Source organism: Erpetoichthys calabaricus, chromosome 8 (assembly GCF_900747795.2).
Source record: "Erpetoichthys calabaricus chromosome 8, fErpCal1.3, whole genome shotgun sequence".
Lineage (NCBI taxonomy): Eukaryota > Metazoa > Chordata > Cladistia > Polypteriformes > Polypteridae > Erpetoichthys > Erpetoichthys calabaricus.
Window position 1 is genome coordinate 111,843,021 of NC_041401.2, and position 72,089 is coordinate 111,915,109.

Sequence of the window (72,089 nt, forward strand, 5' to 3'; positions counted from 1 at the left end):
CATGTGGCATCTACAACCGTTAAAATTCATCAAGGGCTGCCAATGAGGTAATTCCTTGGCAAGGAATGAGCTACTTGACCATGACAATGTAGTAGTTGTTAATGAACCTCTTAGTGGTTCCAGAAGCAAGCAGATATGGCTTTTGGGATCCTTCCATCTGTATGTGTTCTTCCAACACAACAACAACATTTATTTATAAGGCATGTTTTCATACAGATTATGTAGCTCAAAGTACTTTACAAGATGAAGAAAGAAAAAAGAAAAAATATAAAAATTAGGCAATACTAATTTACAAAGAATAAAGTAAGGTCCAATGACCAGAGAGTACAGAAAAAAAAATCCAGAGGACTGGAGAAAAAAACAAAATCTGCAGGGATTCCAAGGCCAGGGCTGCAAGTTAAAGAGAAATGAAAAGCATTCTACTGAAACAGATTTAATGAAGAGAATAAATTAGAAATTCTTCAAAAAGGAAATGCGATAACCCTCAAGGAATAATTGCAACATATTTTGTGAAGCATCACCTGATGGTCTATGGCTTGGTATGCAATGATCTTTGGCATTTTCTTCCTGCCAGGGGACAGAAGTGACAATATGTGCAGCAATAGAAAAACTGAGGTCATGTCACTGCCCCACTCTGTAGAAGACACCAAATGTAATTAACATTTCAAGATTTCAGTGTCAAAAGAAAGTACACTTATTACACTGACTGACTATTTCAAACATGCATACTAGAAAAGAAAAAAGGGCAGTTACTTTGTACAAATTATCACTGAAAAGACTAGATGTATAAGATTGGATGTATAATACAAATTATCCACTCCTTCTTTAATAAACCCTTGCAAACACTGGTTTTGAACTCTCTGTCTGACTTTATTATCTGCTCTGTAGCAGGAACCCCACTGCCTTGGGTACGGTTGTAAAAAACACTGGAGTGACCCTTCTGCTCTTAAGGGTTAACCAGAAACCAGAACCACAAATGCATAAGACTGTCCTTAATGGAAACTGGATGTGAGCCAGAGGAAAAACCTCTGCAGATCCTGCAGGAATCAGGACAAAGTATCCTTTTGAGATGACAGAAATCAAACACACAAATGCACTTTGTACTTTTTTTTATAAGAATTGCATTTTTGTAGTTTTGTAGGTAGGGTAAAGCCAGTGAATATAGTAACATAAACAACATATTTCTAGTGATTGTTGGTGCCATAACTGAAAGTAATAAACTATGTGAAACATAAGCCTTTAGCTGTTAAAAGTTACCCCTCCTAAATTTAACAGAAAAACTAAACTAACATTCCATTAATTCAGACCCGCATCAGTAATGCTACAGTTTGAGTGGCACATACACACATCCACACCGAGGAAATCTGAGCATAATTTAAGGAAATGGGGGTGAGGTGGTATCAAAGTACAGGCACTGAGAACATTTATAATTAGAACTGATCCATTGTATCATCTTAAAATACTGGAAACACAAGAACATGAATGAATGAGTGTTTCACTGAAAATTCTTTAGATAAGAACTAAAGGGAATAGAATATACAAGCTTTGTGCCTTTTTCTTTCCCTAAACAAGCTGTCTTCGCCCATCCTTCCATATCTGGGGCGTCAAGGCCGGGTTGTGCTGCCAGCCATCTCTTACAGACGCATAAAGCATGTTTCAGTTATTTAATGGAAAAATAGTCTGTTGTTACATCTGAACCACAAACAGAGTAAGCAAAGGCTGATGCATAGACTTTCACTAATTTATAGACATTGTTCAGAACCATGTTCATAAATTGAACATATCAACATATAGCTTTTTAATACACATTTTGTCTTTAGTGTTTATATCTTCTCTTCTACATTAAAGTGTCCTTAGAAACAAGCACATTTCAGATTTAAAGCTGTTCCATTTTGCAAAAAAACAGATGTTGCAGATAAAGCTTTGTATTTCATTAAAGAGAAGTATTACCTTAAATAACAGACCACTTTTCTGATAAAAACAGGATGTCTTTGTAGATTTACAGCCCAGTGCATGATTAAACAAATACAACAAACTAGTGGTAATGATCAAACACAATGAATTCATTGAACCAAAATGAATATAGAGGGAATCAAAAAGAGTGAAAAATTCTATCTATCTATCTATCTATCTATCTATCTATCTATCTATCTATCTATCTATCTATCTATCTATCTATCTATCTATCTATCTATCTATCTATCTATCTATCTATCTATCTATCTATCTATCTATCTAAATGATGAGTTCTTACACCATTGCAAGAATTCAGTAGGATTTTGTCAGAATGTCAGAGGTCCAACTCATAATCATAACCACACATTAGATTTAATTATAACTTACAAAGTTGAAATTCAAAATTTAATTATTACTCCATTAAATGAAGTTATTTCTGATCACTACTTAATTACATTTGATTTAGTCCTGCCCTTGCCAACACACTCCCAGATTAAAACAAAGACAGTGCGACATCTAGATTGTAATTCTGCTTCAAAATTTATAGATACTTTGAGTAAGTCGAGTGTAATTGTGGAAAACCATTTAGATCAGTTAACATCAAATGTAAACATGGAAAACAATTTAGATGAGCTAACATCACATTATAATGTGACCTTGAGAGATGCTCTGGACACAGTGGCACCCCTTAAAACAAAAGTGATCAAAGCACATAGAAACTCTCCCTGGTTTAATGAAAACACTCGAGCTCTTAAATTAGAGTGTCGAAAACTGGAACGCAGATGGAGAACAACAAAGCTACAGGTCTTTCAAATTGCATGGACAGAGAGTGTTAATAAATATAAAAAAGCCCTCTTTAAAGCTCGGTCAGAATATTATTCTACATTAATAGATAGCAATAATAAAAATCCTCGGGCACTGTTTAGAACAGTGGCTAAATTAACAAATGGAAATTCAGATCAACAGTGCAAAATACCAACAGACATTAGCAGTACAGACTTTATGAACTTCTTCAATGAGAAAATTAAAAATATAAGATCCCAGATCTCTGCATCACAGTACAAACCAAATACTAGCTTAGCAGACCCTGTCTCACGTTGCACTCAGCACTTTAGTCATTTTAATCCTGTAACTGAGCAGGAAGTCTTAAGTTTAATTTCTAAAATGAAGCCCACTACTTGTTCCCTAGATCCAGTGCCAACAAAACTAGTAAAAAGTGCAATGGATGTTCTTGCAGCGCCTATCCTAAACATTATCAATAGTTCATTATTGCATGGCACAGTACCTGATGCACTAAAAGTGTCAGTCATTAAACCATTACTTAAAAAGTCAGACCTTGACCCACATATACTAAATAATTATAGGCCTATTTCAAATTTACCGTTTCTCTCTAAAATACTAGAAAAAGTAGTCGCCAGTCAGCTTCAGACACACCTTATGCATTACAATTTATTTGAGAAATTCCAGTCTGGTTTTCGCACTGGTCATAGTACAGCAACGGCACTAACACGGGTTGTAAATGACATTCTGATATCCTCTGATGAAGGAAACTCCACTGTAATTATGTTGTTGGACTTAAGTGCAGCATTTGACACCATCGACCATTCTATTTTACTGCACAGGCTAGAAAATGATGTTGGGCTTACAGGCACCGTGCTCGCTTGGTTTAGTTCTTACTTATCAAATCGATTCCAATATGTACAGAAATGTGCTGACAGTACTCCATCATTATACACAGAAGTTCAATATGGTGTCCCACTGGGACCTTTACTATTTTCACTGTACATGCTTCCACTGGGATCTATCATTAGGAAACATAATGTTAATTTTCACTCGTATGCAGATGACACCCAGTTATACCTTTCATTTAAATCAAATGAAGTTTCTCCAATGTTGTCTTTAATTAGTTGTGTTAGTGAATTAAAGGAGTGGATGAATAAGAACTACTTGTCTTTAAATACAGATAAAACAGAGATGTTAATTGTTGGAGGGAATGATGCTGATCACAACAATATTTTGTCATCATTTAACTCAGTGGGAATCCCAGTCAATTTTACTGAATCAGCCCGCAATCTAGGAGTTATCTTTGACTCTAGCATGTCATTTAAAGCGCATATTACAAAGTTGTCCAAAACATGTTTCTTCCATCTTAAAAATGTTAGGAAATTAAGGCGCTTTTTAAATAAACAGGATTCTGAGAAACTAATTCATGCATTTATCTCTAGTAGGATTGACTACTGCAATGCGGTGTTCACTGGATGTTCAAACTGTTCTTTATACAGCCTCCAGTTAATCCAAAATGCGGCTGCGAGAATTATTACAAGAACAAGAAAATACGAACACATAACTCCAGTTCTTAAATCCTTACACTGGCTCCCGGTTAAGTTTAGGGCAGATTTCAAAATCCTTCTTTTAACATATAAAGCATTAAATGGTCGAGGTCCGGCTTACTTGTCTGAACTTATCATGACTTACAAACCAGAGCGCACATTAAGATCTCAAGATGCCGGTCTGCTTATGATTCCAAGGATTAATAAAATAACAGTGGGAGGTCGAGCTTTTAGTTACAGAGCCCCTAAACTGTGGAATGGTCTGCCTGCTACTATAAGAGATGCCCCTTCGGTCTCAGCTTTTAAATCCTGGCTGAAGACTCACTACTTCAGTTTAGCATATCCTGACTAGAGCTGCTGATTAACTGTACAGACTGCATCTCTGTTGTTAGTCATTAGCACTTAAACATAAGTAACATGACAGTTATAATTGTATACTAACCCTCACTTATTCTGTTTTTCTTCTCGGTACTCAAATGTGGCACTTGGTGCCATGGCCCACCTGCCAAGTTGTTTTGCCTGCCTAAGGAAAAGTCATCCCAGATGGAGGATCGCGGGAATCGTGGGAAAGAGGGGTCCTTTCATCGGATTGGCTGGCCCAGCACTGTTTCAGCCGTGGAATGGCCAAATGGGGGAGGCAGCTTGAAAGATGAGGTCTCCAGGACTCTATACAAATCCAAATCTTATTATGGGATATATCATCTACTGTTAAATTCTGCTCTGTACTTCTAAAATTTATATTTTTTATTTCTTACTATATTGAGAAATTGTTCTGTTCTGTGTACTGCATTGTATTGTATTGACCCCCTTCTTTTGACACCCACTGCACGCCCAACCTACCTGGAAAGGGGTCTCTCTTTGAACTGCCTTTCCCAAGGTTTCTTCCATTTTTCCCTACTAGGTTTTTTTGGGAGTTTTTCCTTGTCTTCTTAGAGAGTCAAGGCTGGGGGGCTGTCAAGAGGCAGGGCCTGTTAAAGCCCATTGCGGCACTTCCTGTGTGATTTTGGGCTATACAAAAATAAACTGTAATGAGAACAGCTACACGAGAAAAGGAGGTCATCCTGCATTAATAAGATCCCTCCCAAGCAGAAATTTCAAATCAGACAGGAGTTTCAAGGTTTGCTATCCAAGTTCTTCTGAAGAAAGCACACAGAAATCGGCAGGTTTGAGTACCATAAATGGTCAACCACAAAAACTGCATTAGGCAACGCTGACTTGACTTTTTGAATACCACAGTATCAGTGGGTACATTTATTTGGTGAACATACATGATGCTGACTTGTATTTATTGTAGCGTTCTCTGGCTTTCTTTGACTCTGAATCTGATGGAGCAGATTGGCAAGAGAAGAACCTCTGAAATTCAAAATGATGACACCAAGGGGACATTATCATGTTCCTCTGAAGGGTTGGCTTATTCATCACTATAAACCACAAAACATTCTCCCTTCTCACTGCCCATTGTCTTTCTTTCTCTAAGAACTGGCTTGATGTCTTTGTTTCTTTCCCCATCTTTTCCCAACTCTAAACACAAGGGGTATCCTTCAAACCTACCTACAGTGACGTATTTCCAGGCCAAGTCCTGGGGCCTCATGTATAAATGAAGCGTACGCACAAAAATGTTGCAGATTTCCACTTTTGCCCATGCACCATGTTATATTGTGAATTCTACACATGGGTTTAAACATGAGGCCCCTGGTCACCAGATTATTGTGCATTCAGTTGGCAACCAGACTGAGCTTTGAGGCAGAATTGTAAATCATCGTTGAGGCTGTCTGCATTCTGGCTTCAGTAGCAGGACTTTCATTTGGGATATCTCTGCTGCCACTTGACATGTAATTATGAGTTAACATTTCAATTATCACTATAAACTTCTCCCTATGTCTTTGTGGTTTCCTCCGGTTTCATCCCACAGTCCAAAGAACAGTTGACACTACACTATATTGACCCTAGTGTGTGTTTGGCATGTATATGTGTGTTTGCCCTGCAATGGACTAATGGACAGGCTCCCTGACCAGGGTTTGTTCCTGTTGTTGGCTCCAGTACCTCAAACAACCAAAGACCCTGGTCTGGGTTAAGCGAGCTAGAAAATGGCATATACACAGATTTTGCAGATTTCTATACACTTTTTAGAAATCTTATAGCTTATGATACACATAGAGAAATAATAAACACAGCACATATTATTTCCTACTGAACCTGTTAAATGTTTGTGAGTTGTAATTAAATTTAAGTACAATGTGGAAGTTTTTGAGATTGCACCACTTGATTTGATAAAGGTAATGGATCTCTCATTATATCGATACAGCAATTACATGAGAACCTATAAGGCTGAAATCTTGAAATCTGCTTACAAGGTCACAGAAAGTTCATACAGACCTGTCAGTTGCTAAAAGATAAAAAACGTCTTATCATTTTTTCATAAGTTTCTCAATTCAGAGCAGGGGCCCTCCATTGTGTGGGGGCCCTACTTCTGTGCACACTACACACACCTATAAATCCACCTCTACCTAGTTTTGACTTTGAAGGCTTTATGAGTTTTGTGACCCAAGCTATAATAATATCTTGTGAACTGAGTACATTGAGACTCTTATTTGTATTTTGGACCAACATGCAATACATCTTCACTTTCAGGTGCAATCATAAACAAAAATGGAATAAATTCTTTTAAATTAATAGATCCCATAAATCAGCTTGCCTCATCTACTACTTATGATTGTTTCTATGCTCCCATTACCCAAAATGTTGTGAAAAAACTCCAGTATAGTTAGCACTGTATATGAACTGCTTAAGATATGTCAGCGCCTATCATGGCACCATCAGGTGCAAGGCAGTAATTGGTCTTTAACAGGTCACCAGTCCATGACAGGGCACACTTACACACAAATACCAGGTCATATTTGCTAGTGTGGAGTTTTAAACTTTTGTCAAGTTTTGGATGGCTTTTCCTTGTGGTCTGTGCCATTTCAAATGTGACCTTTTTCCCTGAAAGGTCCCTTACCATTTAAGTGTACCAACCCGAAAACAGCAATAAACCAGAATACTAAATCAACAGTACTTCTCAAGCAAATAAGCATTTAGTGCATTTGATGCTAGGATGAGACAAACTTAACTTATAATTCACATATTGACAGTAATTTCTATTAACTAATTTATCTTAGTTCTTTCTGAATTTGTTTTGTATGTTCTTTAGTTGCCTTTTGATGACATCATTCTGTTTCCATATTTGGTAGTATGTATAAATTTCCTATTGCAGGTTTTCAGTGTTCAAATAGTATTTCAGACATCGTGTGACATGGGGAGGTTACTTTACTTAAGAATGAGTGACCGCCTTAAACTCTTGTCTACACTACATGTAAAAATAAAGGAAAAATTCTTGTAATCTTAAAGAATTAAAACAGGTGAGGAACCCTGGCTCAGACATGACAGGAGGGACCTTTGAAAACTGCTGCAACTACAGTATGAGTCACTCGAATATCTGAAGGGTGTTATATTTCACCCAGGGTTCAAATTCTTGTTATATGAGTTGTCTGTTCATTTTCAGTCACTTATTTATGTTGTTACTTTAGTTATTTGGTTTATTCCTTATGCCCATATTACATTCATTGTGTTTTCTGGGTGATTCTCCAAGAAGCGAGGCCACCTGCTTATCGTCTTGTGGTTCATTCTAATGCATTTGGGAATTGGTAAGTTTATCGTGTTTCTACTGTGCTTTTTGTGATTATTTTTTTTTTTTTTGGATTTTTGACTTCATACTCTTTTTATGACATTTTCTGGATTCTGCATTGGAAATTAGATTGCTTTTGTGTTTAAGACAACTCCTTTTCTGAAATTTTGTGCTCCATGGAGCTTACTTTTTGTCAGAGCGTTTTTGTGAAAAGTAAATATATCCTGCATTTTTTGTCCTTGTTACTAGCCAGGTTTTGATGGTTTCCCCCTCTCGTGAGCAGTTTTTGGAATTGTTCAGGAGTTTGTGCTTTAGGAATTCTCGAGTTTTATAACAGAAGGTCAAGGCTTTGCCAGGATGTTTCAGTTCATTAATAAAAGTGTGGATTATTATTATTAAACTAAAATGCACTAAACAAGGATAAATGAAAGCAAGATACAGAGTAACTAAGGATATAACAAAATAGCAAAATATTCCTTACCACTGGTCCTAATCTTTTAGCAGTTTTATCATTAGTATTGTCTGTTAGTAGAGTAGTATTAATGTTGGTAGTTTTGAAATTTTCCTACCTCCTCTGCATTATGAAACACTCTTTGTTTTCATCTACCGTAAGTTTTCTCTCTATTGATCCTTGCTTGTCTTTTTCCCACCAGTGAGTCTTCATGCAACTAACTGTAATAAGTATATAAGTTTAATATGTCACTGTGCTCTGTACAAAAAAAATGTTATAAATCTACTCACATGTACAGCTAACACAAGGCCAGATTTAGCACACAGGGCTCATCATTTAGAACTGCTAGGCAAGCATTAGAAGACAAGAAAAGGACAACTGTGAAATAAGCATTGTACTATTTCTGTGTGTCAGAGTCAACATGACATTGGATCTTCTTTTCCTTGATTGGAATGGCATGATTTACCTAAGTGGAGGCCTGCACATGGAGAAATGGTATAAAACCTTGGAACATTGCCCGACACACCTTTGAAGCCAATGGACGGATGGGAGATAACGTCATCCGATCCTGAAAATCCTTCCAGTGCAGCAATGAAAATGGCAGACTGTATACATCGAGCTCCCACTTTGGTAATGGTCTTGTTATGGCTTCCTCGTCTGTTATGCTACGTAAACCATCATTAAACAAAGCTAAGTTATTTCTCCTATGTGATTTCTTACCGCAGTATCACTAAGGAAGGGGTATTGCCTTTATATATTATATCTATAAGCCGATGCCCGCCGTAGCATACGGCGGTGTAAGAATAGGAACGGAAAACAGTGAGAAAGGAATTCAGAAATCTAGAAGAAATAAATACTTCTTGAAAGATGCAGTGTGTATGTACAATTTCCGGCCAAGTAGGATTACATGTGAAAGTGATAAATAAATCAGGCTTTCCAAATTTACGTACTATGGCCATGGCATCCTGATAGTTTTGTTGCATGTATCTTGGACTTCCTGGAAATGTGGACGGTAATATGATCATTTTGCCTACACGTACGTTGCTATTTTTAGCGTTTGCTTGCAGTGCTTCTAATAGTTCCACGTGTAGATCTTGTTGATGTAATCTGAGATAGTTGAGACGCGCGCCCTCTATTTTAACATACGCATCTACGACTTACTGTTGGAATAGTTTGCCGCTGAAGTGCAAAATACTAATGTATTCCTCATTGCTAATCTGTACGCATAAAATTGGCATTGAGTAAGCCTTATTTGCTTGGCGGTTCTTTTATCGGGAACATGTTGTAAATCTTTGTGCCAGCCAATGTCTCCATAAGGGAATAAAAGTGGGTAAACCATAGGATCGCAATTCATATTGAGTGTGGAAATCTGTTTACAGGAGTTGCCTATGGGATAGATGTAAGTGTCCCTTTCGGCAGGCGTTTCGCTATCTTCTCCGACGAAAATCGCTGCAACATCAGTGTGACATGTCAGGGCATTGTATCGTCGTAAATCCTGCCTAGGGTTTTCCTTGAAAACCATTCGTACAGATGCTGTGGGATTGGACTGAGCGATTTCATGCATGTTTGTATGATTTAGCGAAGCAGTTGATAGTTCTGAGCATGGAATCTAGCTGGAGAAGTACATTTTCGCTGCATGCAGAGTTTGCTTTATTTTGTAAGCATACTTCAGTAGCTTGCACTGTGTCAAAAACATACAACTGTCCATATCCTGGAGAGGTAGAAGTGTTAGCGTATAGTGGAGAGATTTGGTGATAAATTTGCCCGTGTATTTTAAAATAGTATGGTTCGTGGCCAGGAGGTTGAGTTATCTGTGCACCCATGGAAGCAAACGCTAGAGAAGAGATGTGTTCACGATAATTTTTAGCTTCTGATGTTTGCTGTGTAAGAAGCTGTTGTAAAGACACAGGTGGTTCCCGCAAAGGTGGTAAAGCTACTTTACCGTTGTGGCAGCACCTCGAGTACTTGTTGGATGTATTATGCTCAGCATGCCAGTATAGTGCATGACATGGAAGAGGACGAATAGGAATCGAGAAATGCTGTGTCGGCTGTGTGTGGGCTGGACCAGTTTTGAAGTGGAAGCAGGATGAACCAGAAGAGAAATATATATAAGAGATAGTTTCGGGTTATGTAACATGCTGCAATTACAAAAAAACTTATTCCAACCAGGGAGATAGTGCCCCCTGCTGGATAGACTCACACTCCTTACAATGACATGATTTTCTTTAATAATGTTTTGTTTTTAAATCCCATCTCGTGATCACCTTTTGGTGAGTTCCAGGTATGGCTGTCTATGATTGTAAGTGCACCAACCTGGTGCTCCTTCAAATGATAGCAAGGATCTCTGCACACTTGGTCCCATACTCTATTTTAAAACAGCAAAGTCAATTTCATCCTTTCTAACATTCCCAGACACTTTGGAGAAGTCATATTAGTGTCTTTGCTGTCCTCCACTGTCTTTTTCTCATTCTCTCCTCCCTCTCTGTGCAAAAATCAGAGTGATGAGGTTCATTATTCCTAGTAGCTCCTTTTCATTTGTAATCGCAACAAGACTAGTGTAATCTGACTACCAGTATGGCTACATTTTGAGGAGTTCTCTGTTTCAGTTGTTTTTGCTCTGCATCATCTTATTGGCACCTTTAGCCTAGCTAAGCCTTGCCAGCCAGACTATCGATTGTAAAACACTCAGTGGCCACTTTCTTAGATACATAGACTTGTCACAGCCAATAACCTGATCACATCTTATGGCTGAAATTTAACATATATAGCACGCGAACATGATCAACAGGTTTTTGTTATTATTTAACCAAACATTAGAAAGAGCAAAATGTATGATCTAAGACACTTTGACATGTTATGATTGTTGGTGTCAAATGTTTCTGTTCCAGCATCTCAGAAACCACTATCATTATAACACAGGGCAAAATGATGTATAAACTCACAATTACTGAAAAGGGGGATTTTTTTTTTTTGGAAGTTACCAATTACTCTTACAACATGTCTTTGGAATGGTTAAGAAAGTAACATCCAGAAGGAATCCCACATGTACAAAGATAGATCTGAAAGTCTGTAGACAGAAAGTAAACTCATTTGAGAATCAAGACTCAATCAAACTCATTTTGAGACCACACCACAATTTGCTTCATTCACTGTTCATTTCCTTTGCACTGCCTTTTTCTTTGATAAACTTAGCTTTCACAGACAGGGGAAATGTTTTCACTGGCGGAGAATAATGACTGGTTGCATGTAGAAAATACAAATAAAAATTTCATCTGTACAAGTTATGATAATGACCCTATTAATGTTGACTGCATGCGCCTGCATTCTAAGCTAGATATCTTAATAGTGTATAAAGAGCAGTATACAGCTTTTATAATTATGCCATTTTACCCCTGCAGTTTTACTTAATTCTAATCAAACATAGTGCAAAGCTTCAGCTCAGTCTTGTGGTTGATGTTCACTTTGAACAAATTTCACATGTGACATCAGCTGGACTTACATTTGCGCTATATGTGCTTAGATTAGCTACTTAATCTAAAATATACTTATTACTAAGGAAAGGTACATGCTGGTGTAAAATCCACATACATCATGAGGCACGTTTTAAAACTGCAGCTAATCCACTACTCCTGAACAAACTAGCAAGTCTGTAAATCTTGTGACAGATAGGGGGCGCTGTCGCTCCCTTGAACCCTCGGACCAGACGCCAGATAAAAGTCCAAATGATGGATTTATTACAATAATAATGTGCACAAAGCACCCTCCACTCCACAATTCTCCAATAAACAATAATAATAATCAAATACAATAATCCTTCACAACTCCCAGCAGCTCAGTCACCCTTCCTCCCAACTCGGCTCAACGCTCTGGTGTTTCCCACAGTCTTTTATAGTCCTTGACCCGGAAGTGTTTCTGTCCCTCAGCCCATGTGACCTTAAAATACTTCCGGGTCATGTGAAAACTCTTTTCTTCATCCCGGAAGTACGTCATTTCTTCTGTCCCTGTGACTAGGATGTACTTCCGGGTTATAGTGCAAATAGAAGTCCCTGGGCCTCCCTGCAGCGTCCCCTGGCGGCCCCCATGGTATCCAGCAGGGCTGTGCATTAAAACTCCAATGTCCATGAGGCCCTGCTGGAATTCGGGGCACCTCCATGTTGCAGGAAGGGCTCCATCTGGCGGCCTGGAGGTATTGGCCAGGACAAACTGCCGGCTATATATCACAATGTGCTTCATTTAGAAACTGAACTTAGGGTTAGGTATCTCATCCAAACACAGTATAGGTTCTGTCCTCTTTTGTTCTATGACCTAACCTACACATCCCCTTAAAATAACTTTTATCTTGACTTTATGGAGGTGACTTGTCATTTCCCCTAATCAGACTGTTCTGACATTCCTGTTGTCACACATGTGGCCCTTGAGACCACCTTCCAGGCTTTCCACCCGGGCTGAGAAGGGGCGCTGACACTACCAGTATCTTCTTTTTCCCTTGTAGCATCGAGAAGCCACTCAAGAAGGTTTCTTTTGTTAATTTACAACTGTTTGAAGGCTGCCTAAGGCTGATTTGTTTTCTTGATCACAGGCCCAGAAGCCTGCTATTTTTGTTCTAATTAAAAGGGGTTACCCAGCAGGTACTGCAACCTTTTGCCTGTGTACCCTGGTCTGTTTTCCCAGCCACATTATATTATATAAGTGATTTCCACATTTAAAAGGTTCCTGACTCTATCATATACAGTATATACGGGAATTCTCTTTAATATTTGACTGTCATTGTCACATTTGTTTGCCTATAAATATTGATATACTGACAACTGAGACCATTATACTTTACAATACATTTCACATAAATTGCATGCTCAAGCAATGAGTTGTGCTGAATGAAGTAAAACAAAGAAGGAACAAGTCTCATTCAGATTAGGTTCAGACATTTTCTAAGCTTCCTGAGGAGAAGAAAATATGGTAACTGCAGCATTACATATGTAGTTGATTTACATTTTTAAAATGAAACCATTACTCAAGCATATTGATCTACACAAGCTTACTCATGGATATTTACTGAAAAGACATCCTTAAACAGTTATACTTTGAAATATACACTAATAACAACAACAACAACAACATTTATTTATATAGCACATTTTCATACAAAAAGTAGCTCAAAGTGCTTTACATAATGAAGAAAAGAAAAATAAAAGACAAAATGCAAAATTAAAATAAGACAACATTAGTTAACATAGAAAGGAGTAAGGTCCGATGGCCAGGGTGGACAGAAAAAACAAAAAAAACTCCAGACGGCTGGAGAAAAAAATAAAATCTGTAGGGGTTCCAGGCCACGAGACCGCCCAGTCCCCCCTGGGCATTCTACCTAACATAAATGAAATAGTCCTCTTTGTAGTTAGGGTTCTCACGGAGTCACTTGATGGTGATGGTCATACAGACTTCTGGCTTTTAATCCATCCATCATTGTTGGAACATCATGGTACTTTGGGTAGATGGTGGTGGCCACCACCAAAAGGACACCGGAAAAGGAAACAGAAGAGAGAGTAGGGGTTAGTACAGATTCTGAATGGTTGTTATAATGAATTGGATATACAGAGTATCAGGATTAAATTACAGTGAAGTTATGAGAAGGCCATGTTAAAATAATGTGTTTTCAGCAGTTTTTTTAAAGTGCTCCACTGTATTAGCCTGGTGAATTCCTACTGGCAGGCTATTCCAGATTTTAGGTGCATAACAGCAGAAGGCCGCCTCACCACTTCTTTTAAGTTTTGCTCTTGGAATTCTAAGGAGACACTCAGTTGAGGATCTGAGGTTGCGATTTGGAATATAAGATATACTGTAGATAAACTTTTTTCTAAACTGGCACAATCATTCAGTTTTTTGGCATTTAAAGAAGACTTCATTTGAATGAATATACAGCTCCTTTGGAAAGTATTCATACTCCTTCATTTTTTTCATATTTTGTTATGTTGAAGACTTGTGCTAAAATTATTTTGATTGATTTTTTCCTACACAAAGCAAGACTCAGTACCACAAAACAACAATGCAAAAACAGGATTTTTGAAATTATTGCAGATTAATAAAAAATAAACAGAAATATCACATTGACATATATACACTTTGCTATGACACTGATCATCATGAAAACGTTTCCACACAGTTAATGTGTATCAGAGCAAAAACCAAGCCATGAGGTCAAAGAAACTGCCTGCAGAGCTTATAGACAAAATTGTATTGAGGCAAAGATCTGGGGAAGTCTACAAAAAAATCTGTAGAATTGAAGGTTCCCAAGGGCACAGTGGCCTCCAAATTCTTAAATGGAATTAGTTTGGAAAAATCACAATTCTTCGTAGAGTTGGCTGGTGGCCAAACTGAGCAATCGGGGGAGAAGGGCATTGGTAAGTGAGGTGACTAAAAACTGATAGTGATTCTGGCTGGTCTCCAGAGAACCTGTGTGGAGACGGGGAAACTTCTAGAAGGACAATCACCACCGCCACACTCCACTAACCTGGGCTTTATGTCAGAGTGGCTAGATGACACATGAAAGCCCCCTTAGAGTTTGAATAAAGTCACCTAAAAATTCTCAGACTAAGAAAAACAAGATACTCTGATCTGATGAAACCAAGACTGATCTTTCTGGACTCAATTTGAAGCATCGTGTCTGGAGGAAACCTGGCACCACTCATCACTTGTGTAATATCATTCCAGAACTAAAGCATGGTGGTGGCAACATGCTATGGGTTTGGCTTTTTGACAGCTGGGACTGGGAGCCTACTCAGGATTGAGGGAAACCTGAATGGAGCAAAGTGCAGAGAATTCTTAATGAAAACCTGCTCCAGAGTGCTCTGGACATCAGACTAGTCTGAAAGTTTTACTTCCAAAAGGACAATGACCCTAAGCATAACGCAATAAAAACACAGGAATGGCTTCAGGTCAGCTGTGCAAATGCTCTTAAGTAGACCATCTAGAGCCCAGACTTCAACCCAATCAAATATCTCTAGAGAGAGAGAGAGAGAGAGAGAGAGAGAGAGAGAGACGTGAAAATAGTTCCATCCAACTTGATAGAGCTTGTGAGGATCTGCAGAAAATCCACAAATCCAGGTGTGAAGCTTAGTACATCATACCCAAGATGACACCTTGCTATATATATAGTTTTTATATACATTTGCACAAATTTCTGTTAACCTGTTTTGTCTTTATCATTCTGGGGTATTTTTATTGATAAGGGGAAAAATTAACATAAATTACTTTAGCATGAGAGAGCAACAGAACAAAATGTATAACGTATGTCAAAAAATGAACCCTTTTATGAGCTGAATAAAGTCTGTCGAAGCAATTATTTGCATTCCAGTTTTCAAGGACACTGAAGTATGCTGCATAAGTGATTGCTCAAACATTTATCAAGTTATAAAACTTGTGGGAAGTAACTAAGTGTACCATTACTGAACATCCCTCAGACTCTAAGGGCTACTGTATTAAGAGTGCAAACCAGGTAAGTCGATTTATAGTCACCTAACGTTTAACTAAATCAGTGGATTGGGTTGGGTTGTGCTGTTCCACCTGCATGTCAAGTTTTTATGAAATATATATTTATTACTTTTATTATTAAATATATCGATTTCACCTAAGAAAATCTACATGCAACAAATTTATGCTTTATAATTATCATTTAAAAGAGTCAGTTAATTAACTTTAGACGCAAAAATATTTGTTCACAGATTAGTTTCGATTTTAAAAACTTTAATCCAGACGGTCATAGAAATTCCTATTTCGTTACATTGTCGTTAACTGCGCCCCCTTGAGGGCGGTGCCTATATGATAGACAAAGTAATTCAGGCAACTGATTGGTGAATACAAATGATTGGCTGATGCTCTGTCCACAGACCGGGACATACGTTTGGACACGCACAGTAAATACTTGATCGTCAGAGGCAGAAACTCTGGTAAAGATAGCAGTTCAAAAAACATGACGGTTGACTTCATTTTCGGCTTGGGTTAGTGAACGCTAGCTCGCGAGATGCTGGTATTTTTCAAAACATGCCTTGGAAAGTATTGGCAGATCGAAATAAACGAAGTATATTTCATCGTCCTGCTCGTTTACAGATACGCCCCTTCCTGAACAAAACTGGTCCCCCTCTGGGAAATGGAAGGCTAACGCCCATGTCGCTTACTTTATGTGACTAAAAGCCATTTTGGCATCTACGTATCAGACAAATAGGTTTATCTCTTGAGTAATAACAACAGCGCCATATGTTGTTCGCGACGTGCACATAACTAAATCCGCGCCTACTTAGGCAACACCGTGCGAGAAATTCCACGTTAGCATGGAAAAAAAGCACGCGAAATCTAAAAGTGAGCACCGCAGCTCAGTCTGGAGCACAAGACGTAAGTGTCTGGAGGTATACGCATCAAAAGTTAGCTTTTAACGGTTTCGTTTGACCTTGTTCGTGTGCAAGTAACATTACAGTTAGAGGTGATGCGTGTACCCATCATTATTACCAGTGTAATATCTCGTTTAACTTATAACATACATTGTTTTGCACATCTGTTTAATGAGTTACTTCGATGATCTTTTATGTACTTTCGCTTAACCGCACTACTCCGGAATGTGATGGCTGCGCAAGTGGGGCGGGGCGGGAGTAGTATGCGCTTAGCCTGCCGGGAAAAAAACGATTATAGGAACATCGCTAATTGCTGATAAAGCGTTGACGTAGCGTGAGGGGTTTGTGTGAGTTCTGGGACTGTTTATTTCGTTCGGAAAGTTCAAATCAGTAGTCTTGCACTGTATCCAATGGGTTTTATGTTAAATGTACAACAAGACTTTTTTAATTTATGAGTGGACAGTGCTGGATTTGTATGCGCTCAGGATGTGTCATTTCTAGTGACATCCACGTACACATACAAGGTGCAAAAAGGGGTGTAGCACAAAACAACTTTTTGTCCGTCGTGTGCAAATTTCATCATCTTGCACCGTTGCCTTCTTTCTTTCTAACCGATTTTTGAAATACAGTATAATGTATTAAAATCAGTGAAGACTTTGATGATTTAAATTATTTCAGTTATTCTACATCTTGGTTTTTAGTTATTTTGTTGTTTTATTTGACATTGTATATAATGCACAGGACATGTAGAATGACAGTGTCAGCATTATTTACAATACATTATAGCCTCACAAAGATTAAAAAGCCTTTATTGTATGAAGTAAGGCCAAAGTACAAACAGTGTGCCTAGGCTCAAGAATCAGTGCCCTCTTGGTAAGTGCCATTTTCAAGAATAATACAGTAAAATGGAAATTATTTCTGTAAATTATTGTAAAATAACATATCTTTGATATTAATATGGCAGGGGTTACCAAAATTACGTAAATCCTTCTGGTGATCCACTGCAGGCAAAAAAGCATTTGATAATTTTTTTAGAGGGTTTTAAGTGAAACATGGTGTTTTCTCCAAAATATTATTTTGACATTTTATTAAAAATGCTCGGTTTCTGCTTTAGTGTTTAATCTCAGTAATTTAAGTATTGTGAATTTATATCCCTTCTTAGATTCATCTCTGCCTTTACCATTTTCCCTTCCCCAAATAGTCTGTTTGCATGATTTGATTAACTAATTAAAATACTTTCTATTTAACAAACATGTGAATAAACATTGCCTTTTGGAAAAAGCCTCCTTAATATGCAGTTCTTTCATGAATTCTTCAATCCACTAAGCGTAAGCTGCTTAGTCCAGCTAGAGAGTCATATAAAGCCAGTGGCTATCTCACCAATGTGGAAATGGGCATCACTTCATTACATGTTAAGAAATGCATATGCTCACATACTCATACAGGACCAAACTAGACTGTCAGATTAACTTTTAATTAGCCTTTGGGATGTTCTGGAAAAGAAGAACATGTAAACTCGCCACATTGTGTCAGGATTTCAACTCGGTCTCCTAGAGCTATGAGACAGCTACTCCAACTGCTATGTCACTGTTCGCCTTATTTAAGAAATTCACATGTAGAGTTCTATTTTTGTTTTGAACTAAATTTATAAGATATACTCAAAATGTCTGTGTAGATTTATTAAATATTAAACATTAACAGAAATATTAAAATAGACCTGTGTCTAGAGGACTTGGTTAAATGGTAAGTTTGATATTTTTCAAGTCTGTTATTTCTTTACAAACATTGTATATATTAATTTGCCACATACATTTGTGTGTTTTTTTAATATAAATGTAAAAAATAACTTGTCTGTTCTTGAATGGGGCTTACAGTACACTGGGACTGAAGTGTACTAGGATAGGTGAATTGAAAAGCCTAAAAATTTACCAAATAATCCTCTTTGAAGCAGAAAAGGTTTCAGTTTGAAAAAACATGCCTTCCACATTTATGAGATATATTTGTGATAATGAAAGAAAACTAGAAATAATTATTGTATCACAGATTCTTGGAACTATTTTTCTTGAGGTATGAATACATTTATTTTTTTTGTGTCTGCTCTTCCCCGACAAGCCCCCAGCGCCAAACTATTTTACATTTATAATCCTACTTTTACTTCTGAAGTTCTTTGTTTCAGTAGTTATGTTCTGCCATGGTTTGTAATAACAGACAGATGCACCATCAAATCATATGATTATTTTATCATAAATGGTGCTTACATTTTGCTCTTTACATTCTGTGTTATTTTACATTGCCTACAGAGTGAGATTCGCACCAAGTGGCAGTACACTGATGTGTTTCATTGTACTTTCTACAAATAACAATAATTGAACTAATTACATTGCTTTGTATTTTTAACAGAAGACTTCGATTTTTAAAAAAGTCATCATCTGCACGTCACAGTTTTTGTGGTATGTTGAGTGCATGCAGAATAAAAAACAATACTCAGAAATTTGAAAGGCAGAGTGCACAATACAGGAGAGTGAAGCACCACAAACTAGTTATTGAATTTTTTAATGCACAATGAGTCACTCTTTCTGAGGTCATGGTAAGAAAAGAACTGAGAACAATGTGTTCCAGTGAGTAAACTCACTAAAACTCATTCATGCTAGTCCATCCGTTAATATGTGGGGAGAACATAGAAAACTCATGCATACCCTGGCACTGTAATACAGGAATGACAGCTGTGCGCTAACTCATAAAAAGCATGAAAGGAGCTCCTCTCACGGAGCGAAGCGTTGTACGTGCAGACACAGCACTTACAGAGTACTTCAGATGTGTCTTCTGGCTGTTAGAGTCCATTAGCTCAGATGTGTAGCCACTGAAAAGTCTTAGGTATCGACCCTGGCCTTGGGTTAATTCGTGGAGCCTAGGAAAAAAATGGCATATAGGTTGTCTATGACTACCTGTGAGCTGAGTGAGGTGAAGCCAGGTATTGTGCAAGATTGGGCAAAAGGACAAAGCAGCTGGGAGCATGTGTCATCAAACATCTGGGCATCAACATTCAAAAATGTCGGTAAGGGCACTTGGCACTGGCTCGGAAAGGTCACCAAGGAGAAAAATGAGCAGCAGAGTGAAGTGCACAGCGGGTCTCCTTTTAAAATGGCTGAATGTAAACAACAGTGGTTTGCTTTATCCTCTTTTTCCTTCTTTAAACAGCATGGATACTTTTCTTTTTTGCAATATGTATATAATCTCAAGATATGGATCAGTTTTCAATAAAATTTTTGGCTTGAAAAATTGCATATTTGGTGAGTTTTAAGGCTTTTCATAATAAAGGTGTTGTGTGGAAAATGAAAATTTACCATGAAGATACAACTTTGACTTATAGACCAAACTTATCTGTTAATTACAGTAAGTTGTAAGATCACATCAGGGCCAGAGCACATCAAAGTAGTATCAGTGGCAGTTAAGGCTGTAACCCATGCCATTACAGCATACATATTTATGTGCTACACACTTACTCTTTGTAGGCCAGTTTAGTTTACTTTTTTGAGATTTGAGAAGAAATCCCACATAAAAACAATGAAAACATACAAACAGAAACAGTAACTTGCTTAAGATTAAAACTCAATACACTGGAGCTTTGAGGGAGCACTCCATCACAATGTTGACTCTTTTTCTTCATATTTTCAGATTCCCTGTTTTTTTTTTTAATTAATAAAACTTATTTTTTCTTATTCAACAGAAGACTGGCCTAAAGCACACATATATGTTTGTAATACTGTATATGCTTACAAATGTAGCTTCCTTAGCATTTTGTTTACCCCAGGAAAAAAAGCCAAGAATATAATTTTTCTCCACAAGAAAAAATGTTATTATGTGTAACAGAAACATGTAAATACCAAAACATCTGAATAAGTACAATAGAAAGTAATGTTGCAGATTTAATACATGTCCTTTGTGTGATATGTTTTGAGACAGTCACCAATGCACAGTTTGATGTTCCAGTCAGGACAGTGCAAGCCTGTCTTTTTGATCACTTTTGTTATATTTTTTTTCTTGTTGCTTGCACACGAAAGGGTAGCATGTTAGTGCCTGACCTGCAAGATCAGCGCACCCCTAGTGTTATTGCAGCTTACCACAACTCAAGGCTTATTGAGTTCCATATTTCCCATGAAATAAACATTGACAGTTTCCCCATTGGGAGTCGTGTTTAGGGGGCTATTGTCTTGGTTTTCCTTGCACTTGATCACATTTACTTTGCTTTTTTTGTCATACAGCTACCATTGCACCATGGTGTACATTCACACGACCATATCCACCGGCATATTACAGCAGTTCAGTCGTACAGTTCCATATCATGCATCAGTTTCACTTTCCATGTCAGTGTCTGATAACTCATCGTCAAAACTATTGCTTCATTCGAGCAATGGTTCAGTTTCAATTCATTCTAAAACTGCCTTTAAGGCTTTTTGTCTGCTATTGTGTTTTATGTTGGAGGCTCCACCCTGACCATGAAAACTGATGTTTAATTAGATTTTCTATAAAGTTGCAGTGAAAAGTCAAGCAAAATAACACCTTTTATTGGCTAACTAAAAAGATTACAAAATGCTAGGTTTCAGGGCAACTCAGGCCTCTTACATCTTGCCTGAAGAAGGGTCCTGAGTTGCCTCAAAAGCTTGCATATTATAATCTTCTTAGTTAGCCAATAAAAGGTGCCATTTTGCTTTTCACTACATTCATAATGGCTAACATGGTACAACACCCTTGTACTATAAAGTTGCAGAAAACATAGAAATACTTGTGTTTTTTGCAGCATAATTGTAGTACTAGGGCAGGGGTCTGCAACCTTCACTATCAAAAGAGCCATTTTGCCCCCCCTTCCTCCAAAGAAAAATAGTCTGGAGCCGCAAAACATAACACAGCTTATAAACTTTTAAAAGTTTTAATCTTTTTTTAGATTTTACATGTTACAACCACGGAATACAACAAACAGAAGTGCAGTGTGCATGTGTAGGGCTACTTTGAAATAAATTAAACTGAACTATGCAGGCCTATTTGGGTCCTTCCTATACCTGTGTAAAATTAAAATAAAAACTAGCCCACTTTAATATAAATAAAACATTTAGCTGTAGCTTAGCAGCTTTAAAAAAGTAAACATTAAATTCCATTTCAGTGTGCTGAATCAACTGAAGCACCTGAACATACAAAAAAACCTACATCAGCTCCGGGTCCGAAATGAATGTGTTTTGTTTTTCTGAAAAATAATAGCTTATTAAATGCTATTGTTGTCACCTGTTTAAAATGACTTCTGTTTCTGAAGTTCGCTGCTGATCATCTCTATGTCGGGGCTGTACAATGTGACTTTGACCTTCACACAGGACTGCAGGCTCTCATGTGTGAGGCGGGAGCGATATTTGGACTTTATGAAGTTCATGCTTGAGAAAACTTGCTCACTTAAGTATGTTGAGCCAAAGATGGACAGGACTCCAAATGCATATTTTTTCATGTTCATATACGTTTCGGGAATGGCACTCCATGTGTCGAAAACAAATTTGTCGGGTTTGGGGAGGTTTTCAATATCACTCCATTTGTGCTCTTTAGCGAGAGTAGCCTTCTGACGGGTGACTTCTTCAAGATCCGCTGTCAGGCATTTGAACTTGGACACCCATTAATCTTTATCTGCTATGTCGTCCAGTTCAATTTCTAGATCGGGCTTACTCCTGTGAATGCGGATGTGTTCAGCAGGGATGGGTCGATGTCCAGGGGTGTGACAGGGAAGGAGAGAGTGTGTGTTTATCCTTTCTGAACTCACTGAATCTTTCTCTAAATGCAGCTTGCATTTTCTGAACAATTTCCCGTTTGTTTTTAAAGTCGGAGAATAGATGTTCTGATATTTTTATGAACGATTCTTTCATGTATTCTCCGTCTGTGAACGGCTTACCCCTCCTTACGATCTGTTGAGCTGCCACAAAACTAGCGGCTGTAGTTGACTGTGTAGAAGTGATCCACTTTTTGAAAGTATGTTTGCTCTGTTCAGCTTTCCGTTGCAGTTCTGAAATTGCTCTCTTTCGCTTATCTTCACTTGGGTATTTTTCAGTGAATGCTGAGAGCTTGTTTTGAAAATGTCTTTCAACGTTACATTTTTTGTTGTTCGATAATTTATCGCCACATATTAAGCACACCAGTAAGCCAGCGTCGTTGGCGGTGAAGGCAAATGCTTCTGTCCACGCAGAATTAAACTCTCTAAATTAGATGTTAAAATGTATAACAGTAGTAGTAGTAGTAAATAAACATATATATAAATACAAGTTAAATTAAGAAATTTCCATTATTCATTTTCATGGTTTTTATTTTTTTGTCAAGGCCAAAGGGAGCCACTGCAAGGAGGCTGAAGAGCCGCATGTGGCTCCAGAGCCGCGGGTTGCCGACCCCTGTACTAGGGTGTTGTACTGTGTTAGCCATTATAAATGTAGAGAAAAGCCAAGCAAAATGACACCTTTTATTGGCTAACTAAAAAGATTACAATATGCAAGCTTTCGAGGCAACTCAGGCCCCTTTGATTACATTTTGCCTGAAGAAGGGGCCTGAGTTGCCTCGAAAGCTTGCATATTGTAATCTTTTTAGTTAGCCAATAAAAGGTGTCATTTTGCATGGCTTTTCTTTGCAGCATAATGTTATTTCATCCACTAGATGGCAGCACAGTACCGTCCAGAGAACTATTCAGGCTTCACACTATAAAGGGTATTGGGTTTAGTTGTAATTATATATTATTATATATATATATAAATTCTGTGCCTGAGTTACACTCAAGGTTAATGCCAAGGAGGTAAATCAATAGCAAAAAAATAAAGTGAAATATGTAGATATACACACATCTATACAAATATATAACAATAAACAAGAAAAAATATACTAAGCTTTACAGTGGAACCTCGGTTCACGAACGTCTCGGCACACGTACAACTCGGTTTACGACCAAAAAGTTCGCCAAACTTTTGCCTCGGTTCACGACCAAACACTCGGTATACGAACAAGCCAGGTTCCCTTTCGGTTTGTTGATGTTCATTCTCTCCCTGTGCATTTCCTGTGCAGCGAGCGAGAGAGCGCGCACACACACAGAGAGGCAGCGCAAGAGACAGAGGGCTGTACACACACACACACACACACACACACAAGAACACGCGAGAGAGGCGTGTGCGCGCACACACACAGGAGCGCTCTAGACAGACACACTGAGTTGCAAAGCTGATCGCACCCCCAGAGAATACAGACGCCAGTGGGAAAACCCCTAAGAAACATGGACAGACTACCTTCACATTCCTCCTTTCCCTTCTTGCCGGCTCTGTCGCGTAATATGCCTCTCGTGCGGTGCTCCGCCTTCTTAAAAAGCCTGCACGGGCTTCTTTCAGTTTGTTAAATTGGTTGCTTGCTTCTCCTTCTTTCTCTCTCAGACAATCTGTGCTCCTGGCGGAGCTGTCATCTCTGACTTGTCATGGAGCACGTTTAAACTGTTGAAAAGAGACAAATGTTTGTTTGCAGTGCTTTGAATAAAGTTCCTTTTTTTCTACAACCTCCTGTGTCTCTGTGCAAATCTGTGACCCAAGCGTGACAACACACACAGGCGCTCCAGGCTCGCAAAAGAGAGACGCACGCACGCACAGGCGGGGGAGAGAGAGGCGCGCGCGCGCGCACACACACACAGGAGCGCGCTAGAGAGATACATACAGGCGCTCCAGGCTCGCAAAAGAGAGACGCACGCACGCACACACACACAGAGCGATTGAGGGACGCATAAGTTAGAGAAGGCTTGTTTTTGTTTTCAGTTCTGTTTCCGGTGATCGGTTCGTAGCCTGCATTGTTGCAATGTTACTTTTCTTGGTGGTTTATTAAATTACGGATTTTTCAAATGTTCCTTTTTTCCCCTGTGCTTAAAACTCATTAAAAAAAGTGTTTTTAGCGAGAGCGGTTCCTAGCACTATAGCGCGAACTATTGCAGTGTTAGTTTTCTCTGTTGTTAAAGGTTTTCTCAGTGTTATTCAATGTTTTTACATTTAGTTTACCATTACGCTGTGCATTCTATGGTATAATTAACTATATTTGTGCTTAAAAACTAAAAAAAATGTATATATTTACATACAGTTTCTACGGTCTGGAACGGATTAATTGTATTTACATACAATCCTATAGGAGAAATTGCTTCGGTTCACGACCAACTCGGTTTACGACCAGAGTTTTGGAACGAATTATGGTCGTGAACCGAGGTTCCACTGTAGTATGAATTATTGAATTATGCAGTTGATGGAGTGTGCATCAGGTTGTAAATAGAAATTTTGTTCAAATTGTAAAAGACCACAGACAGACACGACACCACAATGTCCACAACACACACATTTATATTACAGTATTTACAGTACATGTTTGCTCAGTCCTTGGTCCTTTCAGCTGCCTCCACTCCACTCCTCAGAAGCTCCATCCTCTTCCAGCCGACTCTGGCTCCTTGAATGAAGTGAGGCAGCCCCCCTTTTATAACTCCCCGGATGTGCTCCAGGTGCCCGATGACAAAATTCCGGCAGCACTCCCCAGTGTGGTGGAAGTGCCGCCCTTGAACCCGGAAGCACTCCAGGCGTACACCATCCCTGGTCCAGCAGCTCTTCCTGGTGTGTCGGAAGTGCTGTCCTCCAGGGCTCTAGGACCATCCAGGCGCCCAGGGAAGAGTAGTGCCACTCTCCCGGTCTGTCCTGCCTCCAGGCGTCCCGGCGGGGCAGGATCCCTGGTTGTCTGCCACAAAATATAGCATATTTTGAAATATTTTAACTTTTTCTTTGCTGCTGTGTTGTGCATTTTAAACAGCATTTACTGCCTTTCAGTAAAACGTTTCTTGCCATTGTGGTCTTGTCTCTCAATGTAAAATACGTGCTGTGTTTTGGAAACTCCTTAAACATTGTATGATTTGAAATACTTTACCTTTCCACTCACCACCAAGCTGCTAGCTTGATTGAAAGGTATTGACTGTGTGTTTATTGCCCCTTTGCTTCTTTTCAGAACAAAACAAATATTGGGGGCTCAAATCAGACATATATACTGTACATTTTACAAGAATAGCTGACATTTTATTTATTGATGTCCTGATTATATCGGGTATCAATAAAGTAATTTCTAAAAACATAGCTTCATCTCAGCTGTTACCAGAAATGAAAATCAGAAAGCGTCAGTTTAGTAAATTCTTGCAAAGTATAGAAATAAAGGAGAACTGTAGCTAATCCATCACTACATTTTCATTTTGTTTCTGCTAAGAACATGAGAAAAGTTTTGTTTCTATTTTGTTTATCATTTTAAATTTGATAAAAGCTTAAAAAGCAAGGGTGATTTAAAAATTTAAAATAATTTGGAACACTAGAGAGAGACACAAACCAAGACAAATCTACCATATTTTTCCTTTACATGTAAAAAATGCAGATGCTTGATGGCAGTGTGCAAACTGGAGGTTTAAATTGTATGGAGCTCAGCTTGTGTAATGTGCTTTGGCTAAAGTAGTCTATATACTGTGTGTAGTGTATAGGGCAAGGTAGGAAGAATAAACAATGCAATTTGTTAAGTATATTAAGTTGCACATTCTCATAAAATCCTGTTAATGAAGTAAAAGCAGAACTAAGTTTTTTCCTTTGATTTTTGCAGGATTCAATAATATCTTCCTGAATAAAGATTATGTCTGCTATAAATAGGGATCCTAAAATTGTGGTTATTGGTGCTGGGTTTGCTGGGCTGACAGCAGCAAGTCACCTGACTAAACATGGATACTTGAATGTCACAATTTTGGAGGCTATGGATAGACCTGGTGGTAGAGTGCACACAATAAAACCCTTTGGAGAAAATGTAATAGATTTAGGAGCCAACTGGATTCATGGCCAAGATGGAAACCCAATTTTTATCATGGCGAAGGAGCATGGCCTGCTGGCTGAGAACGATTCCTGTTCTACTATGTGCCTTCCTGGAGCAGTTACACCAAAAGATTATTTTTTCCACCAAAATGGGAAACTGTTTGATTCAGATGAGGTTGAGCATGTATGTCAAGTTTTTGATAACTTAATGTCCAAAGCATTTAACGAAGAATTGGGTCCCAAATATAAGGAAACGAGCCTTGGAGATTACCTTGATGAAGAATTCAGTGCATCAGAGCTTATATCTATAGAAGGTGCAAAAATGGTATTTGAATGGTGCAAACGTGTTGAATGTACAGATGAGGCCTGTTCCTCCTTATATGAATTCTCAGTAAGTCAGCTTAGGCTATATACAGCCTTAGAAGGCGGTTTCTTTAACTCTCTCGGTCCAGGTGGTTACCAAGCTATATTGGATATATTGCTGAAGAGCTTACCATTAGGCGTTCTTGTTTGCAGTACACCAGTCAAGTTCATTAAGTGGAATTTAAACCAGGGGACGTCCCCTCCTGGTGAAATGTATCCAGTAAAAGTAATTTGTGACAATGATGAAGAGCTAGAAGCAGATCATGCAATTGTGACAGTCCCTCTGGGCTACCTGCAAGAAAAAGCAACTAAGATGTTTTATCCTCCTCTTCCAGACTGGAAAATAAGAGCCATCAATAGATTAGGCTTTGGAACAGTCAGCAAAATCTTCTTAGAGTTTGAGAAGACATTTTGGCCAGTAGATTGTTCTGGAATTCAACTAGTCTGGGAACAAGGGCATGAAGATAAAGATATGTACATGTCTATGTTGGATGGGGATAGCTGGAAAGACACCTGGTACAAAAAAATCTGTGGTTTTGATACTGTGGCTCGTCACCCTAATGTGCTTTGTGGCTGGATTACAGGCAAGGAAGCAGAATACATGGAGATTCTTGATGATAATATTGTCGGAGAAACATGTACCAGGTATGCATGTGTGATATAGTACTTTTGTGGAACTTTTACAAGAAAAAAGGGTGTTGTGTAGAATAGAGTGGTAATATACAGTTCGATAAACACATGAGCTACAATATAGGTGGGGTTTCCTAAATTACTTTAAGCACTGTGCAAGTTGCAGTGTGTTAGTGTAACATAAAAGAGGCATCACAGTACATGATTTTAAACATCCTTAAAAGAATAGTTGAACCAAAATGCAAAATTATATAGTGGTCTACTATATTTGGGAAATACCCTTTACAATCTGATTTACTTATGTCATACTTTGTAAATTAAGTACAGTATATATATTTTTTTAAATTTTTATTTAAGCCATTCACAAAAACCATTGACTAGAATGGTGAAACCTCTATGTGGCACACTTAAACCCCTTGCAGTGTGATGGTAGAAAAAATATTGTAGTTACAGTTGCAATGTATTACTAAATTAAAGTACTGTATTGTGTTGCCATTACATTATACAACGGCACATGGGTTGACTTGCTGAAAAACTTAGATTTGGAAAAGGCTTTCTCAGAGATTTCAGCATTCCGTATACATATAGAACTTGTAAATAAAAGAGTGACTTTATCTTTCCCTTGGACAGCTCTCAAGATAAGAAAACTGAAACAGAGAACTTATAGACATAATTGTTTTTTAAGGCAAGTGGCGATTTTAAATGATCTGAATTTTCCAAAGACACAAATTATAAAACGACCGTGCAGTATCCCCCACCAGCTGCTACCATATATTGCTTTGTTACAACGAAAAGTTACAACATATTTAAATTGGATTTTTATTTTAACTAAACTTACAATATTTTACATTTTAATAATTTAATAATTTTATTATAATGGAAAAGTAAATAAAAATGCAAAACTGAAATTCCCAGCTCTGAAAGGTTTTGCATTTGCCAACATTAAACTTTACCACAGATTCAGCCTGTTGCCATTAGAACAACTTGTTGATGGGAATCCACCAATGTGCATTTAACCATTTGTTTCTAATATACCTTTCTTTGTAAGAATAAATATTCCTCTTTGTGTGAGCCCACCCTGTTATTTGCTGCATACAAAGTAATTTAAAGACACCAGTGCTTCTCAGAAATTAAAACAACAGAATTTTCACACACGCTAGCTATGTGAATGATATAAAAAGAACTTATGGGCGCTGTAAGTCCCAATTAGTACTGTTAAATCTATCTGGAGATGTAGTGCACATAAAACTACCCAGAATCTTTAAAGAACTATTTGTCCCCTAAAACGCAGCACCCAAGGAAGTAGAAGAAGATGACGACAAATAATAGAAGTAGCCAAGCTGCCAAAAAAAAAAAAAAAAACAATCCAGGCTATATGGTACAGAAGTAAAGAGGAAACAGTATTTGAAAAAAAAAGCTGAAACATATAATCTCTTTTTAAGTTTGCAAAATCTCATGCAGAAACATGTGAAAGAATATTGGAAAGAGTTTGAAACCCCATTCCCACATTGAAGTAGGGAGGTGGCATCATTATGTTGGGTGCTTGTTTTTCATTGCCAAGGACTGGTAGACTTGACAAAAAAGAGAATAAACTGGGTCCACCCTCTACCAGTTATGTACAATAGAGAACCAATGTGGGATGCATTTCAAGGTAAGAGAAGTTTTTACCTGTTGCTCCTATACATGATAATCACACTTATCCGCATTCTCAGACCTACTCAGCATTTAACCTAGCGAGAACGCTAGGAAATCTTTATATAGAAATCTTAGAACTTAGAAATCTTTATATAGAAAACAGTTTTGTGTCTGATGAACAATTATGTTCCAAATTTAATTTTCCAGCAGCACACTTTTTCTCTTATATGCCAGTTAGAAATTTGATCACAAGAAGACTACCCAATTTTGCACGTGTCACTCCCATATCTTTAGGCAACAGTGGTTAACCCTGATTAAGACTCAGACAATACATAAAATACTTCAAAGAAGAGACCCTTTAACCATCCTAGGCAATGGCTGCAAAGGTACATTTCATCAGAAAAAGAGTGTAACTTATATGTATGTATATTCATACATAGAATATACTCTAGTTTTATATGTGCAAAGCATTCCATATTTAAATCAAATAATCAATCATATTTATCTTGTTTTAAAATTGTCTAAAATGTACCCAAAGCAAGATCCAACCTTGTTACCCTCTTGTCCCAGCATTACTGCACTATATGTTTTGGCAAAGCATTAAATTAACATCATTCTAGAAAAAACATTTTACATGTCACAAGCACTCCCAATCCATTAACAGCAATATTTAGTGTACTTCCAGATGAGTTTAAAGTTCATAGGGAAAAGCTGATTGTAGTTGCCAATGCTATAGTACTAGCAGGTAGACTTATCTTGTTTTACTGGAAGAATCCCACTCCACCTTCTATAACTCAGTGGGTAAGCAATGTTCTATATTATCTCAAATTAGAAAAAAATCAAATTACCTCTTAGAGGATATTTCCAAATTGTTTTTGGAACATGGCCAGAATTCATGAATACAGTTTTAGAATAAGTATGCAGGACTTGTGTTTGACACTGTTATGCTATTACTTTTTGTGTCATGTAATATGTCATTGTGATGTTGTGGTTTTTGAAAATAAAATATAAAAGGCCTGTCCACTCTTCACTACAGTACTGAGCTGGAAGCTGAGGGTTTGAGGAGATCTTAGGGGCCAGGTTGAGAAAAGGAGTGTAATGGAAGGTCAGGAAATTGTACTTACTTAGTACTTTGGGTAATGGGCCAGCTACCCTACATAATAAGGGACTTTAAGTATATACTGTATGTAGGCCCTGTGGGGAGCAAAGGACGTTTATTGTTTTACCTTTTATGATGTACCTATAATAAATGCTTTATTTTTTTAATTTTTGGCCTCCTTGGATTATCTATAAGGGATTAAAAAGATAAAGATGAAACTACTTGAATAGCCCAATCAAAGTCCAGACCTGAATCCTAAAATCTACGTCAGACACGTAAGGTTGTTGCATGTTGTCACTCAGCAAATAACATTCAGTTTAATGTAAGGTTCTCAAACCTGTTTAAGTCAAAAGTGGGGTATTCTGGTAGCCTATCTCAAGGTAACAGCCGTGGACAGAATACCAGTCAACTGCAGGACTCAGTCACATAAGGGCCGATTTAAAAATCATGAATCTACAACTGGATTAATTTTGTAATAAATAATTAGCCAATGTTAATCCTGCAAAATTAGAAAGACTTCTTGAAGCATATAATAAATAAGGTTGCTTAATGCCTAACAGTTAAACTGTGCAAATACTTTTCATAGGTGATTTTTTTCATTTTGTATTGATATTTGCTTTTCTTTTATTACAAATGTATGAACCATTAAAATATAAAATATATTTTGTTAACAATATTTAAAAAATCCATTTAAATGTATTTTGACTTTTGATTGTTCGGTTTAATGAGCAAATCATGGTAGCACCCTTGGGATGGGTAATTTTCACCCAAACTGAACTTTAACTAAAAAAAATAACAGTTTAAAATTGTATAACTAAATGTAACATATTTTAGCATATCAGATATTGCTGACTCTGATTATGTTTTCTGGGCAGGCTACTAAGATTGTTCACAAACTGGGATGTTTCCAATCCTGTTCGTGTGGTCAGATCTTTATGGAAAGAGAACCCCTATGTTCGAGGCTCCTATACTTACATACCTGTTGGCGTTGATGCACAAAAAGAACAAGAAGCATTAGCAGAACCACTGCCATCTGTCTCTTGTAATTCAACAAACAAGGTACTTTGAGTAATTTATTTCTTTTGAATGTACTGTTAATGATCTTTAATTTTATATACAGGCAGTCCCCAGGTTATCTATGAGATAGGGACTGTAGGCTTGTTCTTAAGTTGAATTTGTATGTAAGTCGGAACAGGTACACTATTTTAATAAATACTATTGTTGACCGACTGTAACCAAGTGCTCTGCCAGTGAATGATGAAGTTTCACCTCTCTCTGCCCTTTTTATTATTTCTACTTTATTTTCCATGGTGATGGTTTTTCTCTTCTTTACTGTATCACCAGCACTTGCATCACATTTGTGTTTCAGAGACATTGTTGAAGGGTGAAGACAAAAGGTTTAAGATGAGCTCTTCTGCACAGTACTGTACACGCTATCACAGCAGGAAGGCATCCCTCGGCAGCATGTCTGGTGTACTGACAAGAGACAATTTCCTGCTATGTATGTAACCGTACAAGCAGGCTTGCTATTGAGAATGAATGGGGGCGGCGAGGGACAGTTCACCACCCGCCCACCACACAGTCACCTTCACTTGCAATGCAGTGTGCTGCCTGCAGCATCAGCCCACCAAGAATGAACAGGGTGCGGTCAAAGGCGGGCAGTGAATCGCCCACTACTCACTCCATTCAACAGGCAGCCACCTGAGGCATACTACAATGCTGCCCCACGCCGCCCTATTCACCCTCAATGGCCTCCGTTCACTCACATCCGGGTCACCGCTTGCAGCATCACCAGCTGTCCACCGAGAATGAACAGGGCAGCTGTTTGAGGGACACTGCAAGGCTGTGTGGTGGGGCGGGCAGTGAAGCGCCCCATCAAGCCACCGTCCTGCACACGAGCGGTAGCATTGGTCCCGGTGACTATGGACCTCGGGTCACCGCCTAGCTGCCCACTGAGATTGAGTGGGAGCAGGAGCTGCCTGAGGTACACTACACTGCATAAGCAGCGAAATTGCCTCCGTCCATCCACCGCTTGAAGTGTCCCCAGGCCAATGATGATGGAGAGGCAGTTACTGAGGAGCCTGCGTCACGTCCCCCAGACAGATGAAGGGACAGCTGCGGCCCGTTCATAAGTCGGATGTCCGTAACTTGGAGAGTACCTGTACTGTGTTTAATATGTTGCCTTTAGCAAATGGGAAAGTAACATTTTCAGTCCTATTGAGGTAGTGCACTTATAGTGACCCTCCTACCCAAAAGGAGACCAAAAAAGGCTAAAACATACAAAAATGTTATGTTCAGTTTCCCCTTAGCCATGGCCTGTCTTCATCATATCAGTTAAACCCTTGCTCCAACTCACCTTATGGCCTTAGACTCAGTAAGGGTTTGGGCCCAAGACAGCTTAAGCCCTTTCTGTGGTCAGTTGTAGGCCAGACTGGAATCGATCTACGGGTCAGAGTCAGACCACTTATATATAGACACTCCGGTAAAGCTCATTCTGGAAGCTCCAGGTGCTCTTGCATCTGTGAACTTTTAAATCAGTTGTGTTTCCAAATCTACCTGTTCTCTTAAAGGAACAATCTGGTCCCTGTTCCCCATTCAGCCCCATTTATACTTGCCATTTAATTTAACATACATGTGTCTGGGATGTGGAAGACAACTATAATATGTGGAGAATGGGAAGACTCCTGGAGTTTTGAGTTATCAACACAAACCATTATGTCAAGTATAAAAAATAGCCTTCAGGGAAAGGTTAATATGCAGTTGCCATACATTGCTGTACTCAATGAGGTGATTGATGCCTTCTAATCAAACAAAAAATTCCAGATGAAAAGCTTTCAGGCATACTGCATATCATCCTGAAAAAGTGTTTATTTTGCAGCTGCCCAGCAAATTATAGGCTGCTTCATTTCACCAAAACAGTTATTGATATAAAAGATAGTAACGGTGTCATTTTAATCAGAATGAACTAAATGTTTTTGTACTCAAATGTCAGATCGTCTCATTTCAAGTGCAATTATGTATGCAGAAGAAACATTCATATAACTTGTTGAAAAATGAATATCAGTCTTTTTTAAATCTTTTTAAACATTTTCACTTTTTTTATAAAACGATTTAATCTCATTTTTTATAATCCCTATGTCTTTTTCAGCCTTTGCAGGTTCTTTTTGCTGGGGAAGCAACACATGTCAATTATTACACGACTACCCATGGAGCATATCTGTCTGGAGAAAGGGAAGCTCAACGAATCATAAATTACTACAAAAAAAGTCCAGTTAGCTCAGTTGGAAAATAAAATTGCTAAACTTCACATTTATTTAACAAAGGATTATTCTTTGTTTTATAAATTTCATTTATAAAAAGTAACATTTCAATAGTATGGCTTAATTGCTGGAAAGGGAAATAAAGTAGTGTGAAAGCATACGTAGTAGGTGGGTATAATACTGCAGGATAATTTCACTTTAGTGTCTTGCAGGAGTAAAAATTAAATAAAGCACTAGGGTCTCATTGTTGAATTGATCCAGTTTTAACACACTTTAACCAAAAGCCTTAAAAGCTCAATTTTTATAGGTTCTGCACTGTATTATAATTTTACTGTGAAAGCACACCTAGTGTGTGGAGAGAATGCTGCAAGATAATTTCACTTTGGTGATATACCAAAGTAAAAACTACAAAATGCACTAGTATCTAATTGCTACATTTCTCCAGATTTAACACACGTGTAAAAGTGTTTGTTGTTGGTTGTGCACTCTGTTAAACCATATGTATGAAACAAACTTATTTTTTATAGTCTGTCTACACAGTATTAGCCAATCTGTATTCTTTGCATTACTTGCTATAAGGATTAAAAAATATATGGAGATGTAATGCACTAATGCTGCCTGCTACTCATTATGCAGAAGAAACATTCATATAACTGTTCAAATGTGTTAAACAAAAAATGAAGGAAGCAGTTTTGATTAGGGCCATGTGCAATAAAGAGCAAAACTGTTCTATTTTTGAAATTGAAGGTTTTAAAACAAAAGGAGAAGCAACATTTACACACAAACTTATTGTAATACTATAAAGGGCACAAAATGGCAAGCAAACAAGCAGATTTAGCAACCTTTAAAGTACCGTAAGCATATAGTTTATTTAATAGCACCTAAGCTTTTAGATGAGACAAGACAATTTTATATCCGATATTCTAATGAACAAACAGAAACAGAAAGGCTGAGGCTCACTGAGCATTTCAACAAGCCTTACTTTCTTGTTGGTCACCCAAAGAAAAAAAATAAAAACGAGAAGAGAAACTCACCAACCTCCCGAGGTGATCACTGTAACCAAGCACCAGTTTAGTCGGGCCATTCTGTCCTTCATGCTGTACATTGAAGACAGCTATCCAGACAAATGTTGTCCACTCAATTCTAATGAAACCTTTCTACTTCTTCTAGTTGATTACATTACCTGTAGAACTAATAAATAGTGGTTGCCTGAAGTAGAAGTATGTAAAAGTCATGCAGGTGACACCACAAAGACAACAAAATGCAGAGTGACATTGATAATAACATTGCATTTGTTTTAAAAAGGTATGAAATGTTATTACTTAAGGAGTTATAGATTGTTGATATGTAAGTCATGTATCTTGCCACAATAATGCCTAAAAGTTCGTGTGTTACTCTCTCTGAGCTGATAAAAGAGTTAGGGCATTTGATTTTCTTAGGGGAGATATTTTATGGCTATTTCATTTTAATTAACGGAATACTACACCCAAAAATGATATTTTTTTGTATGTTTCTTACCTCATGTAGTGTGTAGTGATGGCTGGGAAAAAATTTTAATCTCATGTTTTTATTAGAACCGAAATAGAAGAGTTTCTGAAATGGTGACAAATGGTGGACAACAGCAAACAATAACAAGAATGTCCATGAAAACATCTCATATTACACATGTTGCAAAATCCATACGTTAATTCATCTAGTCATATGCTCACAACATACAAACACATACTGTATACTTTTAGTAAAATATTGTTAAATAAACCACTTCCTGAAAATGGTGTCATGAATGAAAAATGAAATGTGCTTAGACATGGCCAGAACATTCGAACCAAAGAGGCGTCTCATGCATTGGTCAAGGGTCCGGCCTAGTAACAGGTTATTCATTGGCAAACATTCATTGGATTCACATGATAACAACATAAAAGCATGCACTGAGAAGCAAAAGTTAAACAAAAGTGAGGGAAAACATTATTGGGAAGAGGATATTTCTCATATTTCTGCATATCCGAGATGTTTCAACAAGCAGACGGTCCATTCACTTGTGCAGTTTCATAGACCTCCACTAAATAATCCTGAGGCACTCCAGGTGTGTCTCACCTCTATGAATAGAAATGAAATGATGGGGAAAGGTGGAACAACAGTTTAAGTGCATCTGTATTCAAATCTGTATGTCTCCCATTTTCGTTCATAAGAGTTTTTTTTTGGAGGTGGTATATTTAACAATATTTGAATAAAAATATGTGTCTTTGGAACATAGTAGCATACAACTAGATGACTATGGATTATGTGACCCGAGTGGCATAATTATTTTGTAGATTTGTTTTAAATACCATTTGCTGCTGCCCAGCATTGGTCACTATAGATGCATATTATATCAGACATTTTGCTATCTCTGCTCTGTATAAAAACATAAGAGTGACATTTTTTTCAGCCATAACTACTTAATACATGGGGTTGGCAACATATCAAAAATAATATCATTTATGGACAAGTCTTTGTTTAATGGATGGATAGACACATTTCCACATTCCTTCATGATCACACTGTGGTAGCCTTGTGCGCTTTATTATAAAGACAAATCTTTTATTTAAATCAATAACTATACTGTGCTCAATCAAGTTGCCTTTAATGAGAAAAAAAATATTTTGGTGCAGCTAACTAAATAATTTACTGAATTTAGAGGAAGATGGACTGGCTGTTTGCATGCTGTATGAAAACAATGTATTTTTGTTTGGCGAGAAATTTTATAATAGCACTTGCATCAAAAATATGATATGGTTCAATAGTATTAAAATGAAAACTTTTTTCAATGAAAAGATAAGCAAGCGCAATATGTTTTCTCATTTAATTATGAACTTATTTTAATATGTTTGTGTCATGCTGTAAGTTTGTGCCAGTCACCCAGCAGTGTTTACTCTGATTAATGTAAGAAATTTTGAAGTCTTCATGTTTGATATATGATTGTGTGACACAGATTTTAAATATTTTATTCAGCATGTTGATTTATTTTTTTATTAGTTCTCTACTGTTTATTGTGCATGACTAAACTCTTGCTTAACTGTCATTAAGGCTTTCTAATAAGATTTGTTTTACATTTTACAATAAAATTAATTTTTTTTTACAAAATAGTGTCTTGTAGCTTTAAAAAACAGACCAACATGCCCAAAGGACTAAGACATTATATTGTAGACCAGGATTTTGCAAGGTTAGTTCTACTTCTCCTTCTCTGTATGGGTGGCATTTTAACGAATTTCAGCACAATAGCTAGGGCACTGGACATCAAGGTTTAAATTGTGTGTGAGACTTACTGTTTGACGCGGGACAGGTCAATTAACTGTCTTGTGCTTCAATTGCTTAAAAAGTAGAACTTTGTAAACAATTGTAATGCATCTGGGTCTTCTGAATTGTGTTTGGGATAGGTAATAGTAAGTGCACCATTCGAAGAAATGATGGAAAACACATCAGCTAAATATGTTTTTATGACTTTACGTTTTTGTGGAAATCTTGAGCCTTGCAAAAAATAAATAGCATGGGGATGTGATGCCTTTCTAAGTAAAGCCAAAGTGGTCTGTAGTGGTCATATAGGGTTTCATCTGTATGCCTAGAAAGCAGTTTGCAAAGACTGTTTTATTATTTTTTTTATTAAATAGAAATTTTTGTACTCCTGCAAGTGACCACAAAAAGTTGTGCTTTCACTCTTACAATCTGAATGGCATTCAAACTGAAAAGCAAAAGCAGCACAGACACAGTTCCCTATATATATGGTATACTATGTTTATTTATTCTGTCTTTATTGTTAAAATGGGATAAAGGTTTGGGATTGTGTTACAAGGCTAGAAGAAGTAAAATAAGGTTATTTGCCTGACTTGTACTAAACCTTGTGTCGGTATGGCATTTGCAAATTAAATAAATAGGACTACATTCATGAATCAGTCCACTTAAGAACATTAGAAGAGAACATTCAGTCCATCAAGCTTGTGTTAGGGAAATCCTCTGGTTCAGTTCTTCAGACATAATCAATATATCACAATATTTTATTTAGCCAAGATATGTAAAGGGAGAACAGTAGGGCTGGGTGATTAATCGAAAAGTAATCGAAATCGACATTCAGAACCTATAATCAATCAAATTTTTCCAGGTCGATTATTTCGATTACTTTCCCTTTAAAAACACTACCGCGTGTGGAGTCACGTGAACCCGCTCCGTTACGTTAAGTTATTCCGCCGACATGTCGAGCATGGAGAGTTTAAACACTGACACAACTGAGCAACAAGAGCAGCTTGTACCAAAGAAAAACGCAGTCTCCGTCATTTGGACACATTTTGGCTTCAGTAAGGATGACATCGAACAAAATGAAGTCAGATGTAGACACTGTAGAAAAACAGTTTCGACGCCCAAAGGTAACACCACCAATTTGTTTCAACACTTGAAGCACAATCACATTACTGAATATGAACAGTGCATGGCTCAAAAAAAACCAAAAAGAGACTGACAAGCGCCCAGCAACAAGTGCCTCCGCAAAGCAGATGTCGATAACACAAGCGTTCACAAATGCCACACAGTATGAAAAGAGTTCAAGAAAATGGAAAGAAATAACTGACGCTATTTGTTATTACATCGCAAAGGATATGACTCCCTTGGCTACAGTGGAGCGAAGCGGGTTTAAACACCTCGTTAAAACTCTCGACAGAAGATACACTGTGCCATCGCGATCACATTTTTCTAAAACTGCGCTGCCAGACATGTACAAGACATGTTGTAAAAATGTAGCTGCTGAACTGAAAAATGTTCAACACTTTGCAGCCACATCTGATCTCTAGTCAAGTAGGACGATGGACCCATTCTTGAGCCTTACTTTGCACTACATTGACGACGATTGGAAGCTGCGCCAGAGATGCCTTGAGATGGCATATTTTCCAGCCGATCACACGGCAGATATGATTGCGCAAGGTCTGAAAGATATGCTTTCAGAATGGGACCTCGCGGAAGAAAAACTTTCAGCCATTACGACAGACAACGGTGCTAATGTTGTCAAAGCTGCTGCGCTTAATGGATGGTTACGGCAGCAGTGTTTTGGACACCACCTACACCTTGCAATTGGTAAGTACACGTCAGCTTAATTAAATATAATAGCATAAAAGCAAAATAGGTCATTAGGAAGCTTTTTTAAAGGGAGTGAGGCAACACCTTCAGCAAGTTCAGCTACACCCACTCTGTCACTTCAGCAATCGCTAGAAGCAGAGATGAGCAGCTATTTGGTGTCCCCCATGCTGGATAGTGAGGCAAATCCACTGGACTGGTGGAGGAAGCATCATGTACACTTTCCCACTCTAAGTAAGGTGGCAAAAAAGTATCTCTGCATACCAGCTACTAGCTCCCCATCAGAGCGGGTTTTCAGTTCGGGCGGAAACATTGTTACATGCCTCAGGTCCTGCCTGAAACCTGAAAAGGTTAACATGCTCGTGTTTCTTAGTAAGAACTTAGAGTAAATTCATGTTCATATAGTGACATGACAAGATCGCTAAGATCACCTCATGCAACAGTGTTTAGAGAGTTCTATTTTCATTACAACATTAAAATATTTGTTTACAGAAGATGCAAGAAATGCACTGTTTAAAATATTATTTACAGGATATATAAGAGTTATTTTATTTAGAAGAGATACTGCTTATTTTCTACTTTTAATAAGAAAAACATTGAAAATAATTTATTTTGTTTCCAAAAGTGCAAGTTATTTATTTTGACTTTTTTTATAAGAACAAAGTGACTGTTCGTTTTAGGCAATGTGTGCTTTAATTTCAGTTGTTCAACATTGATGTTCAATGAATAATCACAGATAGTAGATAGTGTGTTTCCTTCAATTATTTTAAAATCAAGTAATGCACCCTTCATTCAAAAATCACTCACTTGTAATATGTGAGCATATTTACTGTACAAAACTTGTCAGTGAACTATGAGGGCAAAAAAATAAATAAATAAATAAAATAATCGTTCATTAATCGTAATCGAGTTAAAATGTTCAATTAATCGAGATATTGATTTTAGCCCAAATCGTCCAGCCCTAGAGAACAGCACACCAACTTATCTAGGCCATGCAGCAAAACATAGCTATGCAAACTTTCTGTGTAAGTCAAAGGTTTTTATAAGATAGCATTCAGAAATCACATAGAAGCATCCCATATGTGGAATTTTAACACAGTCTAAGTCTTTAGTCATATGATGAGCTTTTGGCATTTACTCAAGAACAGCAGCTGTGCCCTGAAAAAATACCGGCCTGAAGCAGTTGAGGGACCTATAATGAGCTTATAATGCTAAAGAATTGCAGAAAAGATTTCTGCTATACTCACTTGTTTAGCAAATAGCCAAGATGTCCTAATAACTTGTCCAGATACTTTTTAAAGATTGTCACTGTTTGTGCTTCAAATACAGTATGTGACTTGGTAGTTTATATCAGAATTCCACAACCTCCCATGGAAATGTACTTCCTGTCTTCAATCTTAGATGTACTTCCTCTTTATCTCCTGGTGTCCTCAAGTATGAGATTCACATTTAATTGAAAGAATTCTGATGGATTTGTCTTACTGGTGAATTTTGAAGACTGGAATTAGGTCCCCACACAACCTCCTCTGTTGAAGACTAAAGACATTTAATTCTCTTGAGTCTGTCAGAGTTGGATATCCCCTTTAATTCTGGGATGCATGTGGTTGTTCTCCTCTGCACAGCTTTAAGCGTTGCCAAGCCTTTTTTGTAAGTGCAGTGACCAAAACTACACAACATACTCCAGATGCAGTGTCACTAGCGTATTGTATAGTATAAACATACTGTAACGTTCCTTGATTTATATTTATATTCAATAGTTTTTACAATGTAACGTAACACTTTATTTTCATAAATGAAATGTTGCATTATCCTAACACCCTAAATCCTTTCCAGAGGTTGCGTCCTGCAGGACAGTGTCTCTCACTTTTTACCTATAAATTACATTCTTCCTGCCCATGCGTAGCACTTTGCACTTTTTTAAGTTAACCTTTCTTTTCCAAGTATTTGCCCAGATATCAAAATTGTTTAGTTCTTTATTAATAATTTTTGCTTCCACCGTAGTATGTGGAATCTCTCCAGTTTTAGTGTCATTTCAGAATTTCACCAGTTTACTAACTACAATGTGTGATACCCCATACTCAATAGGTACCTTACAGTGGTGCAACCATGGGGAATCTAGTAAGTCATACCAAGGATAAACCAGGGTGAGTGAGAGAGACACAGACAAGATGTCTCAAAAATAATCAGTTCTTTATTAAAAAGAAGGTGTTATGAAAATATCAAACCCTTATCAAATATCAGAGGTTGAAGTTCTTCAGTGAGTTATTAAAAATCTCAGTTCATGTACAGTATGTCAATATGCAGAGAAAAATAAAAACAAAACATTCAAAAAAAAAAAAAACACAAAACTACACGACTCCAGTCCCATTCCCTCCTCCCTTGTCCAGGCTGCTCAAAGGGACCACCAAGGGTCCAAACAAAAATCTAAGGCCCCTTCCGTTCTTAAAATGGTACATTATTGTAGCATTTTATGAATCAAAATTGAACATCAAACATGGCCAATAGGAGTACAAAAATCTGATCAACACAGCCTCCTTGTTATTTGCTGCAGTTGTTCATTACTGGGGTCCTGCTATATTGATGTTGTTGCCTTTTTTCAGGTCACTCACCCTTCATGGCCGATAGATATTGTGTGAGGGGTGTCTATGAAAACAGATTGGTGGCTTTCAACATGCAAATTTAAAAGCGTAGCAGTGGGATGAATCCATAGGAGAAGCCAAAAAATTAAAATAAAAAAAGCAAAAATAATGCTCAAACCAAAACAAAAGGTTAGAAGAAAATACAGCAAAGAACATTCAGCCCTTGTATTCACACACACACTGGCGACAAAGACAAACTGTTACACAAGTGTAGCTATTTTTGACACTCTGAACATATTTGTTATTTTGTATGAAACAGACTGGTCAAAAGGTGTAGGATGAAGTACTCATGAGGCTCGCACAATTTTACTGTTGTACATGTAAAAACAGTTGCTTGAACAAGTAGAGTCTGTTCATTGAAGTATACATAGAGAAATAAATGCCAGCAAAACTGAATGTCTTAGACAAAACTGTTCAAGCAATCCATTATATAAGGAGTCGTCCTCTGCTGACACGCTTATTTGTAATTTTATGTGATAAGATGGGCAGTGATCACCACCAACTTCTTTGAAATACTGACATCCGATGGCTCTCTCTAAGTAAGGTGTTCATGCTCCATTTTGAGTTACATGGCAAGGCAAAGCTATCATAATTAAACTGTAAAAAGTTTGATTTTATGCATCACATCTGGGATTTTTAGTAACTAGCAAGTTTTGCCTATTTGGCTGTTATCTTTAGCCACCTAAATGAGCTTAGTTGCAATCTACAAGGAAAAGTGGTGATAGGTCTTCATGTCTGAAACAAAATGGAATCAATCAGAAAATTGGAAACTCAATATTAAATATCAATCTGTGACTCTTTTGAAAATCTTTCCAATTTTTTAACAAAGGAAAAAAAATGCAGCTTCCAGTCACCGTAGTTGCCAATATGAGCAAGCATCTGACAATGACAATAAAGATCTATCTATCTATCTATCTATCTATCTATCTATCTATCTATCTATCTATCTATCTATCTATCTATCTATCTATCTATCTATCTATCTATCTATCTATCTATCTATCTATCTATCTATCTTAAAAGTGTCAAAACCCAGTTGTGTGAATACTGTGCTGTCTTTGATGTGCTGCACAGCTGGACTGAAAACCTGTTTGCCTGTTAAAATGATGTCACCATATTAGGGCAAAACATCAGAGAGCAATACAACCTTGTCGACCTCTCTTGCAGTAGTGCTTTGAAATTTTATTTTCTCACAGAAACATCTACCCAATTTTTGGTTTCACGTCACAACATCTGACGAAGTAGTGAAGTTTTTAATGGCATTTCCAGCAGCTGACCACTGTAAAGCTTGGTTCTCTGCACTTGGTTCTCTGGCGGTGCTTCCGCAAGTAGTGGATAAGCAAAGGTGAGCATTATTACCCTATTGTTTTTTCTAAGGACCTTGGCCATAAGTACAAATGGTGTGAACTTGTAAATCGATATATGACTTATCTAGAGTCATGGAAAATACAAAAGGGAGACATAAACTTGGTTCTTACACTTGGTTCTGTGATATTTCTTACACTTGGTCTGTATCATATCTCTCTGGTTGTACACAGTTTGTTCAACTCAAGTATTTGAGATCTCAGCCTACCTCAGTCACTAGTGGTGTTCCCCAAGGCTCTGTTTTCGGCCCTCTTTTATTTATTATCTATCTTCTACCATTTGGTATTCAGTTTCACTGTTACACTAATGACTCATAGCTCTGTTTATCTCCATCCATCCATCCATTGTCTCCCGCTTATCCGAGGTCGGGTCGCGGGGGCAGCAGCTTGAGCAGAGATGCCCAGACTTCCCTCTCCCCGGCCACTTCTTCTAGCTCTTCCGGGAGAATCCCAAGGCGTTCCCAGGCCAGTCGAGAGACATAGTCCCTCCAGCGTGTCCTGGGTCTTCCCTGGGGCCTCCTCCCGGTTGGACGTGCCCGGAACACCTCACCAGGGAGGCGTCCAGGAGGCATCCTGATCAGATGCCCGAGCCACCTCATCTGACTCCTCTCGATGCGGAGGAGCAGCGGCTCTACTCTGAGCCCCTCCCGGATGACTGAGCTTCTCACCCTATCTTTAAGGGAAAGCCCAGACACCCTGCGGAGGAAACTCATTTCAGCCGCTTGTATTCGCGATCTCGTCCTTTCGGTCACTACCCATAGCTCATGACCATAGGTGAGGGTAGGAACATAGATCGACTGGTAAATTGAGAGCTTCGCCTTGCGGCTCAGCTCCTTTTTCACCACGACAGACCGATGCAACGCCCGCATTACTGTGGATGCCGCACCGATCCGCCTGTCGATCTCACGCTCCATTCTTCCCTCACTCGTGAACAAGACCCCGAGATACTTGAACTCCTCCACTTGGGGCAGGATCTCGCTACCAACCCTGAGAGGGCACTCCACCCTTTTCCGGCTGAGGACCATGGTCTCAGATTTGGAGGTGCTGATTCTCATCCCAGCCGCTTCACACTCGGCTGCGAACCGATCCAGAGAGAGCTGAAGATCACGGCCTGATGAAGCAAACAGGACAACATCGTCTGCAAAAAGCAGTGACCCAATCCTGAGCCCACCAAACCGGACCCCCTCAACACCCTGGCTGCGCCTAGAAATTCTGTCCATAAAAGTTATGAACAGAATCGGTGACAAAGGGCAGCCCTGGCGGAGTCCAACTCTCACTGGAAACGGGTTCGACTTACTACCGGCAATGCGGACCAAGCTCTGGCACCAATCGTACAGGGACTGAACAGCCCTTATCAGGGGGGCCGGTACCCCATACTCTCGGAGTACCCCCCACAGGATTCCCCGAGGGACACGGTCGAATGCCTTTTCTAAGTCCACAAAACACATGTAGACTGGTTGGGCAAACTCCCATGCACCCTCCAGGACCCTGCTAAGGGTATAGAGCTGGTCCACTGTTCCGCGACCAGGACGAAAACCACACTGTTCCTCCTGAATCCGAGGCTCGACTATCCGACGGACCCTCCTCTCCAGGACCCCTGAATAGACTTTTCCAGGGAGGCTGAGGAGTGTGATCCCTCTGTAGTTGGAACACACCCTCCGATCCCCCTTCTTAAAGAGGGGGACCACCACCCCGGTCTGCCAATCCAGAGGCACTGTCCCTGATGTCCATGCGATGTTGCAGAGGCGTGTCAGCCAAGACAGTCCTACAACATCCAGAGCCTTGAGGAACTCCGGGCGTATCTCATCCAGCCCCGGGGCCCTGCCACCAAAGAGTTTTTTGACCACCTCGGTGACCTCAGTCCCAGAGATGGGGGAGCCCACCTCTGAGTCCCCAGGCTCTGCTTCCTCATTGGAAGGCATGTTAATGGGATTGAGGAGGTCTTCGAAGTATTCCCCCCACCGACCCACAACGTCCCGAGTCGAGGTCAGCAGCGCACCATCCCCACCATATATCTGTTTATCTAAAATGCCTAATTCTACCCTACCTCCACTCATCCTTTCTGACTGCCTTTCTGAAATAAAAACCTGATTCTCTTCCAATTTTCTCAAAGTTAGTAATGATAAAACTAAGCTTCTCCTCATTGGCACGAAATCTACTCTTGCCAAACTTGACAGTTTTTTCTTGACAATTGATGATTCTATAGTTTCTCCTTCTTTTCAGGTTAAGAGCTTGAGTGTCATCCTTGACTGCATTCTGTCTTTCAAAGCTCACAATAACAATATTACCCAGTCCCCATATTTTCACCTTCGCAATATAAATCATCTCCATCCATTCCTCACACCTAATAGTACTGCTGTTCTTGTACATGCTGTGGTAACATCATGAGTAGATTACTGCAATTCTATATTAACTCGCCTCCCTCACAAGTTTCTGCATTGGCTTCATCTGGTTCAGAATTCTGCTGCTCAAGTTATTACTCGACCACCCCAGTAGAACACATTTCCCCGTTTTTTTGTAAACTTCACTGGCAACCTGTTAAATACCATATTAATTTCAAGATTCTGCTATTAACATTCAAAGTTCTTCATAGCCTGGCATCTTCATATCTTTCCGATCTGCCACATATTGATACACCTGCTCGTACTCTTAGATCTTCTTATTTAAATTTCTTGGTTACACCCTCTGCTCATTTATCTACCATAGGGTCTAGATCCTTTAGCTTTGTTGCTCCTCGCCTCTGGAACTTCCTTTATCAAGACATTTGCAGTGTTGATTCACTTCCCATCTTCAAATCCAGACTTAAAACTTATCTTTTTAAACTTGGCTACTTCTCTTGATTTTTTCCCTTGATTGTACAGTGTTGTACTTTTATGATCACATATACATATTGTCATTTTTCATTGTATTGTTTTTTTATATATTGTTTATTTCTTTTAGTATTTATATTATTTTATTAATCCTTTGATTTGGAAAAAAATCTTTTGAGTGTCTTTAAATAAAATTAATTATTATTATTATAAACAGACCAGAAGCTTTCAAAATGTGTATCTAGTGAAGAGTTATGAAAAAAGGTTGGGTGAAAAGTAAAACAAATAAACTGGTCCAACATCAGGATAAGAGTGTCGAGTCATCCAATCAGTCATAAGGCAGACGAAAATATGGATTCGACATGTGCTAAAATCAAATGGCCTGTTAAAGAAAGTGGTTAAGCAAAGATTCTTGAGGAAAACACTTGACAGAAAGGAAGGACATATGGGCAGATAAAGAGATTAGAGCAAAGTGTAGGAGAGAATTGTGTCTTGCAGCTGTCTAAAGATTACTGGGTTACTGTTTATTGGTAAAAATGGGTTATTACAGTACTTTTAAATAACATTCTACTTCAATTAAATTGCTTAATTTGCAAAAAGAGGAATTGTTTTCTGGTACCATGTTAAGAATGAATGAATACAACCCTTAAAGCTCATTAATACTCCTTTTCTTTACAGAAAACACTGCTTTATTAGTTTAGAGAGGTATGTGGTAGATCTGCAGGTTTTGTTCACTTTTGTTTAGGCCTTCAGGAATCTGAGAACAAAGGAATAGAATTAGGTTGCTCCACCAGTTGCTTAGTAGGAGGGGATCTCCCCTGTTCTGTGGAAGCAAGAAAATTAAAACCATGTAGAAGTTTTGGGTTTGTTTGTCACAGGATTAGTGTTTCATAATTTTTGTTTAGAGCTGTGGTGGCAGGGAGTAGCTTTGAGGTGATAAAATAGCTACCTAACTACCCTGTACATCCATCCATCCATTTTCCAACCCGCTGAATCCGAATACAGGGTCACGGGGGTCTGCTGGAGCCAATCCCAGCCAACACAGGGCACAAGGCAGGAACCAATCCCGGGCAGGGTGCCAACCCACCGCAGGACACACACAAACACACACACACACCAAGCACACACTAGGGCCAATTTAGAATCGCCAATCCACCTAACCTGCATGTCTTTGGACTGTGGGAGGAAACCGGAGTGCCCGGAGGAAACCCACGCAGACACGGGGAGAACATGCAAACTCCACGCAGGGAGGACCCGGGAAGCGAACCCAGGTCCCCAGGTCTCCCAACTGTGAGGCAGCAGCGCTACCCACTGCGCCACCGTGCCGCCTACCCTGTACAATTGTTGCTAATACTTTCCATAACTTTACATGTCTCTCTAGCATCCTTGTTGACAAGATTACCACCCATGTATTTTTCTACTTTGTTTCTGGATTTAATAACCAACCTTTCTAAGAACTTAAATGCAATACTTGTATCCTCCCATTTTCTGATTTTCTTTCTTTTTGGTCACACCCACTGCAGTAATTTATCTCTGCCTCTTATTATGCTCAATATTTTTCCACCAACAAACTTTATTTTTACCATGCTACTTTAGTTATGCCACATTCTGCAATAGTGTTTTGCTTGAAAGTGATAATCTATGATGTAATTAATGCAGGACTTTATTTTTATTATGATTTTAGTACATTACCAATATAAAGGAAACTAAGGTCTCCAACAGACCCATCAACCAGGCCTCACCCCAACAATCTAACCCCAAACTGTACTGGCCTGTTCCAGCATGTTCAGGCCTAAAATGTGGCCTAAAAGGGCAACTTAGAGAAAAAACATCCAATATGTAACCCAACAATCAAAAACCAAGAACAAACCAAATAAATTCAAGAAGCCAGAAAATCAGTACTTACAATTGGAATCTAAACAAGAATGAACCACTGAAGGATCCTCTCCTCAGACTCACAATAAATAGGCTGTTGGTGGTCCTTCAACCATGCCCTCAGGGTGGCCCCATTTCTTCCAAACTCAAAGAATGCAAGAATAAAAATATAAAACTAACAAATGAAATAGTTAAAAGATTATTAGAAAAAAAAAACCATTAAAGTCAAAACAAAACCAAAAACAGAATTACAGTAATCCCTCGCTATATCGCGCTTCACCTTTCGCGGCTTCACTCTATCGTGGATTTTATATGTAAGCATATTTAAATATATATCGCAGATTTTTTGCTGGTTTGCAGATTTCTGCGGACAATGGGTCTTTTAATTTCTGGTACATGCTTCCTCAGTTGGTTTGCCCAGTTGATTTCATACAAGGGACGCTATTGGCAGATGGCTGAGAAGCTACCCAACTTACTTTTCTCTCTCTCTCTCTTGCGCTGACATTCTCTGATCTTGACGTAGGGGGATTGAGCAGGGGGGCTGTTCGCACACCTAGACGATATGGACGCTCGTCTAAAAATGCTGAAAGATTACTTTCACGTTGCTCCCTTCTGTGGAGCTGCTTCGTGAAGCGACATGCTGCACGGTGCTTCGCATACTTAAAAGCACGAAGGGCACGTATTGATTTTTGATTGTTTGTTTTTCTCTGTCTCTCTCTCTCTCTCTCTCTCTCTCTTTCTCTGCTCCTGATGGAGGGGGTGTGAGCTGCCGCCTTCAACAGCTTTGTGCCACGGTGCTTCGCATACTTAAAAGCCAAACAGCCCTATTGATTTGTTTGCTTTTCTCTCTCTCTCTGACATTATCTGCTCCTGACGTGCACTCCTTTGAAGAGGAAGATATGTTTGCATTCTTTTAATTGTGAGACGGAACTGTCATCTCTGTCTTGTCATGGAGCACAGTTTAAACTTTTGAAAAAGAGACCAATGTTTGTTTGCAGTGTTTGAATAAAGTTCCTGCCTCTCTACAACCTCCTGTGTTTCTGTGCAAATCTGTGACCCAAGCATGACAATATAAAAAAAAACCATATAAACATATGGTTTCTACTTCTCGGATTTTCATCACCCCCCGCGATGGAGGAGGGATTACTGTAGAAGCAAAAGATGGAAACTTTCAAAACAAAAAGATATTAAGTATACAGGAAATATACTTACACTAGAATGATAACAATTTTTCAATAATGCATCTGCTGACCCAGTAATTTTAGATTTCATCTTGAGTAAAACTAAGTGTTCAGCGTCATTTTCTTAAAATATTTAAATATGAGTAGTTATCTTTTTATGTCATTGTGAAGAGAAAGCTCTCAGCGGCCACCCCCTTTCAACCCTAGTATGACTCCGCTCTGTTGAAAACATGTAATGATTTGAAGTGTTTTTTACCTTGCTGAAGAGTTCCCATGCTTTGTTTTCCATGGTGGCCATATTTTTTGGATATAAAAGTATTTTATCATTCTGTTTTTGGTGTTTTTGCACCTCTATTTTGTATGCTGTTTTGGATCACAGTGGTGGTCGTTTTTGGTTCTGTTTCTTGGAGGCTTAATGTCACTTTGTGGCTGTCTGCTTAGCTCCAACCATATTGTTGGCAGGTTGCTGTGGTCATTGGCTGGTCATGTGATACTGCGGTCAAGTGATATTTTGAGTTTTCATTTCCCATCTACAGAAGATGGGAGCATGCTAATCTTGATATCCATTGTCACACACTTGCGCATGAGAGGCAGCTAAACGGCTCAAAAGAACGTAATTCCCGATCAGACCAGGGGGTGGCAAAGTGCATTAATCCTTTCTCTTATCTCCCCGCAGACCAAATGCGGGAAATTCTGCCTGGTTCCGCCCCAGAAAACGTCACTTCCAGTTCTGCCCCAGAAGACGTCATTTCCAGCTCCGTCCCAGAAGACATTACTTCCGGTTCCACCTTCCAAGAAGTCGCAACCCGATGACCTAATTTCCAGTTCAGGCCCCAAGATCCCTCCTCTTCCTGCCGTTCCACTATATATCCACCATGTTTGCTAACCTGGGCAGTTCTGTTTTTTTCAACCTTTTCTCAAATTTTCCAGTATACAGGAGGCTGCCCCAAACCTCTTTGTGTGTCAAAGCTTGATTATTTACCACAACATGTTTCTGGATATCAAAAATATTCTCATGCAGTAGTGGTTAAAATACATTCTGGGATGCACAATTTTTTGGCATGCTTGACTGGGCTTTGGGTGTTGGGCTTTAATGACATGGTATTTTTTTTCTACTGATTTTGACCTTGTAATGTTTACATTTACATGTAAATTTATTTGGTCAGCAGATGCTTTTATCCAAAGAAACGTACAAAAGAGGTAAACGTAATGAGTTTTGATTATGATTTTGTCTAATGTTTCCTGGTGTGTAAAGCCATTTGTTCCATTGCTGACACCTTTCTTATGGTGTCAGTGCAACTATATTGCAGTAATGCAGAAATTTCCCTAAAACTGCAAATATTAATGGGTAGTTATTTGAGATTGCCCTACAAATATAAAACAGGTTAGGAAACCTGAATTACTCTGAAACTCTTTGAATTACATTTGTTTAATTCCTGATTGTAGCCCTCTTTTCTTAACATACTGCATGTTTAGAAACTCGCTTAACAACTTTGGTTTACAATGGCACTTTACTCTTTGTTCCATTTTACAGCTGTGATGTCTGATGTGGGTGTAGCAATCTATCTATAATAACAGGTCATCAATTCACTTTTTCCTCAGCAAGTCCTCTTATAGTGACAGAACTCAAACGGAGAGTGATTTTAGAAATCAACGCCTGTAAGAGCTTACATCCTGTAACATATTGTGAAGAATAAAAGAATAAACAAGTTAGGCAAAGTAAGCATGGTGTAATGTTCAGGCACATTCAAAGAATTATTTGACTGATATGAAAACTGGAGCCTTTCATAATATTAGTTATTCCACCAAAGATTCTGTTATCGCATTTTTTTGTTTTTTAAATATTATTGTAACACTAAAAGTGATAAATAAAATAACAGTGATAACAAAATTTAATTACATGTGTTAGTAGACTATATTAAATACCTGCCCTTCATCTCACTTTAGCTGGAAGAATTAACATTGTTAAGATGAATATCCTTCCTAAGCGTCTCTTTTTATTTCATTACATTCCAATATACATCAATAGATCATATTTTAAGAAATTAGATTCAACCATAACCTCATTTTTTTGGAATTCAAAACATCCACATATCCAAAGAGCGACCCTGCAAAGACCTAAGGCAGAAGGTGGCATGGCTCTACCTAACTTTCAATTTTATTACTGGGCAGCAAACAAACAAACTATAAAAACCTGGACATGGACAGAAATAGATTAACATACACAGACTTGGTCCGCAATAGAAATAAAATCCTGCAGTACTTCTTTATATTCCTTGCTTTGTACCCCAATAAATACATTATTACCAAAATACTAACAACCCAATTGTGCTTCACTCACTCAGATTATGGAACCAATGTAGAAAGTATTTTAAGATAGAGAAGCTTTTATCGGTGGCACCTCTGCACAAGAACCACCTTTTCCACCTTCTAAAACATACGCAGTTTTTAATGCCTGGAAAACATTCAGGATTAAATCACTTAGAGATCTGTACATAGGCACCATCTTTGCATCCTATGAACAATTACACTCCAACTTTAACTTTCCAGCAACACATTTCTTTCACTACCTTCAAATTCACAACTTTGTTAAACAGAACCTGCCCAATTTTCCTCACCTCCCGCCTACCTCTATGCCGGAAAAAATATTGATCAGTCTTGAGGACTCAGACAGCATTCCTGCAATATGTAAAACCATTTTATAGTCCCTCCCTTTCAAAGATCCAAGAGGACAATGGGAAAAGGATCTCTTACTCAACATTTCAGAAAAGGAGTGGAAAGTAACAATGCAGAGAATTTACTCGAGCTCCATATGCGCAAAGCATTGAATTATTCAACTCAAAATTATTTATCGAGCACATCTCTCTCGTTTAAAGTTGTCCAAAATGTTTCCAGGGCAAGATCCAACCTGCGAACGCTGCAATCAAGTTCCAGCCTCACTGGCTCACATATTTTGGGCCTGCGCCAAATTAACACCATTTTGGACCAACATTTTTAAGTGCCTTTCAGACAGCCTTGGTGTCACAATCCCTCCTAACCCATTAACAGCTATGTTTGGTGTTCTTCTAGATGGACTTAAAGTGGAGAAGGACAAACAAACTGTAATTGCCTTTACTACACTATTGGCACATAGACTTATCTTGCTCAATTAGAAGAATCCTAACTCACCTATTCTAAGTCAATGGGTAACTGATGTTATATACTATTTGAAACTGGAAAAAATCAAATTTGCACATAGCGGATCTGTCCAAAACCTTTTCAAAACCTGGCAGGATCTAATCAATTACATTTTAGAATAAGCATTTAAATAGAGGCAGCAGGTTTTCTCCCTTCTTTTACTCCATTTATCTTTATTCATTTATTAATGTATCTATTCATTTGTCTTTACTAGCAGAAAGTTTTACTCTGCTGGCCTAGCTCTCTTTCTCAGGGGTGGGGGTTGATTTGTTTCAAACCTTTTTTTTTTTTTGGTAAAACTTGAGTTATGTGTATGGAATGTTATTTGATTTTATTTTATTTTAATAAAATCAGTAAAATTAAATAAATAAATATCTACTTTTTAACACTACTTTAGCTGGTAGTGAAAAACAGCTCAAATATGCGTACAGCGGCTCATTAGCTTTCATCCATTTTGAAATAATGTGCATTATTTATTTTTTTTAATTTGCAACCAGAAATTATCTTCAACACAAACAATACAGCCTACCAACTTAAAGATGCAGGTTTCCTGTACTTCCACATTTGAGTTTTGTGCCAAGTACATTTCATCATCTACGTTCAAGCTGTAATAGGATTTCCAACCCTCTTTAAAATTATCTTGAAAAGCAGGGCCTCCAATCATCCTTTTGTCAGAATCTCCAAACCTTCAGCAGTGAGCATGACGCAAAGTCTTCCTAGGATATCTTATTACATTCAGCAGATCATATCATCACTTAAACATTTGGCGTCAATAATCCACATTGTCAAAAACAAGCATGACAGTACCAAATAGCAATAGTTTTTCTCCAGAGAGTTTAAACTTTGAAACAGAAGTTACTAGTCATTTTATTCACTTAAAAAAAAATAAACCTCAAATGTTCACAATTACCACAACATGCAAGAGACCTTAGAAGTCTACTTTCAGGAAACTAAATTATTTGCAGCAAGCGGATAATCTGATAGCACAAGCAACAACAATAACTCCAAAGTAGACAGGAAACATAATTTCAGTCGTTCCTGTTGCAGTGAAATAAATATTTTTAGAAAGTCTATAAAGAGTTTACAGATATGAGTTGGGTCAATTTAGGCATCTAGTAAATAAATACATTAATTAACAAACTTCCTAACAGTGTATTTACAGCTAATGCAGACAACACCTTGACCCTGAGATACAGCCTTAAAATTTACAATGAACACCAGCTATTGAAATATGACTTTCTTGTGGTTCATTCAAGTGTTCTTGAATTCTCAATGTGCATAAAGTTCCAGTTGATGTTGCCGGGATAGTTTCCCAAGTTCACAACCTTGAACTGGATTAAGTGGGTTTAATAATACAGGTATAAATAGATAGATTAGGTTTTCTCTCCATCACTGAATCATTTGTGAATATCTTACCAAAACTGGGAACCGATGTACAGCTTACCTTCCACATCACAATGATACACAGGACAGATTGGTTGATTGTTGGCTCTTGATGACGCTGGAGTATTCATATGTGCATACGCTTTCATTCCTGCTTACCACCTGATGCTACAAGGACAGATTCTGGCCGCTGAAATGTGAGTTGGACTAAGTGGGTTGTGACAAGAAGAGACATGAGACATGGCAAAGGTTTGGGGCAGCCACCCGTATAATCTGTATCCTGGCTGCAAAAAGTAAAAGGTTGAGTGTAAGTCAAGTTTACAAGACAGAGTCCAAAACAGAACTGAATTCCAGAGGAAGGGAGTGAGGCTTTATAAGAAGTCTGTGGGAAGTGATGTCATCCTCGACGCCGGGACCGGAAGTGATGTCGTCCTCGGGGCCAGGACCAGAAGTGGTATGTCCCAAGTTGATGCAGTGGCTCCTGCTGGGATTTCCCGGGAAAGGTCTGCAGGGAACTTAGAAAGAGCGTTAGTGCACCCAGCCACCCCCTGGGCAGATGTGTTACCATTATTCTCCAAGCCCTTTTGCTGCCTCCTATTCACACGTGTGTGACAGGGTTTAGACTTTTGAGCTAAATTCAACTTGGATTGTCAATGAGTCAATCACTTTCATACATTATTTATTACTCGCAGGAAAGAAAACATGATATCAGCTATCTGATGATTGTAGAAATCTGATAGGCTTCAGTTTTATGTCCCTCTGATCCTCACTTGTGTGAACATTTGCCATTCAAACTGGCAAGTACAGTAATCCCTCCTCCATCGCGGGGGTTGCGTTCCAGAGCCACCCGCGAAGTAGGAAAATCCGCGAAGTAGAAACCATATGTTTATATGGTTATTTTTAGAATGTCATGCTTGGGTCACAGATTTGCGCAGAAACACAGGAGGTTGTAGAGAGACAGGAACGTTATTCAAACACTGCAAACAAACATTTGTCTCTTTTTCAAAAGTTTAAACTGTGCTCCATGACAAGACAGAGATGACAGTTCTGTCTCACAATTAAAAGAATGCAAACATATCTTCCTTTTCAAAGGAGTGCAAAGCAAGCAGTCAAAAAAAAATCAATACGGCTTTTAAGTATGCGAAGCACCGCCGGTACAAAGCTGTTGAAGGCGGCAGCTCACACCCCCTCTGTCAGGAGCAGGAAGAGAGAGAGAGAGAGAGAGATAGCGAGAGACAGATAAAAAAAATCAATACGTGCCCTTTGAGCTTTTAAGTATGCGAAGCTCCGTGCAGCCTGTCCTTCAGGAAGCAGCTGCACACAGCCCCCCTGCTCACACCCCCCTACGTCAGCGCAAGAGAGAGAGAGAGAGAGAGAGAGAGAGAGAGAGAGAGAAGTAAGCTGGATAGCTTTTCAGCCATCTGCCAATAGCGTCCCTTGTATGAAATCAACTGGGCAAACCAACTGAGGAAGCATGTACCAGAAATTAAAAGACCTATTGTCCGCAGAAACCCGCGAAGCAGCGAAAAATCCGCGATATATATTTAAATATGCTTACATATAAAATCCGCGATGGAGTGAAGCCGCGAAAGGCGAAGCGCGATATAGCGAGGGATCACTGTACTTCAAAAAGTGACAAAATGATTTTTTTCTGGAGAAGGTAACAATATCTACAAAAATAAAAGAAATCAAATTGTTGCTTTCTGACCTTTAAAAGCAATTTCGCTATCCAAACAAAGCAACTGCTCCCATTTATACTAATGCAAACAACAGTTGGTTGGCTTTCAAATGAAATCTCTGCTGTAACCGCTGTAAAGGGTACACTTGTGTTATTTTGTGCATTGATACGCTGTTTTGGAACAGAAAGTTGATCTTGTGGTAAAGTGGCTACTGCTGCTATATCACGGCCCCAAACAATCCCACCCTGACCACTGTCTATCTGGAGTTTGCATGATCTTCATGTGTCTTTGTTCTATTGAAATGCATATTAGATGGGCTAGTGGGTGTGTGAGTTTGTGCAGTGTCCTGTGATGACCTGGCATCACCTCCAGAGTTACATAGTGCCCAGTGCTGCCATTACAGACTGCAACCCTATCATCAGATTCAAAAAGGGATGGATCTGTTTTAGGCTTGCAGAAGTTCTGCAGAGTTCAAACAGCATTTCTTTGTTTTTGCTTTGTACAATGTACTTGGCTGTTATTGAAATATTATCTCTCTATTATAAAAAAAATCTTGGAAGGCTTGGAAGGAGACGAGGCGTGATTTTCTCGGAGACACTTTAATGTCCCGTGAGACAAGGCAGTGAGACAAAAGGACAGGTGCTGTACAGACTTTTAAATGTTCGAAGAGCTTTGCGACATGCAGATCACGCAGCACGACGGCAGAAGCAGCAGCAGCAGTAAGCCAACAACAGGTCGAGCACAGAGGAGGTAAAAAAATGCATTTGTTTCCCATTGTATCACCATTTAAAGGGGGTTTCGGAGAAGCAACCTCATCTCCTTAGCATGCGTTCAGCCCCCCTCTTCACAACATGAGCGGCAGAGATGCGAAGTGGCTGGTGTGTAGCGTGCCCCAGTGGGTTAGGGGGTGGGCGAGCAAAGCGAGCAGGGGGCACAGCCCCCTAGTGTTTCTGAAAATTAAGCAGAACATGGTCTTAATAACACATGTCCTGCAATATTTGTATAGTTATAAAAAACAGCCATTTTCAAGATTAAGAGCATCATTAAGCACCTTCTGTAGGGAGTGAATTAGTTGTATAAGAGTACAAAAAGATACACATCCTGCTCAACCAAAACTCTCAAAAAGGCTCATCTTTCCTTGTCTGCTTAAAGAAGCAGAGGGACATGTTGATAAGCATTACACTGGGGATTGCACTCATCTACAGATGGCCTGAGCTTCTCCAACACCTGTTATTGCGACAATATCAGCGTCCTTAAAAAAGATGTCACTTGCTAGTCATAGCAACAAATCATTGAAGTTACTCTTCAGTGATCTCCATAAATTAACTACGACCCATGCTGACTGCTCTCGTCCTACACCTTCCATCAGCATGCACATGTAATAACCTTGTAGTAACTTCAGGGAATGCCTCCGTTTTAATGTGAGCTGCTAAAGCAACAAGATCCTCATGATCATCTTCTTCTGATTGCTGATAGCTAATGTCCATTCATCCAACCTCATCATTTGCCAACTATACCAGTATCTGGATCTCATCTGTTACCTTGTTAATAGTCTCAAAGGACCTAACGTGATTGTCTAGGGATGCACATCTGCAGCATAACTCGCTAAAAACAGCTGTAATGTTTGTGGAATAGCTGCGAAATCCACATCTGATAGGATTCCATCCACAGGGTTTCTTACCTAAAAAGTGCCCCCAATTCCTCCTGTCCAAGCAGCTTAAACACTTGGGGTTTCAGTGTCCAGTTTCTCCTTGTCTATTAAACAAAATATTTCAAGTGAAAAAAGGCAGGGAGAAAGGCATTGAGTGGAAGCAGAAAGCTAAAACTGTTATCAGTTCAAGACCTCAGTAACACAAGGTAGCTGAAGCTTAATGATTAACATATATGGTAAGGGGTGCAGTGGAAGACACAGGCAGACACACTGACATCCTGGCATATTTATTGTTTAACACAGATCAAGCAGATCACTAAACTAGGGCTGAGTACTGGCACGAATCGTGCAATACGATATGTATCATAATACAGGGGTTACAATTCAATATATTGCGATATATTGCAATACTGTGAACAAGGCAATATATTGCAATTTTTTTAAATTTAATTTTAGGAAAACTGTCATAGTATAAAGAACACACCACCATATGCATAAAATCTGAGTAAAAAAGTGTTTTTTATGTAATCAGAACAGTGGGATCTGCAACTACTGTACATTTATCACAGTCTCTCTTACTTCATATCTCTGAACAAATTAATTAACATGTACATATCAGCAAAGGAAAATCAAAGTGCTATTACTTTTAGATCTTGCTTTAAAGGTTCACAGTATTTCTCAAGTAGTTAACAGAAGAAAATGCATAGTCCCTGTGACATCCAAATTTCATAGCACTGCAATGTGAACAAAGGAATGAACATTTGTCCATATCAGTAAAAAAATTAAAGTGCTTGCTGGATTCTTTAACTAAACAAATTAAGAAAATAAAAAAAATTCTAGACAGAATATATATTAAATTCTGCTTAAAAGGTTCAAGTTCTGTTATAGTACCATACGCCTGTTTTTAATTTCTCAACTTCATATAGTTAAAAAAAGAAAATACATTCATCCATCCATTATCCAACCTGCTATATCCTAACTACAGGGTCATGGGGGGAAACAAACCCTGGGCAGGGCGCCAGCCCACCGCAGGGCACACACACCAAGCACACACACTAGGGACAAATTAGAATCGCCAATGCACCTAACCTACATGTCTTTGGACTGTGGGAGGAAACTGGAGTACCTGGAGGATACCCATGTAGACACCGGGAGAACATGCAAACTCCACGCAGGGAGGACCCAGGAAGCGAACCGTAACTGAGAGGCAGCAGCACTACCCACTGTGCCACCGTGCCGCCCAAGAAAATACATAGTCTCTGTAATATCCAACACTGTTTTTTTTTCTGCAATCTGAACAAAGGAATCACATCTGGAATCACATCTCCTATTGCAGATTTCTACTTTTGTAGATTATAATCCAAGTCCAACAATTAAAACATACAGTATATAGTTATCTCTAAGTGCTGTCTCTCTAACTCTAGAGGTAATTGAACTCAAGTGTTTAACCAATGCTTTTGTCTGCTAGCTGCTACAATATCTTGTCATTTTGACTGCTGTGTAACTATGTAACTTTACAATAGCAAACATTGTTAACAGAAGTATTGTGGTCTGTATACAGTATATATACTACAGTACATGTCGAAACACTTTGACTGTATTCACCCATATTTGCCATTTACAATTAGACAATAATGTTAACCCCCCTTTAGTTATTCATTTAGACGCTGCTGCCAAAACTTGGGTGTGGTCCTGCCTTCTCTGCAGTTCTGGTGTCAGCGCTGTCAGACACTAGATAGATAGATAGATAGATAGATAGATAGATAGATAGATAGATAGATAGATAGATAGATAGATAGATAGATAGATAGATAGATAGATAGATAGATAGATAGATAGATAGATAGATAGATAGATAGATAGATAGATAGATAGATAGATAGATAGATAGATAGATAGATAGATAGATAGATAGATAGATAGATAGATACTTTATTAATCCCAAGGGGAAATTCACATACTCTAGTAGCAGCATACTGATACAAAAAAACAATATTAAAGAGTAATAAAAATGTAGGTAAAAACAAACAATAACTTTGAATAATGTTAACGTTTACTCCCCTGGGTGGAATTCAGGAGTTGCATAGTTTGGGGGAGGAACGATCTCCTTAGTCTGTCAGTGGAGCAGGACAGTGACAGCAGTCTGTCGCTGAAGCTGCTCCTCTGTCTGGAGATGACACTGTTTAGTGGATGCTGTGGATTCTCCATGATTGACAGGAGCCTGCTCAGTGCTCGTCACTCTGCCACGGATGTCAAACTGTCCAGCTCCATGCCTACAATAGAGCCTGCCTTCCTCACCAGTTTGTCCAGACGTGAGGCGTCCTTCTTCATTTTGCTGCCTCCCCAGCACACCACTGCGTAGAAGAGGGCACTCGCCACAACTGTCTGATAGAACATCTGCGGCAGCTTATTGCAGATGTTGAAGGACGCCAGTCTTCTAAGGAAGTACAGCCGGCTCTGTCCTCTCTTGCACAGAGAATCAGTTTTGGCAGTCCAGTCCAATTTATCATCCAGCTGCACTCCCAGGTATTTATAGGTCTGTACCCTCTGCACACAGTCACCTCTGATGATCACGGGGTCCATGAGGGGTCTGATCCTCCTAAAATCCACCACCAGCTCCTTGGTTTTGCTGGTGTTCAGGTGTAGGTGGTTTGAGTCGCACCATTTAATAAAGTCCTTGATTAGGTTCCTATACTCCTCCTCCTGCCCACTCCTGATGTAGCCCACAATAGCAGTGTCGTCAGCGAACTTTTGCATGTGGCAGGACTCCGAGTTGTATTGGAAGTCCGATGTATATAGGCTGAACAGGACCGGAGAAAGTACAGTCCCCTGCGGCGCAATGTCAGACCTGCAGTTCCCGAGACGCACATACTGAGGTCTGTTTGTAAGATAGTCCGTGATCCATGCCACTAGGTATGAATCTACTCCCATCTCTGTCAGCTTGTCCCTAAGGAGCAGAGGTTGGATGGTGTTGAAGGCACTAGAGAAGTCTAGAAACATAATTCTTACAGCACCACTGCCTCTGTCCAAGTGGGAGAGTGATCGGTGTAGCATATAGATGATGGCATCCTCCACTCCCACCTTCTCCTGGTATGCGAACTGCAGAGGGTCCAGGGCGCGGCGTACCTGTGGCCTCAGGTGGTGAAGCAGCAGCCGCTCCATGGTCTTCATCACATGTGACGTCAGAGCGACAGGCCGGAAGTCGTTCAGCTCACTAGGACGTGATACCTTTGGGACTGGGATGATACAAGATGTTTTCCAAAGCCTCAGGACTCTCCCCTGTTCCAGGCTCAGGTTGAAGATGCGCTGTAGAGGACTCCCCAGCTCCAGCACACAGACCTTCAGCAGTCATGGCGATACTCCATCTGGACCCGCTGCTTTGCTGGCACAAAGTCTCCTCAGCTCTCTGCTTACCTGGGCTGCTGTAATTGTGGGTGGGGATGTCTCTCCTATGCTGGTATCAGCAGAAGGATGGATGGAGGGTGTAGTACTCCGAGGTGAGAGTGGGTTAGGGTGGTCAAACCTGTTAAAGAAGTTGTTCATTTGGTTTGCTCTCTTCACATCTCTCTCAATGGTGGCACCCCGCTTCGAGCTGCAGCCAGTGATGATCTTCATCCCATCCCACACTTCCTTCATGCTGTTATTTTGCAATTTCTGCTCCAGCTTTCTCCTGTACTGCTCCTTCGCCGCCCTGAGCTGGACTCTGAGTTCCTTCTGCACGCGCTTGAGCTCATGCTGATCACCGCCTTTAAAAGCCCTTTTCTTCTGGTTCAAAAGGCCCTTGATGTCACTTGTAATCCATGGCTTGTTATTAGCATAGCAGCGTACTGTTCTTACTTGAACTACAATGTCCATACAGAAGTTGATGTAGTCAGTAGTGCAGTCAGCAACCTCCTCAATGTTCTCACTATGTGATCCCTGCAGGATATCCCAGTCTGTAGTTCCAAAGCATTCTCTCAGTGCCTGCTCTGCCTCAGGGGACCACTTCCTGAATGAGCGTGTGGTTGTAGGTAGCTCCCTCACTCTTGGTTTGTAGTGAGGCTGAAGCAGAACCAGGTTATGATCTGCTTTCCCAAGCGCAGGCAGCGGGGTGGTGCTGTATGCGTCTTTAACGTTTGCATACAGTAAGTCAATAGTCTTATTTCCCCGGGTGTTACAGTCCACATACTGGGAGAAGGCAGGTAATGTTTTGTCCAGCGATTAGCACAAGCGCCTCAGGGTTCTGCGTTTGTAACTTAGCAACAACAGAATGGATGATGTCACTCACTAGCTCCACGTCAGCCCGAGGAGGGATGTAAACAATAACAATGACGTGTTCAAACTCTCTGGGCAAGTAATAGGGACGCAGACTTACGGCCAACAGTTCGATGTCCCTACAGCAAGTGAAGATTTTGACGTTTACATGTCCAGAGTTACACCACTTTGTATTGACATAGAGAGCTAGACCTCCTCCTTTGTTCTTCCCGCAGGTACTTGCGTCTCTGTCCACTCTAACTGTGCTAAACCCGGGTAGTTCTACGTTAGCATCTGGGATGGTGTTAGTTAGCCACGTTTCGCAAAAGCACAACAAACTGCATTCTCTGTAGGTTCTGACATTTTTCACCAGCGCAGCTAGTTCGTCGATCTTATTTGGTAGTGAGTTCACATTTCCCAGTGAGTTCACATTTCCCAGGATCACAGAAGGCACTGAAGGCTTAAAACGCCACTTTCTCGCAAGCCGCTTCATTTTTAGCTTAGTGCCGGCTCTGCTGCCACGATACCACCTTCTTACCTCGTCGGGTAAATAGGGAACCACACCGACACTGGCATTTGTTCTCAGCGCTTGAAGTTGACTACTTCAATAGACGAGTCTCGGCGTGTAAAAATCCATGTCCACGTTGTAAAAGTAAAAGTGTCCAGGGAACGAATCCACATAAAAGAAAGTGATAGGAGTGATCAATAAAAAATAATAAAGAGAAAAATAAAAGGTAGAAAAATAAAGTTGTATATGGAGCTGCTGAAAAGGCTACCACTCTCGTGCGCCTGAGTCATATTGAGTATATTGAGAAATAAAATCTGCATCTCCTATGGTTCTTCATTATCAGCTCAGTTCTTTTCACTTCTTTTTTACTGGGTGTGACAGCACACCATCTAGTTAAAATGTAAAATATACAGTTCAACTTATAGGTACCAATTCAACCAGCCTCACATTGACTCTGACTCTATAGTCGTAACTCTGAGCAACAGAGACTACATATAGTGGCGGCAATTTATCGTTCACCCAGAGATTTCTTCAAATGCAAAATATAATCTGGTTTTAGAAAATGTTTTGCCCTTACAACACATTAATGCTGATTTTTCAACATGCGTAATGTGTCCTCTGTACACATTTTTCACACACATTTAAGGAGATTTTTCAGCTGTAGACAGTTTATCATAATTAGAAGTTTCCGCTCTGTTGTACCAGGTTAACAAGAGCACCATTAGTCTTTGATGTTTAAATCACCACCCCTTTTTTGAGCATCACCTTCATGAGGCTCTGGATTGGCTTAAAAATGAACTGTCTATCTCACTTAAAATTGTCCAAAATGTTTCCAGCGCAAGATCCAACCTGCAAACGTTGCAATGGAGCTCCAGCTTCACTAGGCCACATGTTTTGGGTGTGTACCAAATTAACATCTTTCTGGACCAAAATCTTTAAATGCTTTTCAGACAGCCTTGGTGTCACAATCCCTCCGAATCCATTAACAGCTGTGTTTGGTGTACTCTCAGATCGGCTTAAAGTGGAGAAGGACAAACAAACTGTGATGGCCTTTACTACAGCTGCTATACTGATGCAGATTTAGTACATGTCCTTCATGTGGTATGTTTTGAAACAGTCACCAACATACAGTCTGATATTAAAATTAGGGGAGTAGAGGCGCGTTTCTTTGGATACTTTTCTTGTAATTTTTTTTTTGCTGTTTGCAAATGAGAGGGTAGAATTCCAGTGCCTGACCAGACCAATGGATGCAGCCCATTGTGTTATCCATCTTACTAACCGAAGGTTGTATACCGGATATGGATGCAGGGCGCTGGGCGCTGGGCACATCGAGGCGCACGCGCACTACCACACTGCAGCGCATCACACAGCGTAAACCGGATATGGACGCAGGGGTGAACTTGCTGTGCTCCACTCTGCCAGCGTTCGGTGTCAGAGAAGGCAACGGAATCACGTCTCCACAAAACGAGACCACTTTGCTACAGATATGCGTATGTAATTACATGACATGTCCCCAGACGCATCCACCCTCCATGATAGAGAAAACAAACACGAGAGGATTCAGCGCATATGTGAATCCCATTACAGTACGGAATCCCCAGACGTCCAAACTACACTGCGTAAACCGGATATGGACGCAGCGCGCAGGGCTGAACTTGCTGTGCTCCACTCTGCCAGCGGTCAGTGTCAGCAAAGGCAACGGAATCACGTCTCCACAAAACGAGACCGCTGTACTACAGATATGCGTATGTAATTAAATGACATTTCCCCAGACGCACCCACCCTCCATGATATGTCATCCATCCAGATATCGGACAGAACAGAAACTGATTGCCATTCATGGATATCCGATTCGCTGGCGAATCGCGGGCTTACTAGTTGTAGGCTAAAACAGTACAAGACTTAATGACTTCCACATTTCTAGACACAAAGATTGCTGTATTGTAAACTATGCTTATAGGGCTAACATCTTTTTGCCCCTCCACTTGATCACAATCATTTTATCTTTTGGCCACACACTTACTTGAACGACATTGAACATTCATACAACCAAATTTGCCAGTCATATCATGGCAGTTCAGTCATACAGTGCCATATGCATCAGTTTAACTGTCTGTGTCAATGTGTGTTGACCAATTCACATTCTCATCCCTATTGCTTGATTAAACTAATGGTTTAGTTTTAGTTTGTTCTAAAACCTTCCTTAAAGCCTTACACACCAGTATTTTGATTTGGTTGAAGGCTCTACCCAACTCATAAATTTTGATGAGTTACCATAGTAAAAAATTCATTGTTTTTTTGCAGTATGATGTTATTTCATCTACAAAGAGGCAGCAGGATACCGTCCCAAACATTTTTCAGACATAACACTCTATATATCTCATCTAAATGGCTTAGCTTGAGAAGGACTCAGGGTTAATCATTTTTACATAGCATTTTGAGCCCAAGACATGCTCAAGGTTAACGCTAAGGAGATTAAACATTCTACTAAAGCCAGCGACACATTATAATTCTTCTAGTTAGAGGAAATGTCAGACTTGATAACTGCAGCTGTTGATATTGTCGCCTGAGATGTCAGAAAACACAACTAGTTAGCATGGGAGATGACAAATTAGTTGACTTCTTGACATTCCATCACAGCTTCACATTTTTAAAATATTGCAAAGCAATAATGTGGTAGTGCTGCTGCTTTGCAGTAAGGAGACTGTGGAAGATTGTGGGTTCGCTTCCCAGTTCCTCCCTGTGTGGATAGTGCTTTGAGTACTGAGAAAAGCGCTATATAAATGTAATGAATTATTATTATTATTAATGTGCTTGCCTGACAGAGCCAGAGCTGTACAAATGTTTTCCAGGTATGGTGAGTTCACCATAGTCTCTGACTTTTATTTTCTATTTTTCCATTTTGTTGTGGTACATAAAACACAAAACATTAAAGAGACACTCACTTGTGTTTGCAAGGTCCAAAACACGTGCGTTTCTTATTTCTCATAGCTGCATTATATGCATTGTACTTCCATTTGAGTGCACACACATGAGTTCACACCTACAGCTTAAGATGAATCACAGACTAACTGGGCTGAGTCGCTGGGGATGTCAATTGCAATTTCTGTAGTTCTGATTAAAGAGACTATATAAATGAAGTCTATGAATGAAAGCAATGTGACAGAGCTTTAATGTGTTTCAGGTCTTCATTCCAGGTGTCTGTCTGCATATTTTGTTGTTTAGCTTGGTCTCATTGGTGTTAATCTGTTACACAAACATAAGCCCTCTATGAACATGTCACTGGCTCCACCCTGAAGTGTTTTGCTTTGTCCTTGACTCTTTTATGTGTTAGTTTGATCTCGCCATATACATTTGCTGTCATACTCATCTTCTTGTTGTGTTGTTACTGCAGTATGAAGCAGTTCCAAGTTTTACATGTTTTCTGCTGTTACTTCACTCTATTTCTCATACTTGCCCTCTCTCAAAACCATCCTATCAACAAAATAAATTAAACATAGTGTATATTATTTTCAGGAATTATTTAGCTTGTTTTCAGTTAATTGAACTGTTAAATTGAAAGCAAAGTATTTTAAACTATTTGAAAAATGTATTGCTAATGGTGGCGCTCATTTCAGAACCATTATTAAATAAGTGAAATCAGGAAATAAGCTACATTGATTACTTTTTAAAATTAGTTTATTCCTAAATGAGTCAAATGACAAAGTTAAGTGACCTTTCGCCTCATGCTTTGAAAAATCATCATATTCTCACATCACATTCCAACAAATTTTTTCTCTCAGCTTTACTAAGTTAAAACTAAGTATTTGCACAAGCAATGAAAGAATTCTGTTCCTGCTTTGAATGATAATAGTCGTTTTAACTTTAAGTCCCAAGTGCTCTCTCTGTGTGGAGTTTGTATGTTCTCCCCATGCAAATGTGGGTTTCAGGGTGCTCCAGTTTCCTCCCACAGTCTAAAGACAGGCAGGTTAGGTGGATTGCAGGTGCTGAATTGTTAGTATTTGTGTCTGTCCCTGTGATGAGACAGCATTGGGTCCAGGGATTGTTTCTGCCTTGCACTCTGTAGTTGCTGTGATCTGCTTAGATAGATAGATAGATAGATAGATAGATAGATAGATAGATAGATAGATAGATAGATAGATAGATAGATAGATAGATAGATACTTTATTAATCCCAATGGGAATTATGCTTATGCTGCTCCATGACCCTGCTATGAATAAACAGATCTGGAATATGGATGCAAATAGTATCTCACAGTAGTCTCACTCTTTACACTTTTAGTAATATTCATGTGAGACAATATGCTTGGAGGTAAACTTTTTTTTTTATTATATGGGCATTTTTATTTGCCTATTTATGACTTCTTTGTCACTATGATAATAATCCTGTTCTTGGGTAACGAATTTCTAATTTTGGCCATCAGATTTTAAAGCATAAGACCCCCCTGATTTAGACCACTATACTAACCGTTAAAATATTGGGGATAAACTCGTGAAACGGGAGAAAATGCACACTCCACACAGTCATCGGAAACAGATCTCTCTGTGCCGTTTCTGAAATATTTCCTTGCTCTACACCAGTGCTCCGCAACCGGTGTTCCACGGCACACTGGTGTGCCTTGAGCCGATACAGGTGTGACGCGGTCAAATAAGACAATTTTCTAACTAAATAATATTTCAACGGTCCTCCTTAGAAACACAATAACGAGAATACGTGCAATGAAATATTCGCGTAAATAGCCTTTTTAAGGTTTCATAATTGTATGTGTCTTTTCTCTGAAATAATAAATCCCATCGCCTGGCGCCTGTCGCCTACGACGTAGGCCCTACGTAGTCGCCAGACAACTCCGTAGTATGCTTTGATAGGCAGAGCGCTCCGTGCCCACACCTAGATTCAATTCAAGCCGACGTGTTAGTCGTGCTACGTCGCATTCACTCGTCTTGCGACAGTAGTTATCATTCATTACTATTAGTTGTGTTGCTGAATTGAGTATGGTTAACGTTCTTCATGTGATTCATATTTAGTTTTATACCCCTTTAAATATGGATAAATTTTTACGTGGAAAAGATTCGTCTTCACGTACAGATGATGAAGAACCCAGCACAAGTGTTGCAAAAAAAACAAAGAAGATTGTGAAATGGAAGTACAACGAAGACTACATTCGATATGGATTCTCGTGGCGTGGTGACGAAACGGCTCCAAAGCCACAATGTATCATTTGCGGCGATCAGCTATCAAACGAGGCAATGGCACCCAGTAAACTAAATCGCCATCTAAATTCAAACCATCCCAGTTACGCCAAAAAAGACAAACAACTCTTGTGTTAATTAAAAATGATAAGCGGTCATTCTTAAAAGATCTTGACCAAGAACTTCGGGTTGCGCTGTCAAATATTGAGCCGAATATAAAACTTTTGTGTTCATTGAAACAAGCGCAGGTATCACATTAATCAGTCATTATGTTATAATAATTATTAAGATTGCATAAAAGTAAATATAGTATAGTTTTTATGTATGTATACTTATAATAAATGTATACTTATAATAAAAAATGAAAATTTATTGTAAAATTTGTGTATTAAATTAATATCTATATATCGGTAGCGGGCGGCATGGTGGCGCAGTGGGTAGCGCTGCTGCCTCGCAGTTGGGAGATCTGGGGACCCGGGTCCTCCCTGCGTGGAGTTTGCGTGTTCTCCCCGTGTCTGCGTGGGTTTCCTCCGGGCACTCCGGTTTCCTCCCACAGTCCAAAGGCATGCAGGTTAGGTGGATTGGCAATTCTAAATTGGCCCTAGTGTGTGCTTGGTGTGTGGGTGTGTTTGTGTGTGTCCTGCGGTGGGTTGGCACCCTGCCCGGGATTGGTTCCCTGCCTTGTGCCCTGTGTTGGCTGGGATTGGCTCCAGCAGACCCCCGTGACCCTGTGTTCGGATTCAGCGGGTTGGGAAATGGATGGATGGATGGATATCGGTAGCGTAGCTGGAGATCATGTTGCCCGGGGCGGTGAAAAATTTGACGGCTGAAAGCAGTTTTTTTTGCGCCTCCTCAAGGAACAAAAAAAAAAAAAGGAAACTACCGTAGTTTGGACGCCCCTAAATAGCTGGCGCTCGGAGCGGACCACACCCCCATACCCACAACCCCCCCCCCCCCCCCCCCCCCCAGCTACGCCACTGCTATATATTTTGGCTTTTGATGTGCCGCGGAATTCTAGGAAGAACTTTGGTGTGTCGTAGGTGAGAAAAGGTTGCGGAGCACTGCTCTACACCATCGTTCTCCACAGCTTATTTTTCCTCGTTCTGACAACCTCACTGCTTTGAATATAAATGATAGCACGCTAGGTAAAAATGTAAAGATGCAGGAGACGTTTTTTTCTCAATTCGTTCACATCTTCCGCAAGATTTACTGAGGTGTGAGAAAGATAAAAACGACCACAAATCACCTAACCCCTGTGGTAACGTGCGATTTGCACACACCGGTCGTAGTCAGCTGTACTCTTGGCTGACAGGGTTAACGGTGCTGCGATCCTGTATTGTAGGCGAGCTGATAGGGTTGCGCATTGGCCACAGCTTGTCCCTCCCACTAGCTGTTGAACAACAGGACCGCTATCAGTATATCAAGGTTTCCCTTGTTCTGAGTTTTTAAGTATGGCTGCGCTGTTGCTCCGCAGCGGTCCGGCACTTCTCAAAAGAATACACGGATGTCTGCTGAAGCCCAGAGAGTTCAGCCGCGTCGGCGCAAACACCGCGCACTCAAATTCTGTGACAGAAGCAACGCTAAAAGAAGCGGAGCCCCCAAGTCGGATCCCTGGATCGAGTATCCTGCAGTCTTTGGCAAGGGTTTTTCTGCAAGGATACTTCCGGAAAATGCACGAATTACAGGTGAGACTTTATAATACCCACGTATCTAATGTAAGATGATGGATGTAACAAAGTGCGAGCTATTAACTTCTTTTATAGTAAATTGTATTTAGAAGGCTAAAGACTCAACGAGAATCTGTGTATCCGGAAAAGAACAAGTACGGACGAAGTGTGAGTCAAGTTCAAAGATAGCAAGTCGAACGCCCCTAAACGTAATAGCAGTCAGAGCAGACACGGTCCGGATCGAATTATTATTCATGTTTGCTCCTTACATTTCGAATAAGGAAATCGACATAATTACATAAGAACGCGTAGAATTCAACAGAACGCAACCAATGCTCCTGCGGTGGGCTGGCGCCCTGCCCGGGGTTTGTTTCCTGCCTTGCGCCCTGTGTTGGCTGGGATTAGCCCCAGCAAACCCCTGTCACCCTGTAGTTAGGATATAGCGGGTTGGATAATGGATGGATGGATGAATGGGTAACCGATGCTGTGTTTGGGACGGTGCAATTTAACGTGACAGCACATTCACCCCTAGCTAGGGTCGCAAACCTACCCAGAAAGATCTGACACAACTCAGAAACCGATCCTTGCCGTGGAGTCAGTCGCGCACACATGAACATTATATTTAAGTGAATATTTAAGAGAAAAATTAATAAGGGCGATCATTTAAAATGCATGTGTATTACGATGTAAACATTTCTTTTGTACTTTGGAATAAACGTTGTAACCAGCAAAACAATAAACACGGTTTATGTAGTACTAAATTCTTAATCGGAGAAAAGGCTAGAAAAACGAATAGACAAAAAATAACCAAAGGTTGGTTTTAAAGCTTTAGCGGTTATTATGTGGATTACAATCTTCTTCTTCTTTTCCCACTTTGATATGTCCAACACCACCTCCCCACTCAGACCCCTTTCCTTTACATCTCCTTTTACTTTCTATTTCAACATTTACTTTGGCCGCCTTTGCTTTCTCTTTCCCTTTCCCTGTACTTCCATTCCATCACTCATTTGCCCACCTATTTTCATTGTCTTTTTTCATCACACATACTACTACTTCAACCTGTAACGATTACTGTATTTTGTTACTATTACTCTAATGATAAACGCACCAATAGACTTTTAAAAATATACCTTTTCAGATAGTTTTCACATTGTTTAAGAAACAGGCAGCAGTCCAGCATTAGGAGAACTTGGAAATATGTACCTTTGGATTTCTCCAGAAGGCCATCTGCAACATGCCTTCTCTCCATTGCTGGGTCACTACTCATAAATGCTATAAACCAGCACCAAGTTTTACACCCGCTACATCCTAACTACAGGGTCACGGGGTCTGCTGGAGCCAATCCCAGCCAACACAGGGCGCAAGGCAGGAAACAAGGCAAGGCGCCAGCCCACCGCAAGGCACATGCACACACACACCCACACACCAAGCACACACCAGGGAAAAATTAGAATTGCCAATGCACCTAACCTGCATGTCTTTGGACTGTGGGAGGAAACCAGAGCACCCAGAGGAAACCCATGCAGACATAGGGAGAACATGCAAACTCCACTCAGGGAGGACCCAGAAAGTGAACCCAGGTCTCCTTACTACAAGGCAGCAGCGCTACCACTGCGCACATTTGCATATATTTACCCGTTTAATATCATTATTTTAACCATTTATTGTATTACCATTTTTTGCTGTGAAAGTATACAGTTAATTTAATCTATTTTGACTGGATTATTTTTACAGTGAAATGAATGATTGCACAATGTGTGTTTTAATTGGCAGAAAACAAGTCAGCACAAAGATATTGTTTTACCACAAACAAATTTTGTACTTTTGTTATAAGTTATTATAAGGAAAGGGTAGATTTTATTAATATTAAACTTGGGGGCTTTGCCCACCTGCTTGCTTTATTCGCCAACCCCCAAGCCCGACCTGCGCTTTCACGTCTCTGCTGCTCCCCCAAGGAGACGCCGTCGCTCCTCCAAAACCCCCTCTTAAACGGTGATACAATGGGAAACAAATAGTTTTGTTTTTTACCTCCGTTTTGCTCGATCAGCTGCTAGAGTTCTGCTGCTGCCATGCCGCGTGATCTGCATCTTGCACGGTGCACTTCTGTCATATCACCTATGTCCATATATTTGATCTCTTTTCGCTTTTACCTTTTCATCAATGTCACATTGAATTTTGATTCCGTGTTTGGAATTACATCGTGACAATGCAACGTATAACTGCCCGTGAGTGAATATCGTTTCTTTCTCTCTACAAGAAATGTGTCTGACAATAGCATTCGCACAAATGAGAAATGATTTCTCTCGTGGTATTTCACTTTCACCAAACAACAAATCTTTTAATTCTCACGGATACATCTCTTTATTGGGAAGAAACACTACTTTTTTTTCACTGATGGTAACACGAATTAGACGATCTACAAGTCTCCGACTTAAAGTTTAAATCCGAACAATATATTCAATCTCTTTTCGCTGTTCCATTATTTCACAGAGTAATAATTTACGTTTGTTTACACTAATGCGATCTTTACTATCCCTTTTGTGAGACATTTAAATTTTCGTACTTCCATTATCTCTAACCTGCTCTGCATGTGTACCGCACTGTTTTTGAATTCTTTACGAGGTTCTACTTTGTCATCAACTTTTTGTCTTTTATTTCCGACCCCGGGCGCTGGTTAAATCTCTTGGCATAAAGTCTCATCTCCCAGGACATGAAAGTATCTCTCTGAGAAAATCTTATCTCGTCTCCTTCCAACCTTCCAAGATTTTTTTTTATAATAGAGAGATAAGCATGTTACTAGACAGTCTTAAGCCTTATATATTAGTACAGTTAATGTTGGAAACAGTTAAGTTATAGTTAATGTAAAACAGCAATCCATGTTACTAACCGAGAATGGTAAACCGGATATGGACACAGGTACATGCCCATGGACGCAGGAGACATAGTGCAGAGGCGCCGACAGCTCACCTAACGTAAATACGAAATAAAGCAACGAGCACAGGCAATACGGAACCCTAACCGTCCACACTACACAGCATAGTCAAAAGCGACATAGTACGGAAGGTGCGTGCGCCTACAACGAGTGTTTAACACACCGCAGGCACACCCCCCAGAGATCCGGACTCCACAGCATATGTGAATCATCACATTACAGTAATACAATAATATGAGTACTCACAGACAAACGCAAGAGGCCTCGGCGTCCCGCCCCACAGTCAAATCTCACAATGTACGGAGTCCCGAGACGTCCATAAACCACAACATAGTCAAAGCCTCGGCGTCCCGCCCCACAGTCAAATCTCACAAAGTACGGAGTCCCGAGACGTCCACAAACCACAGCATAGTCAAACCCACCACGCCTCACGGCTCAAAAGCAAAGGAGCTCAACTGACGTAAATAAGCGCCTACAACGCATCATGGCTGAAAAACAAAGGAGCTCAACTAACGTAAATAAGAAATGAGGCAACGCGCCCATAGGTGACGACATAGACACACAAAAAAGAGGATTCAGCCCCCCGCCCCAGAGTGAAACGTGAAAAAAGCAGATAAGAGATTATGAAAGCAGTGGAATTTGAAAGGCTCCAACAAACAATGGCGCGATACACATGCAGAGAAAGGTACAGAATATGAAAGCAGTAAAATCCAAAAGTATTGTAGCATCCCAGCCAGGTTGAGGGCTGTTTGGTTTTAAGTGACTGTTAGGTCCATTGGATGGAGGGCGGAGTACAGCACGGAAGACTGATAGCGGGGTATTGATTGATGCGGTAAGGGGGGGCGTTGGAGAGGGTGCTAGAAAGTTGTGCTTGGGGTTTAGGAAGTCGGCGATTGTTCAAGTAAAACTTTTGTAACACTTTATCATGTCATTCGCTACAGTATCAAAGAAAAGATAGAAAAGATCGCATTACCGCAAACAAAAGGTGATTAATCATCAGAGCCAGGTGTAACTGAAAAAATAGCAGGACAAATCAAGGTCAGAAATAAACGGCAAAGAGTAAACAACAAAGTC

The 72,089-nt window shown here is 39.4% G+C and overlaps 2 protein-coding genes across 4 annotated transcripts in view; both read left to right on the forward strand.

The window, feature by feature from the left end:
• The first annotated feature begins 15,786 nt into the window (after positions 1 to 15,786).
• Positions 15,787 to 35,205, forward strand: zgc:66484 (uncharacterized protein LOC327557 homolog). Of its 3 annotated transcripts, none has more exons than XM_028807291.2 (4): positions 15,787 to 15,890; positions 26,440 to 27,650; positions 31,245 to 31,428; positions 33,518 to 35,205. In XM_028807291.2, the coding sequence occupies exons 2-4, from the start codon at positions 26,470 to 26,472 to the stop codon at positions 33,659 to 33,661; spliced, it is 1,509 nt and encodes a 502-aa protein (XP_028663124.2). In that variant the 5' UTR covers positions 15,787 to 15,890; positions 26,440 to 26,469; the 3' UTR covers positions 33,662 to 35,205. The 3 variants fall into 3 exon arrangements, with proteins under 3 accessions (XP_028663124.2, XP_028663126.2, XP_028663125.2); XM_028807293.2 differs by lacking the exon at positions 15,787 to 15,890 and adding an exon at positions 16,317 to 16,783; XM_028807292.2 differs by lacking the exon at positions 15,787 to 15,890 and adding an exon at positions 16,790 to 17,652.
• Positions 35,206 to 67,798: 32,593 nt separating this feature from the next.
• The window catches only part of LOC114655960 (sterol 26-hydroxylase, mitochondrial-like), a 73,083-nt gene continuing 68,792 nt past the window's right edge, over positions 67,799 to 72,089 (forward strand). Inside the window, exon 1 of the mRNA XM_028807294.2 lies at positions 67,799 to 68,101. Coding sequence (XP_028663127.1) covers positions 67,868 to 68,101 — 234 coding nt within the window. The 5' untranslated portion in view covers positions 67,799 to 67,867. The remainder of the gene's footprint in view (positions 68,102 to 72,089) is intronic.

Bases quoted from the DNA above. Each gene is read 5' to 3' on its own strand.
- zgc:66484 (XM_028807291.2), top strand. From the start codon at position 26,470: ATGTCTGCTATAAATAGGGATCCTAAAATTGTGGTTATTGGTGCTGGG. The intron at 27,651-31,244 runs GTATGCATGTGT...TTTTCTGGGCAG, and splicing joins GTCGGAGAAACATGTACCAG to GCTACTAAGATTGTTCACAA. The intron at 31,429-33,517 runs GTACTTTGAGTA...TGTCTTTTTCAG, and splicing joins CTTGTAATTCAACAAACAAG to CCTTTGCAGGTTCTTTTTGC.